The sequence below is a fragment of the Lepisma saccharinum genome, chromosome 6 (genome assembly GCF_977018435.1).
Source record: "Lepisma saccharinum chromosome 6, izLepSacc3.1, whole genome shotgun sequence".
Taxonomy (NCBI): domain Eukaryota; kingdom Metazoa; phylum Arthropoda; class Insecta; order Zygentoma; family Lepismatidae; genus Lepisma; species Lepisma saccharinum.
The window spans coordinates 49,965,959-50,038,047 of NC_139234.1; the positions used below are offsets into that span (position 1 = coordinate 49,965,959).

Sequence of the window (72,089 nt, forward strand, 5' to 3'; positions counted from 1 at the left end):
AAGAATCATGATTAATTGAAATATTTTTTGAAGAGAATATGTGTGACAAGAATATTTTATTCCTTTGGTCTAAAGTTGCATATTGATTATGTACTGAAAATTTACCTCATATTTCACCTAAATGTGAGAAAGGCATTTTTGTTGAGAATTTCAATCCTCTGAGGTGAGATTATTGTGAAAGATTTGCCTTAAATGCACTGTTAGATGGAATTCATTGTGTTATTTCTATGAAATATTTGTAGCTTTTATTATGTGTCAAACACTATGTGCATTTTGTGAAGAGATTGTAGTAGAGTAATTTTCCTCATGCAAAGTTTGTAAATGTCCAAACATTATGAAGTACTATAATCATTTCTTTATGAAAGAATAAATGATTCTAAATAAAGTGTTTGTTTTGTGCAGAATACTAGTACTAGTTCTGTGATTAGTAACATCTGTTGTGGTTACAGTTACATATCCTCTACAGAAGCAGCATATACAGTACGGATGCAATAAGAAGCGGCGTGCAATCAGAACGCGACCAAATTCTGTCTCCTCGTTGGCTGCCATGTGGCTGGGGGGTTTCTACGTTGCCACGTTCGCACAAACACACAGACAGGCTAGTCAGCTGTTGGCAAGCTCGGGGAAAAAAGCATCACGCGAAATTAAGCACGTACGTATCAGTATGCTAATATATGTTATTTCCGTCGTAAAGTGATAATTTAACGAATCTAGAAGTTTGAATCTGGAGTTTCTTGTAGGTTGACGTTAACTTCCTGTATGAATTTTACATTCTGGCAAGCATGAAACATTTTCTCTTCCTGCTCTACACAGCAACCGAAAACCTTCACTGAAAGAACCTTTGTTGTGTTTTTATTATGGTACATTGCAAGCATCAGCTACCGGCATCTTTTTACTTATGTTGTATCGTATCACAATTACCAACAAAAGAAAATGCATCCTGTGTTATGAACAACACTGTGGCAAATCGTTCTCCTTTGATTTCATGCCGCCTCTCTTTGCCTTCTTTGTCACGACGCGATTGTTGAAGCTTCAGAACGTACAAATGAAATGTATTTCTTGAAAATTAGGGCAAATTATGTATAAACAAATTACGTACAACTTTGTTTCGTTAACACGTTTTTAAATTATATTTTGAGGAACCTACAAAAATTCACCTCTAAAACAGAATTTTACAGAACTGAGTTACTGTATTACGGAGAAGAATTTATCAACAACAAATCAATTGTGTGTGAATTGATTGATTGAGTTGGTGTTTTAAAGTCCACTTTATGCACACTACGGCTAATCTGGAATGGACCTACAGTTGGAAGTGGGATCCGAACCACTATGTGTCTCGACAGGGTATCAAACCCAGGACTACTTGATTACAAGGCGACAACACTTACCCTACCACTGTGCCATCGGGGAGGCACATGTGGGTGTGTGAAGTGAGATAATTTGGGAAGCTATATGAGAATACAGGCTCTGGCAATACAGAGTTCAATAAATTACAACGAAACGCTTGGCAATTGCTCGATTTCCTTAACATTAATGATACATTTGGTACATGTGTTATTATTGCTTTGAGCTACCTGTATTTAAAAACATAAAAAATGAATGAAAGAACAAAAGTAATAGTTAAAGAATCAGTTGTTTTTGCTTACCGGCTATCCCAAGATCATATTCATTGTTGGTTGGTAAGGGAACATCATCTGAGCTACTGCTGTCTTCCTGCCCAAGTGAAATTACAAAATCCTCCATTTGCTGTTCTTCAACTTCCTTCTTTTCCCATGCTTCGGAAATAATCTTCCTTGTGTGTTCTATAGCCGAATGTTACCTATCTGCTGTCACATCCCCGATAGCCTGTTCTGTCAATTGCAAAATTTTAGACGGTATAAAAGATGGCAAAGTGTTCCTCTGTGCTACCAGCCCTTTGACCTGTACCCAAATAAGTTTGATGAGAACAATGGAAGTGTCCCGTTGTTGACTGTTTAACCAGATGTTTAATCCTACACGTGTTCGTGTGGGCTTGCGAAAATCCTGAAGTAGGTCAATACGGCAACAGCGCATCGCTACCACAGTGGGTGGTTCCACGCCGCTTGCTAGCGTGTCCCGACTGTAGTTCGTCGTCTTCACATTGAATTTCTCTTCCTACTGCACATGGTTTTTCCACTTGGAGGAACATCTGACTGCTACACATCAAATCCGATTCCCAGGGTGTGTATTTTCCAGTGTTTACAACAATGCCTTTACAGAACTTTACGTTCATCGTGGTATCTTCTTGCCATATTTTAAAATCAGAACTTTCATTTTTTATAACTGTGTGGCATTCCTAGTGGGAGTTCATGATTGATGCGATAAATGCAGTTGAAGTATTACATACTTAGTTTTGTGTTTGCACGTTGCAAATTGCAGTCTTTTCTAATTAATTTTGAAGGCTCACTACTTCATTCACTAAGAATATGATGGTGTTTGGAATGGAGATGGTAGCACGTAACTTATTTGTTTGTTCCTGGGCAGTGTTGGTTGTATTTTATCCTGTCTGGCTTGTGTCGTCTGCTGGCAGTTGTTATGGTTTCTATCTGGTGGCACTGGAGGGTGGTGATTGGGCTGTCTGCTGCTTGGTGTTGCTAGGTGTGGCAATGCTCATGATTGATTAATTTTGCTTCAAACATTTGACAAGCAAGAATGACCCCTTTATACAGGAATAAACTTAATATTCTGGTTATGATTTAATGTGCTATTAGAAGGGATATGTTTATTTTGTGTAATAGTGCAATTTTTAAATGAAATTTGGGATTATATTCATTTTTAGAACCAAAATGTCATTTTATATACTGATTTTTTACCTCTATAACAGCGAAATTTCATTTTATTTACAGCTTTTGAACCCGAAATTTAGCATTTTTATTTACCAAAAATATGTGCCTCTAGGAGGCTGCATTTTTCTTGTGTTCTGGGATTTTTTGAAGAACGGGATGCCATTTTTGGGTGTGCCTATCCATTGTCTAGGTTCAGTGCTGGTTCCTGCTGCATGAAACAAGTAACTTCATGTATGTAATCCTCATTGGAGGTTTTTGTGAACAACAACTACATGCAGACTTCCATGGCAGAGTGATTATCACAGCATGCTACGAAGTGAGGGCCCTAGGCATTCTTTGTGAGTGTCCCTTCATAAATTTCATCATATCGTCACTCATCCTCATCTTCACAATTAGCCAAAAGTGGTACAAAAGTGAAGTCAAAAAACTGAAATGCTCAGTTTATGAATGAATAAGTTATTATTGATTCTGCTAAAAGCTCGTGGCAAAATGCTTGCAATATATCATGTCACAGTCTGCCAAATACACGGGTTGGAAATTTAATAGTGGCAACTATTTATTCTCAATGTAGTCACCAGCATTGTGTACAACCTGTTGCCAGCGATGTTGATGGTTTGAATGAAGCGGTCTATTTCCTGAAGAATCTCTGGAACATTTCGGAAGTTTCATCTAATCAGTCACAGGGGCTGGTAGAGCTGCCAACCCCATCAAGCTAACAAATCACCACAGGTTGCGCATAGGTGCCCAATCATTGTCCTGCAAAATTATGGGAGGATTCAGCAGAAATTGTCCCCTCTTTAGCAATGTAGGTCACAGGTTATGTTCCAAAAATGAACAGTAATACTGCGCATTGATGGTCTGTCCTGGAGGTACAGCGAGAATCACCAGAACTTTCATAATCAAGGGGTCCCGGGTTCGATACCCGGTGGAGACACAAGTGGTTCGGATCCCACTTTAAACTGTAGGTCCAGTCCCGATTAGCCTTACTGTGCAAAAAGTGGACTTAAAACAACATATCAATCAATCAATCAACCAGAACTTTCACATTAGTGGAGTTCTGACTACACAACCTTAGACCACCAATTCCAAGGCATGCACCTATTGTTGGAAGGAAGAGTCAATTTATTGGCAGGTAGCTTAGGTATCAAACTAAAATGTGGTATAAATGACAAGCACCGGTTCAGTTTCATGATGTACATACAGCAGTGCTGCCACTTAAATTTCCAACCCAATAATATTATGCTTGCATCAAATATTTATTTCAATAACACAAGACTCAATGAAATATTCCAAATAGAAATTAAGAAATTGTTCATTTCTTTAAATTGATGCAATTGGTTATAGGAAAAAAATACTAAAGATATGTGAAGAAACTAGCAGATAAGAAACTGGTTGAAACACATTGTAAAATGGAAAATAACATTTTACTATTTACAATTTTGGACTTGCAGAAAACACTAAATTATACAAATCAATGTGACTCAAATAGGATATATAAAATGAGGTATACAGAAATACACAATGTGTTACATCCCAACCAGTCCAGATACCTAGTCATGCATCAACATGCACTTATTTACTCTTGGCTTGATGGATTCTATTCTCCAGATCTCTTTTATGTTTATTACTTATATCTGTTAACTGTGTGACAACCGGTTGAGTTTCACCAGGTGACATCTTGATATGGAAGAAGCAGTTCAAACTGATTAATTTGTTCTTTGCTTGTTGAAAGCCCTGCAAAGAAAAAAGTACATAATTATTAATTAGATACTTTTAAGAATGGATGAACTTATACCTTGTACAGTTGCGGACACTAATTGGTTGCAATAGCCTCATTATAAATGAATGTACACGTTTAACTCCAAAGTGTTCATGACATTTCAGTAAAAAGCCCAATATCAGTGTTCTTAACATTTCATTAACCATTCCACTGTTGCATAACCTGCACCTTAATTGAATGTTTTAAGTGGTGGTCTTGAATTCTCATGATTACCTGCATGAAGCTATTTGCCAGCTGACTCCACATACCACTGCCTACCTACAAACCTGGTAACCCTAGCAGAGCCAGTGTCCAGTTACAACTCCTCCACCAAAACAATTTGTCTTCGTGGACTTCACCTCCAGCCTCTTCACGATACCTTCCACCATTGACTCCGAACATGGGCAAACTCAAACAAGAGTACCCTTGAAACCACTTCTTTGCTTGTTTCATCAATGACATTTTTAGGCTCTAGATACATAGGGAATGTAGTGGAGGCAAGATTTTCCATTCAACACTTGGAACATCCTGTGTACTGTTTACTTGCATGTATTTTATGATTTCTCTCTAGTTATCACCAGCAAATACTTACATACATTGTCACTGACAATTTGTCAGCCATTGACATATCCAAGGACCTCTGTCGCTCAGTACTCCTCCATCAGAAATCAGCAGAACTGGGTTGACAACAAAGACACTTACAAAGATACCAACCCTATGGCTATAAGTACTGGAAGTTCTTTCATGATACAGAAATTTTATTATTCTAATATCCTCATGTTGACAAAAGTGGATCACAATATCCCATTCTAACCATGTCACAACGAGTAAAAACGATTGGGATATTTTCCAATAACTACACATTTCCGGTGGCCTTAAGTTCAAAACACATTTCTGTTCATAAACTCTTATCGTCTTACATAATATCTATGAAACAAAGTTAAAATTAAGAACAAAAAAACAAACAGTAATTTTGGCTGTAGTATTGTATGGATGTGAAACTGCTGTTTTTGTTGTTTAATGACTAAATAAGTCGTAATGATGTGACGTGGGTTTGACGTCACTAAAAGAAACAGTAAATCTTCTGAAAACACTACAGTTCTAACTTTTGCATTTTGATATTGAATATACATACCATACATATACATGCATTCAAAATATCGATGGTTCCCGGCTAGCCACAACTATATGAAGACGATAAAAGAGTCATCATGTTGGGAGGCTCCACCTTGAAATGACTGCCTTAAAATGCATGGCGGTGTTCTTACTGGAGGAGTCTAGATATAAACTGGAGCAAACCAAAATTCCTTCTTATTTGGTACAAGGGGTTCATTTAGTAAAGCTTCACATGTGAGGAAAACAGCACATGTCCATCAGACTACAACATATATACACTGGCTGACAAAAAAAGTGAAGCACCCAGAAGGAGTGGTCGAAGATTACCCCATTTCGGTATACCTGCATACCATTGATGTGTGAGTAAATGATTAGATGTACAAGGATCTGTAATGTGTAGAATGCCCACCAAAGGGCATTTGTGACGTCACCTCCTGTTGCTGATAAGGTGGGACCAGTCACCTGCTGTGAGTCAGACAGTGCAGCATGAAGTTCAGAGAGGAAAACGAAGCACCGGCGATGCCTCGCAGATGCGTTAGACAGCCGATCCAGCAATTGACAGCATTTGACAGAGGCCGCATTGTGGGACTGCATGAGGCGGGTTGGTCATATCGGGCAATTGCCAGGCATGTGGGTCATTCAGATGTCACAGTGGCCCGATGTTGGAATCAATGGGTACATGAGGGCACCCATGCACGTCGTGCAGGTTCAGGTCGACCAAAAAACACCACCCCAAGGGAGGACCGTCGTATGGTGCTCCAAGCATTGCGGGATCCCACAACTTCGGCACCCGTCATCCGAGAACATGTACTGGACACTCTACAACATCCTGTGAGTTCCCGCACAGTGTCTCGACGACTCGCTTCCGCTGGATTCGGGTCCTACCGCCCCATGCGCCGGTTGCCGTTGACACCACAACACCGACACCTGCGGTTGGTGTAGTGCCGTGCTCGGGAGGCATGGACAGAGGACGAATGGCGTCGCATCATGTTCAGTGATGAGTCCCGCTTCTCCATGACCTCCGATGACCATCGTGTGCGGGTGTGGCGGCGTCGAGGGCAGAGGGTACATCCTGCCTACATTGTGGAGAGACACACAGGTGTGACCCCTGGCATCATGGTGTGAGGAGCCATTGGATATGCGTTCAGGTCACCTCTAATATTGCTTCGGCAGACTTTGACGGCACAGCGATATGTCACAGACATTCTGCGTCCACACGTCCTACCCCTTATGGCACAGCACCCTGGGACAGTGTTCCAACAAGATAATGCACGCCCACACACAGCCCATGTGTCTATGGACTGCCTAGAGCATGTTGAGGTCCTCCCGTGGCCACCACGATCCCCGGACCTCTCCATCATTGAACATGTGTGGGATGACATTGGACGGGGACTCTGTCCTAGTGCCAACCTGCGGGATCTGGAGGGACAGCTGCAACACCTGTGGACGAACGTGCCTCAGGAGAGGATCCAAAGGCTGTTTGACACTATTCCAAACCGCATAAGGGCATGCATTGCGGCCAGAGGGGGTGCGACATCCTACTGACCTGGCGCCACCATTCCACCTGTAACTGCCAACGGGCTTGACTCTTGCATCCTATATTGTAATCAGTTCAATAAAGGTACATGGACTTTCAGCATATGTAGTTTCATTCACGTCCAACCACTCCTTCTGGGTGCTTAACTTTTTTTGTCAGGCAGTGTAGTCTTCAAACTGCATAAGGATGTATACCTTGTCAATTGTAAAACAGAACCTGACTCAAGATATCTCAATTTAGAAGACTAGTGCATGCAAGGAACTAAAAGAGCCCAAAACTCTCAGTGTAACAACTTAAATTGAGAGAGAACTTCACATTGTTCACCTGGGAATGAGATTTCATGAAATAAACTTCTTTTATACATCAAAACTTTGTGCAACCTGCGGTGGGGTTTTTACGCTCAAGACCATTACAACCAAGCACAGAGTACTATACTCTGTCCCGGGAATCTATGGAGCAAGCGAACTAAAGTAAGTCTCTGTCCAAGAGGGGCTCGAACAATGAAATTTTGCCATGGAACGGGATTGCGTGGATGGGTAAAAGAGACTGCAGTTACCAGCTGTTTGCATCAGCATGTACTGCTTTGCTCGCTTTCTCCCCTTTTCTGTTATGCACGGGATTGCTCCAGAGATTCCCAGGATAGAGTATAGTTGTTTGTTGCTAAAAGGGAAATCTTGCCTGTATTATATTATCCAAATGTGAAGATTTTTTTTAAAACCTGATCAGAAAGGGAACCGATGTAATGAGCAATTCATTACAAAATATTTTGTAAAACGAATGTCAGTATTTTCGTATCATCAATTACAATGAAGGCTTTTTTTCTTTCAAATAATAAAACAATTTAATAGAATTTCAATTACTTCAACTTTCAGAAATCAAATTGGGTTGTTCATAAATTGAATTTCTCTAAAAAAAAATTATTTAAGGTAAAATTGTAAATACAAAAAATAGTATTTTAAGGGTTCAGTTAATTTAAAGTCTTCTAACAAACATTTCGTAACGTTACCAAATATACAATACCATTGTATGGTTCAAGAATTATTAAGACTTATTTGGAGCATTTCTGAAAAATCCTGAAGTTGACAGGTGCCACCGTTTCCAAGATATATCAAATCAAAAATATCCAATATGGCGGACTCTTTTCAAGATGGCGGCCATCAGCATGCAGATGGCGATTGGCTACTCGACTGAACATGTCTTAAGTGGTATAACAATTGATTCTTCCAAGTCTCATGCTTTTATCGAATAGTCAATGATTCCAGACTTAACCACTGGACTCTGATAAAGAGACACTTTTTTGGTGCTGTCCTCCATTTGCAGACACATTTTATGGTGCATCTTTCATTAAAATATATTAAAACTGATATCGTTTTAAAGCTTATAAATTAGGCTACAACTTTTATTCGAAACATTTTTTTGTCATTTAATTTGTTCAAGAATTACAAGGCAAAAACTTCAGAAAGTACTAGAAAAAAATCACTTTTTGAAGATTATTGTTTAAATTATGGCAAAACCACCAACATTATTGAAAAATTAAACAGAATCTTTTTTGTAGCCCATCTAATGAGGATTAAGGCAAAAAAAAATATTTCCTGCCTACGACCATTGGTTACGGAGATATAGGTCAATAACTGAGAGTCTGAAAAATTGATGTTTGTGGGGGGGAAGCACCGTGAGGAGGAGCGGGGACTTTTGAGATTTTGCACTACTAGTAGTGTTCTAACAACTGACCAAAATTCAGCTTTTAGGGAATTATTCCCAACATGAAACCTTTATTGAATGGGCTATTGTACCTGCTAACATAGATTATGAATCTACTCACATTGACAATTTTCTCCTTAAATATTGGATTTCCAGACACCTTTTTCCGCATGACTTGCAATTCTGGTACACTGAATCCAACAATATCTTCAAGCACCTGGAATATAAAGCAAAATAAAATCCTTCCACGTAGTGCACCCAATAGTCAACCTCACTTCTACATAATACACCCTGGACTGCAACTAACGAGGCTCTGGCGACTGGCCCCATGGCCAGTATAATTTTGTTTGTGTTGTCCTGTGTTTTGTCCTTATTTGTGCTGAGTGCTCCTTTACAGCCTCAGCTTTTAACGAAAGTCAGAAGATTTTAATATTTTATGATTTTAGTTATGCAACGTTAGAGTTGTTTTCCTCCTTTGCATTACTGGTGCCACCTGTTGAAAGAAATCACATCTTCTTGCTTACAGTTTATAAGTATTGTAATTTGTATTGATATTATGCAGATATAAAAAAACAGTGCATGCAAATAGAACATTTAGGAAATGAAAACTAAAATAAATATATGCAAGGTGTCTACCAGTCACGAAAGTCTACCTTGACACTTTGTTATTTAAAAAATCGGGAATTCAAATTTCTATTGTTGTTCTGTTGTTTCCGAGGTTAATTTATTCTATACATTTTATAAACTGCCTTGGACCACCATCTGGTAGCTCATCGGTCAACTGAGGTAATCAGAAAAGTGAAGAAATCAACAGGCAGGTTAAGAAGTCAAGAAATTACGCTTGTGGTCAAGAATTTTTGCTATCACAATGTTTTCTTTCTCTCTCTCTCAAAAAAAAAAAGTGATTTATTGATTTTGTTTATTTTATTTATTTTTTCTCCTTTTGGCTAATTTTGAAGATGAGGATGAATGGTGGTAAGATGACATAGATGAAGGGACAATCACAAACATATTCCTTGAAGCTTTCCTGGCAGCAAATATTGAAGAGGTTTTCTCGGGCAATCAGCCAGGTGATTTCCGGATAGGCTTCCGAGAGCTAACGTCACTCTAATCTTCAGGGATTGAAGTCACCTGGCTGATTGCCCGAGAAAACCTCTTCGATCACAAACATATATTGCCGACACAATTACGAGCCCCACAGAGGATAATACTGGTGGTTAGCCCAGTTACCAGCACCTCACTAGTCTGCAAAATGCAGTGTAGGATGTACTATGTGAAAGGGAAGTTGACTTTTGGGTGTATTCGGAAAGGATCACTTCTTACACCCTGCAATCACAATGATGACCAGTTGAATTGCTATTCTTAATTTATGATGACAACTTGAGCAGTTCACCAAGTGATAGCTGCCTTGCTTTATTATTTTTTAGGTCTACACGAATCCTATAATATGCAAGCTTTGCCTGACATTTGTTGGGAATATAAAATTGTACTGAGTTGTGGTTAAGATTTGTCCAAAGTTGTTTCTCAAGAATTACATTCTTGTATGTGTGAAGCAGTGGCATGCGGTGACATTTTCCGTTGGGGAAGCAGATCCCGAAAAATTAAGAAAACCAAGAATTCGTTGCTTCTACATGGTACATTATACTGAAAAAATGAGCACTCTACCTGATACTGTTTCCTTAACTTAAACATCTCTAAGGGGAAAGATGATTGTCCTGGCACAGTTGTTCATTTATTTGAACTTCAGTTAGTCTGTTGTTAAACGAATTTAATGTAACAGACAATCATGGATGATTGAAACAATTTTCAAGATTTTCACACATTGCAATATTCACAAATCCACTTTGGCACTTTGCCAACACTAAATTTTTTGAAGCAAACAAATAGAAATTCACTCGTCGGAAAAACAGTAACTTTTAATCTCTCAACGTGCTTAAAAAAGGTGTGAGTTTTACCAACTCTATTTGGCGGATGTGTCCATGGACATGTTAGTTGTCTTAATAGACTGAATGCTCTGAAACATTTATTTATTTTATTGTGTCTTGTTTATCATGGCGAAGTTAAGGCTTTGTAGCCTTTTCTACCACTTATCTTCACATAAAATATGTCATCCGTATATCAGCAATCATATTTTTGTGTTTTGAAACTTTATAGTTTATTTATGAATATACATTTTAACTAGCTTGGTGGATATGCTACAATGCTGAAAGTATACAGTACACGTAGACACTTAATCGTGTAGTTCGCAACACTGAAGACACCAGCAGACTTCACCGATGGCATCTGACTTTTTTCATCCCTTACCGATTGGAAAACAAAGTTTCCCTCCACATAAGCTAGTCTCCTATTGGGTAATTCAAGTCGCCTGTTTCTATTTTGAGCCCTTGGTGGATTTGGCTACAGGCTGACCAGGGTGATGTCATATCTTGTGGGTGTGCGAATTACTCACAATTACAGAATAATAAGTAGAGGCACATATTTTTGGTAAATAAAAAAGCAAAATTTTGGTACAAAAACGGAGTCCATTTCGGGTTCACAAGCGGTAAATAAAATAAAATATCAGTGTTATAGCGGTGAAAAATTGGATGAAAAGTGGTATATAAAAATACATTTTGGTTTTAAAATTTTGAATATAATCCTAAATTTGATTTAAAAGCTACACTTATTCCACAGAATTAACATTTCACTTCTAATAGCACATTTATGTAGTTATCAGAGTATTAAGTTTATTTCTGTGTAAAGGAGTCCATTTTTGCTTCTCCAATATTAACAGCAGAAATAATCAATTTTCCGGGAATTGCATAATTCTCAGGATAATTCAGACCTCAGAAGGTGTCGCTTCGGTGAATAAACCCTGAATTTCGTGTTTAAGAGTTAATTTCGCTTTTTGCAGTTCATTTCGCATTATTTCGTGACAAAACATGGTCACAAAATGCATCTCACACCTTTCAAAAACATGAAAAATTAACACTACAATGTGTTTTTTCAAATTTCGTTTTTTTGTCAAAAACGAAATAAGCATGCCCCTAATAATAAGTATTCTAAAAAAAAAATTTAAAAAAAATAAATTTAAAAAATACTAAATTCCTCACAACTGTGAAAGTGAATTGACATGCACCTTTTAACTTTTCAAGTCGAAATGTTCTTTTAAGATTGACTTTTTAACTTATGTGGTTTTACGAAAGGATGGTAGTGGGTATGGAAGTTTTAATAGGATTGGGCAAGTTTTTAATTCCTTTTCTACCATAGTTATTTCTCGTGGCTATGAAGCGATCTCGCTAGTCAAGAAGGAACCTGATGAAGGGAACAGTTGATTCCTGAATCGTTGTTTGGAAATAGTACATACTCACTAATCGTAAGTAAAATAAGTTTAGTATTTTTTAAATATATTGTTTCAGAATACTTGTTATTCAGGGTGATGTGTCGCATATGTTTTGTCAACATGCCACAAGAGGGTTTGGATGGCCCCATATCGGAAAAGGACAAACCTTGGAGGCTTGCAGGTTGATTCTCTTGAGGCAACATGGAAGAAATAATGAAAAACTGAAAATTAAAGAAGTAACAGTTATGCTGTGGGCCAGCACTGCTTGCCTTGCCTTGCTGTACCGGAGTGCAGGCACATGGTGTGAAGTAGTGGTCACATTATTTAATATTTATACAAAAGTAGAAATATTAAATAAAGCAAATCTAATTCTCTTGTTAAAATACAGTTCCTTTTTTTACCGTAACCAGCCTTAATTGCACAGGGAGTTACTTTGTAGTTTGGCTAAAGTTAACATATCTGAATTAATGGCTTTGAATTAGCAAGTTCTTCGAAAAAAAAAAAGGGATGAATTTCCAATTTAACACAAAGTGTTTATTTTACATAGAAACATATCCTTTTGGCACCCATCATTTTATATCGGGTGGCGCACGAAAACCCTAGCCCTGCCACGAGCAGATACAAACACGAAATAAAATAAATAAAACAAATAAGAAATGCAAAGGTCTGCACTTTTTAAAAGAAATAAGAAATAAGCTAATGCAAAGGTCTTTACTTACTGAAACAAAAAATGTCTTTTACAGTAGGTGCTGAAAATGACCGCCTTGTGCTTCAATGCACTGTTGTGCACGCCTTAACATGTTATCCTACACTCTGGACAATCTGCGGCATCAATTACGAATATTGTCCTTCAAGTCTTCTAATGTCCTTGGATTATTTGTGTACACTTTTTCCCTCAGACTTCCCCACAGATAAAAGTCACAAGTGGTTAAGTCTGGTGACTTAACAATCCTTTGCTGACGGTCCTTTCTTTTGTGAATCTTTCATGGATTTGCGAGATTGACTTGCATGAAGTGTGACAGGTCGCCCATCCTGTTGAAAGAAAGCATACAAGCGTTCATGGGGGGTCAACTGTGCATAAAATTCCTCAAAGATTCCCATATACACATCGGTGTTTACTGTTGTTTCAAAAAATATGGGACCCACAATCTGACTTGCAGACACAGCACACCACACTCCGTTTTTTCTATCGTGAAGAGGTTCCTCATGAATTGTATGGGGATTGTTTGTTGACCAGTATCTCGTGTTCTGGGAGTTTAAATGTCCTGTCAGATGGAACCAGGCTTCATCACTCATGAAATACAGCAGGGGATCCAACAATCCACTCAATTGTTTCAAGTAGCCATGTACAGTACTTCACAAGTTTTTCCTTTTCTTCCTCCTTCGGTTCTTGGACACATGTCACTTTGTAGGGCTTCAACCCTATATCGTGTAAAACACGTTGACAAGACCTACGAGAAACAGTCACCTGTGGATCATTCGTGCTTGAATATCTGCAAACACAGCAGGTGTACGAACGTATGGGGCTTGATTCTTTTTTGCATTTGCAACTGACCCTGTAATACGCCACTTTTTCACCAAATCTTTGCTGGTATGGAAGTGCCAGGAAACTTATTTGCAAACATATCCTGTGTTTCCTTAAATGACCCGGTAGACACATATGCCTCCACTTCTGCGATTCTTTGTTGAAGAGAATACATGTCATCTACACATGTCTGAACCAAGTCTTTCGTACTGACAACAATAAAGTATACATGGTTGCAACAGCTTCGGAACAATAGGTGGGAGAAAATAAACAGCCTGTACAGGGCCGGTTTTTCATTTCTTGTTTGTATGCTCGTGGCGGGGTTCGGTTTTTCGTGCGCCACCCGGTATTATTATTATTATTATTATTTATCTCTGCTGCTTGGAGATTTGGACATATCACAGAATGTCCCGACTCTGGAATACCAGCAAGCATTACTGAGTAAATGAGAGAGATGCAAACTGATTTGATAACAAGACATGCCTTTGAAGGGCAAGGTGGCTGATTTCTACTTTGCTGACAGTTGCTGCGTGATGTAGTGTGTTGATTTGCAATGATGCATGCTGCAGTGTGTTGATTTGCAATGCAATGTGGTGGTTTATAGGATTATGCTGCACAGTGTCAACTGCTTCATTATCAACCGTCTGTTCAGCTGGTTCATAATTTTCGAATATGGTAGGATTTGGATTTTCTGCCAAATTGCTACAACGATAAAAATCATTTCAGTTCACTTGGGTGACAAACAATTTGTGAGTAGGAAGATTGGAAACTTCCTATTTTAGGAGACATTAGTTAGAGTGTTTTTTTTTTTTTTTTTGTTTTTTTTTTGTTTTTTTTTCATATGCAGATTCATGATGTTAGCATGAGCATCTGGTGGTGTATTTGGACACTGGACTCTTTTTAATTCAAACTCCGAGGGGACACAAAAAACATTCAAATTGTCCAAAATTCAAATTAAGATTCTGCTGTATATATATTTCGAACATATAATTTCATTTCAGTTTCAATGATTTACCTTGAGTATTATAAGGGACTACAAGCACAACTGGTACAGATTGTTGCAGCAACATGATAACTTCAGTGTTTGGGAGAGGAGGGATCTTGCCCCCTTGGAAAAAACCTAGCATGCCCCTCCCCCTGGAAAAAAGTCCTGCAGACACCCATTGAAAAAAGAAAAATGATCTTCATATGCAAAACAAAATCAGATTGAATGACAAATGCCTAATTTGACATTGTAAAATCTTCATTAAAGGCTTTTTTTTGTTCACTATATGCAGATAGGCTAATTGGGACTGGCTCTACAGTTTAAAGTGGGATCTGAACCACAATGTGCCTCCACCAGGTATCAAACCTTGGACCCATTAATTACAAGGTGATGACATTACCACTACGAAACCAGGGAAGTTCTCTCTGTAAAAGAACATTTTACAAGGGGTCCTACATTTAAATATTGACTTCATTTATTGATTGAGTTGGTGTTTTTAAGTCCACTTTATGCACAGTAAGGCTAATCAGGACTGGGCCTAAAGTTTAAAGTGGGATCAGAACCGCTATGTGCCTCCACCAGGTATCGAACCAGGGACCCCTTGATTACACGGTTGCCACTGGACCATCAGGGAGGCCCTATTTAAATATTCGGTGTAGGTTAATCATGATTATGAAAATAAATAATAACTTGATGAAGGAACAAACATTATGAAATATCTGCGTATTACTCAGGATTCAAATGCAGAACTCCTGGTTTGAAAGCATTTTATGCTACTGAGATAAATAACGTCAACAATACAAATCCATTAGTCATCCATTCACACTATACTGAACAAAACAAATGTATGTACTCACAGTGTTCTGGCAAGGACATTTTCAAGTGCATTTGGCACTATCAGTGAATCCACCTCTCCTCCCAACAATTTTACATTCTGTTCTTTCAGAAGAATCACACTTCTTCTGCATGTAACAGGCCCAACAATAAGTATCTGCAACAATGTACTACTTAACAGCCTTTCACAATCATTTAATAATACATCAAAATAAAAGTTATGAGCATGTATATATTTTATCTCTACATAGCTGTTTTTAATTTGAGGACTTGAATTAATATACATGAATGCCTGTCAGCATAGGCACCGATTTCATCAGAGATTTGGGGGGAGGGGAGGCAAAGCTAAGCAAAGCATGAATTGAATACAGATTGTTTTAGTTTCTGAGGGCGGGAGTACATTTTTTTTTATCATAGTTGGAACCTAAAAACAAGCACACTTGAGTTAACCTTCGAAAAATTGCAATTGCAATTACTAGCACCGACAAAAAAACATATAGGCCTATATCAGGGTACTATGCTCACATGCACATATACGAGGGTCACTATTTATATTTTGAGCCTAACAATGAAAAAACAGGAATTTGGCATTGAAAACTGCTTTATTGTTTTTCGAAGTATTCTCCTTTATGGTCAATACACTTTTGGATTCGTTCGAACCATTTGTCAAAGCAGTTTTTCCAATCTTCTTGAGACACCTCCATAATATGGTTTTTGAACGCATCAACAACGTCTTCCGCCGACGAAAATCGTTGTCCACGCAATTTATTCTTAACATTCGGGAACAAGAAAAAGTCATTGGGTGCCAAATCAGGACTGTACGGCGGATGACCCATCAATTCGATTTTTTGACTGCTCATAAAGTCGGTTGTTAAACGAGATGTGTGACAGCTGGCATTGTCTTGATGAAGAATGATCCAACGACGTTTGTTTGTTTTCCGTATTTGACCGAAGACCTCTGGCAAACAAATTCTTGTGTACCATTCAGAGTTGACCGTTCTACGTTCCTCTAAAGGCACAGTTGCCACATGACCAGTTTTCCCGAAAAAACAGGCGACCATTTGTTTCGATGTGCTTCGAGCGCGAACAACTTTTGTTGGATTGGGTTCATCTTGAAACACCCATACAGTTGACTGCTGTTTACGTTCCGGCTCATATGCATATATCCATGATTCGTCATCTGTTACAATCTTATATAAGTCTTTTGAAGCACCACGATTGTATTTATTGAGCATTTGTTTGCACCAATTGACGCGAGCGTCTTTTTGAGTTTTTGTCAAATTGTGTGGGATCCAACGAGAACATACCTTTCTCACAGCTAAATGATCATGTTATTTTTTTATATATGCTGGTGGAACTAATGCCTATGGTTGCCTCAATCTCACAGTATGTCACATGACGATCTTGCAGTATTAGGTTTTGCACAGCATCAATGTTTTCTTGAACAACAACTGATTTTGGACGACCTTCGCGAATCTCGTCGGTGAGCGAATGGCAGCCACGATTAAATTCGTTATACCAGCGTTTCACAGTGGCAAAGGATGGGGCTTCATCGCCAAATGTGGAAGTAAGTTGATCGATGCACTCTTGTCTTGATAATCCACGTCGAAAATCGTAAAAAATCATCGCACGAAAATGTTCACGAGTTAATTCCATTTTATTGTTGTCGCGCAATCTCCAAGGCAACATAAACAACACAAATGAAGCTATTGACAAAACATTTGAAGTATGTTATGGTCAATAATGCCAGACGATTCCGTGCAAACGTCAAATCGCACCTAACTTCAATCAGTGTTGCCAAGGCTCAAAATATAAATAGTGACCCTCGTACATATGTATATAAACAGAGGGATGGATGGCTCAAGATAAAATTTTCACCTAGGTACCTCCTTCCCTACTTCCCACCTTGTCACTCCCTCCTCAAATTTCTACCCTGGTCTCCTTTACTTTTCACCTTCTGCTAATAAGAAACATGACTGCACACAGAATGATGATGAAGGCATTGAGGATACTAAAAATGAGTGGAAGTAGTCTGAAAAAATATTGGTGAAAAATAGTATTAAAGACAGAAGAAGAAAGCAATTGTAGAAATACTTCGTTAACATAATTAACAATCCTAACCTATTTAAAATGAGTAAAACACTGTTAGCATGTAGGAGCATAATGCTAAGAATACCAAACTCTCCAGGTTCAGTCCACCCAATGTTTCTCAAAAAGTTGGCGCTACTGTTCTTTTACGCACTATCCAAGGAGTGTTATTCAGATACCTTCGATCCTGGAATCAGTGCTCATTAATTGTTCTCAGTGGCTGATATTCTATTGCAAGAACTTCCTGAATTCCATCACAGAGACCCAACTGCAACATTCGAGTGGATTTGGGTTCCCAAACCTGCTGATGCTGCTTCGTTGCTTCTACATTTTCTATTGAAACTTTACGTACTTGCTGCAACTGTGAATATGCTGGCTGGCCAATATTTTTAACCCATTCAACCTGAAATTATGAATGAATGGAACATTATGGAAAAAATATATCTAATATTAAGTCATCATCACTTCTTAAAAACTGAACATCGGTCATGGAAAAGATTAATTTTTCTACAGTTAACATACATGATGAAAATTAAGTAAATAAGGCAATAAAAATAGAATTTTCATGGCCATTTAATGTGAAATCCATTTGAAAATAAAGAGAAAACGGTAACTAAACCAAGCGTCAAGTCAATTTTGCAGCAGGTTTTCGCATATGTAGATCCAAACGTGCACGCAGAATATAGTTCCACTGAGACAGGTTCTATTCCGACACAACTGCATACTTGCAAGAAAACCATTATTTAATTTGTAAAATACAGACAAAATAATACATCCATTAGCAGGTATGTACTTGATCGGTTGCAATCACTGTGCAGACGAACTAGGATCTGCAGATTTGCCAACTGGAGTTTGTATTGCGCTGAAGAATCGCTGAAGATCAAGAGCGAGTTGAGCGAGACTGAATACGTTGCAGAGCACGTGGAATTCGTGATACCAGTGTTGCACATCCCACTTTTTTAAACATATGTTTATTGTGAATGATTAATAATGGTGCTATACAGCGGCGAGAATGGTTGAATCGAGGTCTCCTGTTCAGCATGCAGTTTTACCCGGGTGTTATTTTGGGCTTCATCCGAAGAGAAAAGCTCTTCAAATCAAGCAAGTTGTTTTAAATGCATAATCCTCCTTACGACAACATGATCAAAGTAAAACAGGGCGTGAGGCGATTTGCCGTCAATATGTGCACGAACTGTATCACGGGTGTTGAATGATTTGCGGTTTAAGTTTAGGAAGAGGAAATGATTGTTTGTTGTTTGACGACAAATGAATCTACGCAATATTAAAAGATATCGCCATGATAAGAAACATGTTTATTATTTGGACGAGGCGTGCTATAACTCGGTGGGGGGAGGGAGCAGGGGGGCATACACTGAATCAAACATTGTTGGACACCACCGTGCAAAACCACCAGCACAGCTGAAGAAACCAATGAGAAAAGAAGAGGGGAAGGGGGAGGCTTATTGTTCCACCCACTGGGGGCAATTAAGTCTTTGTTGAAGGTGCATATTTACTGTTCCGTACAAAGTAAGGGAAGAGTGATTATCAGCAAGAAATGGACAGACCAAGATTTTAATCCTGATTTAGTGAAGTGATTCATAAATTGAAACCAGAGTAATAGTAGCAGACAATGCACCTGATTGTCACCAATAACAAATCATGCTTTTTTTGCTGGTATAACCTGAAGTGCGTGTGTCTTACAGTAACGGATGTATTGCGAAAGAAGCAACCATGTTTTTCATAAATGTATTTCTAAAACAAAAACAATAATTTGTCATTAAATTGAAGAGGGGGCCTATCGTTGTTTACTTATATCTTTGTTTATTTTTGTTTTTGCATGCTCGAAATATACGCACATGCTCTCATGTTTAGAATATATTTGGCATTTATATTAAGTGATGATACATTTATTAAATAATCTATGCGCAGAAAGTACTTCTAAAATTTATGTTTCAGGAGACAAAAAGAAGCAAAAATATATTCTGCTTGACATGCATGCGGGTGTTGATGTGTTGTGCGGTTGGCAATATTGTGGATTTTCTCAGTGTCTGCGATGTAAGCAGCTCGGTGGTTGAGGCAAGACTGGCATAAAAGACTCTGAGCTTAGTTCTGATTGATACATAAAACCTGCTGCAAACTTAGATTGACACTTGGCTTAGGTTTTTTTGGTACTTTTTTAGCTCTTTTAGACTAATTCTGCTGATGAAGAGGAATAATATTTTGATACAACTTATGAAGGGACACTCACAAAGGAACATACCTCCCCCTTCCCTCTCTTAATGACGTAGTGACAACGCCATCACCTTTTAATCAAGGGGTTCCAGGTTCAATACCCAGTCGGGCCTATAGTGATTTGGGTAACACTTTAAATTGTATGTAAGTGTCGATTAGCATATCTGTGTTTAAAATGGACCTAAAGTAAACTCACACAAAGAAACATGGATTCATGATAGGGTTGGTTGGTTAATTTGGTGTTTTAAGTCCACTTTATGCACAGTAAGGCTAATAGGGACTGGAACTACAGTTTAAAGTGGGATTCGAACCAATATGTGCCTCCACGATTCATAATAGGGAATCAAACCTGGAATCTCCATAACGAGTTGAACACGCAATGTGTTTTGAGCAATGACCACTTAAACTGCTGACTGATCAGTACTGGCACCCTCTGCTATCCTACCACCCAAAAAGCTTAGGGGAGGATCCATTTCTATCAAAATTATGTCATTTCTCTTTTTGGGGCACCACTCTCTCCAGATACAGAGAACCACTGTCACTGCTCAGCACATAAGATAGAATGTCTACATCACAGATAAACTTACTTGTATAGCATATTTTCCTGGTAATGTAAAGACCACATGACTGCCAAGGTTAGGAGGAAGGCATCCACATCCTATCTGCCGCAAATCTGCCAATGTCCACTGATCCTTCACCGTGGTGAAAGCAGTTTGCTCAGACCACTGAAAAAAAAAGTGCAAATTATTGTTTGAAATTTGTCAAAAAGTAGGTTGCAGAAGTTCTTGCATTCATGAATTTTACCTCAGTGACGTGCTTAAAAAATTGTTATATACACCTAAAGAAGCAGCATGCCGAAATAATAAATCTAGAAATTGTAACTTCCCTGGCAACGTGATTCCATGATGAGAGCAATGTATGTGCTTGAAACGTTGGAAGCTAATGCAGATTTAACCTGGCTGGGAAGCTGAGAACTCTTGTTCGAAGACAATCTAACCTAACCTTTTCACATAAGAATTTCTGGAGTGGAATTATATTTCTTCAGATTACAAAATACATTCAATGGAGAAGAAAAAACTATTAAGCAAACTCTTAAGGAAATATAACTGAATCTGTCTACTCTAGTCAACATAAACATTTAGGCAGGGGAATTATATTTCACAGATAAGAATAAAAATAGATTCAGCATGTGAATATTTGTAAATTACATATTTTGCACAACATAAATGAGCATACTTCCAAATTCATCAGATCACCTAATAAGTACGCTTGAAACTAACATTAAATGTTTTGAAGATTTTGACACATCTGTTACCTACCCAATTGTCAACAAATGCTTAGTGTAAACACATATATGGATGTATAATATGCCTCTTTAGTATGTGCATTTATACATGTAACCAGTGCTTTCTTTTCTGGGAAGAAAGGTTCTGGAAAGTTGGTGGTAAAACTATCAAAGCCGGGAATCCTCTGTAACTCATTTATTCTGTAATTGTTTACATTCGTATTTACTTATTCTGCATTGGGAAAGATTGTTTAACAAGGGATTTCGCTTTTTTTTTTAACGAAATTAGTATCTATTGTCGACATATCGAGTAATTATTGTTCGTTCTTTTCTCCCTTCCTGAACACGCAAAATGGCAGGCAAATCTTGACTATACCTGCCGCAAAATTAGTTTGGTATTGACACTTGAGAACACGTGTTGAAATCGGGTCTACGTCACTGCCGGAGGGTGGGTTGCTGGCATGCGAGCCAATCAAAATCTTACCAGTGCTTCACCCAAGCCCTGGTTACCTAGCAACAGAAAACGTTTTTCTCGGTGTTGCCGCTTATCGGGCGATTCTTCCTGCGGTCAGATTTCATGTTGTTGGGAGAGGACGTGTTGTTTGTTTGTTGCGTTGCGTTACTGTGATATTTTAACCAGTCAGTGTTTATTGAATTTAGAGTATTCTTTGTTGTATATAGCGTGTTGTTTTAGTGTTATTTCTTGTACATAATTTTCTGTGTTCTGCTTGAGTGTGTCGTGTGCTTGCGTGAAGAATGTCAAGCACAGGAGGCAATACTCGAGATGACAATGTACCAAAGCGGCCATGCACTAAAAGAAAAAGGAATTCCTCTCAAAAGCCAAACGCGGCAGATGGTTTGTTCTGAGCGCAAATAATTTGAGCAAGAGAAAAACAATGGGGGGTCGAATCATTTCTGTAAACAAAGTTCTGGACAGGACTGCTGCTGCTGTCAGCGTGTCTAAGAACACTATTGTTACCATAGGGAAAGAAAAATACAATGTGGTAGAAATAAATAAATAAATAAATGCGAAGCTTGAAAATTGGAAACCCCAGGAAAGAAGAGGAATAGCTATCAGTAAACGCGTGACAAATTTAGATACTTTTCAGCAAGATGCTATTCTCGCCATATTTACTCTTATTATAGGAGGAAAGATCATCCCACTGTTGGGAAACTGCGCGTTTCGTTGAAAGATTCGGCATTTTTTCAAGGTGGGGAAACATCTTTAAGGACAGTCATAAAATATCTGGGATTCTCATACAAAAGATAAAAATAATGGACCCAAAATAAAGTATGGAGGCATATGGAGATGTGGAGGTAGAGCTCCACACATTCTCGACCTCGACCTAGGCCATATTATGGAGGTGATGCGGTGATGTGATTCACCAACCGCCTTTACCACAGGTTTGCCCCAGGTACTCACTTGGGCTGAGTCGACCCCGGAGTCACTCGGGATATTTGAAAAAGTTCCACAAACTACCGCGGGTCTCACGCGTGAAAGTCAGACGCCCCACCAACTGGACTTTGTGCACTTCAGTTGCGGTATAATTGAAAGACGGGCAGACTTTAACGGCGACTTTGGAAAGAAATGATTATTGAGAGTGTATGTACAGAATGGATTGGAAAGATAACCTGTAAACAATGCTCGTTTCATTAATTCGTTCATGTTGTAAGGGAGATGGAAATGAATAGAAAAAACAATAACACATTCATCATTGTTGTCATCATTGTTATTCCATTTTCCTCGAAAAACAATAACACATTTCATCATTGTTGTTCCTTTTCATAACACGTTTTCCTCGACACAGCGTCAGACGGCTGCAGTGCGTACTGTACCGCATGATATGGCAACACCGTGACGCGTGTTCCTTCAGCTCTCAATACCAAACTAATTTTGCGGCAGGTATAGCGCTGTGTTTCAAAATTGACTAGCGTTGTGTTTCAACCTTCTTAACAGAAAAATTCCTCCATAGCCCCGAAAACCATTCCCGCATAGCCCCAAAAACCATTTGGGATAGTATGACCATCCACGAATAGCCCCAAAAACCATTCCTGCAAAGCCCCAAAAGCCATTCTGGATCGTATAACCATCCACGAATAGCCCCAAAAACCATTCATGATAGCCTCATGCACCATCACGGTAAGGTTAGGTTAGGTTGCTTTAGCTCATCAGATGTTCGCAACATCCGGTTCAAGTACATGGATGGAAATGCAAGCAACAGCTATCGTGCATCGAACGGACATTATTATAGAAAAATACATGAATTAGCGGCCAAATACATTGAAAAATGCGAGAAAACAACTTCTACGAACTTCCGAAATTACACACAAACTCAATTCCATAAGTACTTTCTCCTGTAAATTTCAAGAAATCGGATTCCCGGCTTTGATAGTTTTACCAAGTTGGTTTGTAAGGGAGCTTTCAGACCGAAGAAACAAATGACACAAGCTCCATGCAATCTGTGCAATTGCGCTGCCAACAGATAGAGGCAAGATGCTATTGAGAACACAGCTCCCTGTGAGCAACACCCACAAGATAAATAACAGGTGCATATTGTCATGTTACTTCTACGAACGACATGTTGCATTTAGTTCTGAAGGTTCTTTTCCAAGTTACACATGCCGCTTCGATCTAGCTCGCTTGTTGTGTTCATCGGAAGAACTTCTTAAGATATTGTGTTATGTTCAAAAATGACGGTGGATCCATGGAATTACACACACACGTTTCTTTAGTTAAAATACACTGCCCTCCAGAAATTAAGCAACAACAAGTAAATGTGAGGTAAAAGAGAAAACAGTTGGAGAAAAGAGAAGAAGAGTGGTGGGTACGCTGAAAAAAGCAACGAATGCTTTGTTTGAGTTGCTGTTTTAAGTCCACTTTATGCACAGTAAGGCTAATCGGGACTGGACCTACAGTTTAAAGTGGGATCCGAACCACTTGCGCCTCCACCGGGTATCGAACCCGGGACCCCTTGATTACAAGGCAATGACGCTACCACTGCGCCATGGGGGAGGCCCTAAAGCAACGAATGCGTTAGGGATCATATCCCTTATTAGTGTCAGACAACGGTCACTTTCGTTACAAATAAAATATGTACACCCTAAGGCCTTGTGTTTGATTCTATTGGATAATCACCATTTGTTGCTTAATTTATGGAGAGCAGTGTATTATTAATTTTATTCTCACCTACAAAAAGGTGCCGGTACAGTATACTGCCAGAAAAACACTGCGTGTAATGAAATCATTGTTGTAGAACAGGCGAATCTATAAAGTGGTTCAGATCCCATTGTAAATTGTAGGTCCACTTCCGAATAACCTTTCTGTGCATAAAATGGACTTAAAACAAAAAGTTAATATATATATAGGTATGACTGAGGATGACCGGACCCCTCTCCGATTTTCTTCATATTTGGCATACTTACTAATTGAGGGCTGCTAATGACGAATCTGAAGTTAAAATTTGTCGGAAACGTCTAGAAATTGCAAAATAATTGCAAACCATTGACGCTAGCCCCAAGAACCATTGACATGTGGTTAAGTAAGTTTCGGTTAGGTTAGGCAAACATAGTTAAAATTTGGTGTCATGGTAATATCAGGAACATATATATATATATTTGCTTGTGAAACAAAAAATTTCGCGGAAATAGACTGTTTCCATTCCGAAAACTAACGCCTTATTTTTGCTTATTGGTAAGAGTCTAGTTTACGTCCTTTTCATAAGGAATATGTGTCATATATCGTTGGAAAGGTTATTGTATAAGGAATTCAACAAATGGTAAAATTGTAGTATGGGGGTGACGGATTTCTTCAAATTTACAGGAGAAAGTACTTATGGAAATCATTTTCTGTAGCGTTGTGGAAGTTCGTGAATGTAGTTTTGATCCATTTTAATGCTAATACATGTTGTCTTCTGCGAAAATCTCTGTCCGACACGCTGTTTCTGCTGCCGCCATTTGCTTCCTGCACGAGAGTACAATGTTCCGTGTGTTAAGATGACGCAACCCCATAGTCAGTGTTTCGGCCTCGCCATATTTTCACTAGAACATGACTTGACGAGTATTTTTTTTTTTAACTATTCTTGCCTAACCTAACTTTACGGAAAATGGTTTTTGGGGCTAACGTGAATGGTTTTTGGGGCTAACGTCAATGTTTTTGGGGCTAAAGTCAATGTTTTGTGGGGCTAACGTCAATGGTTTGTGAGGCTATCGTCAATGGTTTGCGACGTATTAGCATAATTTCAAATCCGGGCACGAAAGTAGGTATTTTCCGGTGAACGAGGTTGCAGCACTGCATAAATCGACAAAACACTCGCACAACGCACCCTGAACCAGTACGCTATCGCCCGCCATAATGTGTTACAGAATCGAAATAACAAGTAACAGTAAGTACTCGTAAATGTAAGAAATATACATTATCGTATTCAGAAATGCATTATTTCACCTTAGGAAATGTTCCGCATTCCAAAATAGTACGTTAGCAATGTACAAAAATTCCGAAATATATGATTTATAGGTGTCACCCCCATGCTATAATATAATAGTTTTGATCCATTTTAATGCGAATACATGTTGTTTTCTGCGAAAATCTTTGTCCGTCACACTGTTTCTGCTGCCGCCAATTGCTTTCTGCACAAGAGTACAATGTTCCGTGTGTTAAGATGATGCAATCCCATAGTCAGTGTTTCAGCCTCACCGTATTTTCACTAGAACATGACGTGTCAAACTACATTAACGAACTTCCACAACACTACAGAAAATGATTTCCGTAAGTACTTTCTCCTGTAAATTTGAAGAAATCCGTCACCCCCATACTATAATGTTACCCTTACTTACCCTAAGAGATGCCGGAGCGCCGGCTGTCTGCTAGCATAGTTTTGAACGATGCACTGAATTATCACTGGGGATAAACGTATTTTACACTATCTAGAAGTTTTTGGGGTAATTTTGGAACCTGTTCTTCTTTAACACGCATTCACAATGCGGACACAAAGACGAGCATGCAGTGTTGTTAACTCCCATCGCTTACCACCAAAAGGCAAGAAGGACGTAAACTAGACTCTAGCCTGCTTATTTTGCAATTTCTAGAAGTTTCCGACAACTTTTAACTTCAGATTCGTGATTAGGAGGCCTCAATTAGTGAGTATGCCAAATATGAAGAAAATCGGAGAGGGGTCCGGTCATCTTCAGTCGTTCCTATATATATAAATAACTGTGTGTGTGTGTGTGTGTGTGTGTGTGTGTGTGTGTGTGTGTGTGTGTGTGTGTGTGTGTGTGTGTGTGTGTGTGTGTGTGTGTGTGTGTGTGTGTGTCTTTTTCTGTCTGTCTGTCTGTCTGTCTCATCCAGCAATCGAAAGTTGAGCCAATCTAACAATAAACCTAAAAATTAGTTACGATTAAGTAAGTTGGTTAAATCGGATTACCAGATAACAGAAAAAAGTAAAATATGTACATTTCTTTGTAGGTTAAAATGGAAATTCAATTCAAATGTAACATTACGACTTTACGCCTAACCTATCTGACCATGTTCCGACAGAAACCATTCTATAAAACCTTCTATCCACGTATCAGCTGAATGTAGTGATTTTTTCTGCAGGAAATTCCTGACGGCTTGTATTTTTGAATCCATTTGCATTTACCTAAAAATGTACATTTTTCATACATGCTAGAGCAGAGCGCTGAAATTTCCCTCCCATTTGTCAACATTTGATCACGGAGTAAGTGCATAGATCTCTATTTCTGAGCACCAGGTGCAGGCGTTTTTTCATGCTATGAAATAAATATTGACTAATATTTTGAATAGAAATGGAACTTTTGAGAGAATTGGAAGTGAAATAGAGATAATTTGTTACTTGTACATGATTTATGCTCATCCAGGAAAGATCTACTTTTCAGTTTTCAGCGTTTAAATTATGTTTATACACCATATTCGCACAATCAAGTAAAGCCCCTATCACACGGAACTGGATTTCTAGTTGGAATGCCCTAGTTGGCGATGAACTGACTTTCTAGGTAGAAATTATGGCCGCCTGGCTAACTGCTTGACTAGTTTTGAGGAATAGGACATGTTCTAATTGCTACTAACTTCTTCGACTAGATTCTGTGGAACAGCCAATCAGAGCAAAGTTTGGCCATGTGAAGATAATCTGTGTGTTTGCAAAGTAGCCTTTTTTGTCTGTGGTTTCCGAGTGCATACAGCACGAAAGGCATGTTTACAATTGAAAAAGCTAAAATATTCTTCCATACGTGTATAGTAAATATTGTAAAGTATGTATTTTATCAGCGCCGTTCTTCTCTACTTAAAACCATTTAACACGAAGCGATATTCCTCTCGGTTGAATAGTTATCGTATTTTAAAAGTGTGAAGTGATACGTTGTTTACATCTCGCGCGGCCGCCATTATGGGAACGAAAGACTATCGACAAGTACGGTGTAACAAGTACCGTGTGAGGCGAAAACTAGCAAATGGGTAGCCAGTCCAGCGCCAACTAGAGCGTTCCTACTAGAAATCCAGTTCCGTGTGATAGGGGCTTTACACTTAAATGCCCTTTTGTAGGCGTTGTTGTTTGTTTGTAACAGATTTTTGGGTGCTTTCTAATAATATTTAAGCAACTCAGAATTTTTTCTGTCTCAACACAAGTTATTTATACAGTATCCTTTTTGCATTGCTGTGCCAGCTGTGCTCTCAGGTTCTGTGGCTTTAAACATTGGCCGAGTCTGCTGCCACGCACGTGTCAGCAGTAGGGATAAGCGTCAAATTTGCTCCTGCCACGTAATTCGTCTGCTAAAAGGATGTTACAAATCTTAAGAACAGACGAAGACGAGAAAAATGCAAGTTTATGATTAGTGGGAAGGAATGTACAGGTAATTTAGAACCTTTTTCTTTAGAAAGCATTTAGCGATATTATTTTAATGCTAACAGAACCTAACCTAACTACGAGAGCATTTAGGTTTATTATTAGAAGAATGCTAAGGGACCTAATCTTAAAACATTTTTGTGAAAGTAATCGCTACAACTTCACAGTATGTGTTACAGATGTAATTGCATACATAGCATTATGAAATCACGATAAAACAAACACCGAGTGTGCTGCCACGCGCATGTCTCTTTTCAGGTTCCAGCAGAAAAAGAACGTGGCAGCAGACACTGCCTTAAACGTTCCTCTGCACTCCTTATCCTCCAATGAAATGATTAGATAGTAGTGACGTCATTACTGTTACACAACGTCAACACTGCGGCCATGTTCCCATCTATGACGTCAAGACATTGTTTACTTCCGGTTTTGGGGGTGTAGCAGGAACGTCTACGTATTGAAAAACGCAGGAACACAATGACCAATTGATTTATTTATTTTACTTCGCTTTTCTTCCACTTTTGAGTAATCACATAGATAAGGATGAAATTTGTGAAAGGCGATCAGAAACGTAACATCACAACTATAACACAATATAAACACAAACACACCACAACTACTACACAATATAAACACAAATAAACTACACACCACAACTACTACACAAGACAAACATAAACAAATTAGACAGCACAACTACTACGCAAGACAAAACAAACATACTAGACAGCACAACTACTACTACTACTAGTAAAATATAACATTATTATTATTAAAATTAAAATTATTATTATTAACATTTCCTCTCGAGGGTAGTATAATTAGATTACAAGTGTAGGCGTTACATACACATCGGGGAACAGCACCCACAGCGAAACTGGGTTCTGTGCAGGGTTGGCAAAATTTGTGTTTTTTTAAAAAAAAAAAAGAACAAAACAAACTGTTTTTTTTTTTTTAAAACATGTTTTTTTTTGTTTTAAACATAGTTTTGAACATGAGTTAAAAAAAACATGTTTTAAACAAAACAAATTCAACCATTTCCCAGTAAATTATAGTTAAAGTCGTTAAAGAGAAAAAAAATACTAATTTTTATGAGTACAGTGGCGACAAGGACAGTTTAGTTACCTTTGGAGATAAGGTTTACCATACTGCAGGGTAGGGGTGTGCGAGACAGAATTTTTTGGGTCGGGACGGGAAATTCTTTAAATCCCGACATTCGGGACGGGAAAAATTCTCAATTTCCAGAAAAAGTCGGAAAATTTCTGGACGGGATGTTTTCGAAATTTCCCAAATCTCTTGAAATCTCGAATTATATTCGTAATTTACATCTTAAGAGCTTGTTTTTGCACTTCTGGTACAAATACTAACAATTTCCGATACGTTCCAGACATTTACAACGAAGAGAACGTCTAGAATTGACAACGTTTTAAAATGACCATTCGGAATTTCCAGACTGCTTGGGATCCCAAAAAGTCGGGAAGCCATTTCCGGTAGTCGGGATCGGGACGGAAATTTTCTTTCCCGATCCCGGTCCCGACTTTTCGGGATTCCGTACACCTCTACTGCAGGGACAGAAGTTGTGGGTAATAGCCCCACTTTTTCCGCCACTACTGAAGTAGGTTATGATTTATATTCATCTAAATTTCAAGAAACTAAATATTATAGAATTACTATCCTCGTCCTGTAAAAAATCACGGTGAAATATTTCATGCTGTCTGAACAGTTTATATAGCAGAAAACAACCTGCAGTGTCATAATATATTCTCCAGATCAATTTATCTTTCAAAGTACAAAATTATGTTACCAAAAGTAAGCATCTGCGCTTCATTCAGTTATACAGATCAATGAATCGTATCGCAAAAGAAAAAAAATCACGTCATGATCAAAATAAGGCATTGTGTATTCAGATATTAGTTTCCATTTCCAGCTTCCACCAGTCTCAAACTTACAGGACGATACGAAACAAGAAACTGAGAGGTTCCGATTTCTACAGTAAAGCACGGGTCTTTCTTGTCGCACAACAATTTTGCTACCTTGTGCATACATAGCTAGCCTGCCCCGGATTAATTGACACAGATTCAATGAAAAACAGGGTTGCCTAACCAAAAAGTTATCACAGACTACAAAATATATACAACCAAAATGTGTTTTTAAACACTTGTAAAAAAAACATGTTTAAAACACATTGTTTTAAACGTTTAAAACATTTGTAAAAAAAACAAAGCCGTGTGTTTTAAACGTTTAAAACAAAGTGTTTTAAACGTTTAAAACAAAGTGTTTTAAACACTTTTGTTTTAAACATGCCAACCCTGGATCTGTGACAAGATAAATACACCCACGTGGGAATTAATACATTCCAACTAAGTGATATAAAGGACTTGCCGCTTATATCATGGCTATTTTTAAGCTCGCGTGAGAAACTTATCTGGCGAAGGTGAGAGCTGAACCTCTGGCGGTTTATTCGGGTTTACGACAGATGAAACTAACAAATGCGAAAGTCCTCTATTTCTACAAAGAGGCTCACCAAAATGGCACGCGATCCAGTAGCGTACGCAGGATTTCATCAAGGGGGGTGTTATTTCTAAAACTTTTTCCAAATTCACATTACCATTGTTTTATGATACTTTAATTAAATAATAATAATCACAATTAATTAATAATACTTATAATTAATTAATTAGCTAAATTAATACTAATAATACTACTAATACCACTACTACTACTATTAAGTAGTAGAGATCTACATAAATATAGTATTTATGAAAACAATAGGACGAAATTACTTTCTGGTCATTCGATTTTTAACAAATCCTGGGAGCATTTTTTTGTTTCTTTGTTACGAAATAATTGTCTGGTCAACGAGGTGAGACATTTCAAGGTTGAAGAAGATCCATAAATACAAGAAAATATGTTAAAATAAATTGAAATAATCAAAGTATGGAACTCATCGAAGGAGCTGCGGTGATCTGGACGGTAGAGCGTCTGACAAGTGACAATCACGCGGGAGATCCGGATTCGATTCCCAAAATTGGTTGGAATTTTTCAGACTTTTTCCCCGCATAAATGTCCCCAATAATTCACATCTGGATTATCTCGCTGTTCTTACCAACAAAACATTTTACAATAGTTAAGCTTATTGTCGTTTGAATAATTGTCTAGTCAACAAGGTGAGACATTTTAAAGAGAGACATTCAAACGTGCTGCGGTAAATAATACAATGGGAAGGCGAACTCGTAACTGTATTCTTGTCCGCCTAGCCTTAGTGTATACATTAGAATCTTACAACGAACCAATAACTTTATTTAGTTAATTCTCACTGTTCACACACAAAAAAATACATGTTCGTTGAATACTGGCGTACGTAGAGGGATGGCCGATGGTGTTCCAGCCCCTACCGAAATTTTGAGAAAATCAGAATGTTCAAATAAAAATCCGTCAAGAACTTTAAAAAATCAAAATGAGTAAATGCGAAACCTCTTTTAAAGTGAATCCCGATTACCATTTTTGTCTTTGAATACAATTTTAATAGACTGAAGAAAAGCTCCAAAAATACGAAATATTTTATTTTGCATCCTGCCCTCCAAAACGAAGACATGTGCTATCCACATTTACTATTCCAGCTCCTCCCGAAAAAAAAATCCTGCGTACGCCAGTGTGTTAAACATTGTTGCAACTGAGATACAAAACAACTTTTTCCTCTTTTAAATCATAGTCACCCTAACCTAACCTTATAAACTCGGGTTTATTTTCAAGGCATCACTCTGAAAGACGCGTGTGTTTTGGAATGCTGTGCTTTTCTACATGCTGCATGGAAATAATAATTCAAATTATTATTATTATTATTATTAGTAGTAGTAGTAGTAGTAATAGAAGTAGAAGTAGTAATATTAATATTATTGTCCCAGATCTTTGACTGTGAAAAATTGTCCATTTAATTTTTTTCCACAGCATTTTTCATAATATTTCACAAGCTCAAGGGGGGGTTTAAACCCCGTAACCCCCCCTTGCGTACGCCACTGACGCGATCAATTCGGAATCTAAACCGGAACTTCTTGAATTCAATATCGGCCACTAACCATGAATCAGTATGCGGAAAGTCAGTTTGAAAGTAACAGTTACTTGGTTCAAAAAGTGATTCAGTTACGGTTACTAACACTTGGAAAGTGACACTGTTACTGGCACTTGGAAGGTAACTCTGTTACTGGCACTTGGAAGGTAACTCTGTTAGATTTAGTTCCTTTCTGTTCGAAAGTTACACACAAACAATGATGATTGTAATGAAGTAAACATATGAAGACTACTTGCATGTGTTTTATTTATGTTCCATTTTCCAAATTTAGCTTCCTTGCATTAGGCGATTCAATTCAAACCCTTTCACCTTAGCATCAAGAGAAGACATAGATGGAAACAGGATTCCCAAATATAGTTCTTCCTCAGTAACAAATTTTCAAGTTAATTAAGTGTCGCAAAATAACTGTTACAATTGCAACTACTTACTTTTAAAAGTGGCTAGTTACTGTTACAAAAAGTAACTTACGTGTAATCATTTAGTTTCAAAGACTGCCACGTACATACGCAGTAAAATAAGGCGCCTTCATTAGTATGGGCTAGGATATTAATGACCATTCTTTTTTGTTAAAGGTGATATGATCTTCAAATATATAGAAATTCGTGTTATGAAAAACTAAAATTGAGGTACTTCCCTATGGCATATGTATGTTTATCTGACAATTTTTCTTATGAGCACAGGGTCGTAATCATAAACAGGATTTTTTGTAGGGTGGAGACCAACCTTCGATTATAAAGTGTAAAGCTGGAAATTTCTGAGGGAAAACAGTTTAAATGCATCTGTCACCATGTATAATATGACTATAATATTCATAAAATACTTCTGCCAAACAGACTTAGGGGGGGATGATGTGAACACAATTAAGAATAATGCTTAAATATTTTTCAAAACTTCTAAAGAGATAGGTTTGGAAGTTAACAAAGAGAAAACTAAATATATGCTTACAGGCCGAAACCAAGTGTTAGGTAATAATCAAAATATAATTATTGATAACAACTCGTTTGAACCAGTTTCCAAATTCAAATACTTAGGAGTAATATTAACAAATGAAAATATATTAAAGAGGAAATAAAAAGTAGGCTTAATTCAGGAAATGCATGTTACTTCTCTCTTCATAAACTTTTGTCTTCTCGTTTAATATCTAAAAAACTAAAACTTAAAATATACAAAACAGTAATTTTGCCTGTAGTATTATATGGATGTGAAACTTGGTCCCTTACATTGAAAGAGGAACATAAATTGAGTATTTGAAAATAAGATCCTTAGGAAAATATTTGGACCTAAAAGGGATGAGGAGACAGGTGAGTGGAGGAGGTTACATAATTTAGAACTACATAATTTGTATTCATGTCCAGATATTATTAGAATAATTAAATCAAGAAGACTTAGGTGGGCAGGCCATGTGGCACGAATGGGAGAGGAAAGAGGAGTTTACAGGATTCTTGTTGGGAAACCTGATGGTAAGAGACCTGTAGGAAGGCCAAGACGAAGATGGAGGGACAACGTTGAGATGGACCTAAGGGAAATCGGTAGGGATGGAAAAGAGTATATAGTACTTGCTCAAGATAGGGAAAGATGGAAGGCCTGTGTTGCTGCAGCCATGAACCTTCGGGTTTAAGAAGGCTAGAGAGTTAGTTAGTTAGTTAGTTAGTTAGTTAGATCACAAACGTAAGACACAGCCCAAACTCTACAGACCATTATACTGGCCTTGTGTCTAGACGGCAGATCCTCGTTAGTCTGCAAAATACACTCCATGGTCACAATGACGTAAGCATTCGTAGAATACATTTGTATATCATTCTCCCCCCCCCCAAGAACGTGAGCTAAACTATTGCGCATTCTGTGATATGTTCATTACTTCTCAGGAACCACTCTGGTCTTCAACTAGTTTATCCTGAAAAAAAAACTGCTGGTTAGGATGTTAACAGATACTTCAGGGACAATGTCCAAAGAATACTCTCACCAGCCGCGGCTCGTGCATTATTTTCCTGGGGGTTCACCGAAGTCATATGACACATATTCAGTTTCCGCAAATACTTTCTTCGCGAAACAAAGGGATCGGGGGGGGGGGGCTTAAAAGATTGGTACATAATTATTTCATAGAATGAGGTTTCATAGCAGAGTTTGATAATAATTATCATAAATTCCTGTGACTGAAATGAAATTATATGTGGATAATAAATAGTTTTACGTTGACATTAATTCTCCAGGCGGGTGTAACCCCTTTTTCCGTTCGGAAGTCCATGCCTGCAATTATAAAACGAATATTCACAATGTTTCTACAATTATTAAAGGGAAATGGCAACCAATGGCATGTGCGTATCAGATACCTGAGACCCTATCATTGAAACGCTACAGCTTTTATTTTATTTTTTCAAATTTGGAGTTGGTCGACCAGCACCGCTTTATCTCTAATTTGCTTTCAACAGACGAGACATTTTGTTTCCGTTAATTGTATGCATTTTAGCGGTCATTTCTTACCTGCGCAGACGGCAACACCTACACTGCATCAAATGACGTAACATAGTCCATCCTTCGGAGCATCAATACTTTGCAACAACTATGAAAGCACTTCAAAAACTTACAAAATTGAAATGTTGACACCGACAGTGTTTGTCAAATCTTCCTTTCTTGTCTAAGATCGCGGCATTCTTTTACTTTCACATGCTCGAATTATTTTAGTAATGTATTTATTTTATTTTAATTCATCGCGTCTATTTCCAGCTTTCATTCATTTCTACTCATCCTTCTCTGCCCAATTTTACATTTATGCCAAGAAGTTCGGCACAAAAATTATTCAACAGAGAAGATTGAATATGTAACGAATGCGCTTCAAACTTGAACCTCATAGGGCAACACTGGAAGAGAGGAACCAGCTGGGTCTCGCTTGCAGCGAGGACGGTGCCTTCTGGCTTCTGCTGTGGCTTCTGAGAGAGCACGAACTGCGCATGACCGTTGGGTGGAGATCGAGGTTCCTCAATATCCTCTTCCATGTATTTTGCTCATATAGCTACCCCGAGCTTCTGCCTGTCGCCCGAACCTTCACTATGGCAGGAGCTCTCCTGTGGGGGTTCAGCTGAGGGTCTGCACGAGGGCGGCCGACTCGCGGTTTCTCTCTCTCAGCAATATAATTTGCCGTGTTACGGACACAAATGCATGACTTCTCGTGTAGAAATTTTAGCGAAAAATTGTCAAAAGGTAAAGACATTGTTTATTGTCCATTCTCAAGGTAAATGCCGTATATTGTAAGTGGGGGTTCACTGATCCTGTGCGCTATAGGGCCAACCGCGCCTGACTCTCACATACGCAGAATGCAAAACATTTCTATTTTCTCATTTCTACCACAACCCTGGCGAAAAAAGGCGGCTGGAGCGTGGTGCTGATCGTATCACCTCCAAAATGGCCGAGCTCGAGAATATGCGGTGCCCTACTACCACATCCCCTAAATGTGCCTTCATGGCACGTTGCTATACGCACGAGGAACTTTACCTAACCTTTAATACTACTAACTACTCATGCCAGGAATTTTGATATTTTTTATACTTTTTTATTTGTCTATTGCTAACCTGGTTCATTCCCAGCCATAACAGCAATTAGTCGATGCAATAAAAATACGCCAAACACGCAGAGGGGGGGTAGGAACACAAAATTCTTCCACAAACTGCCCAGATCATGCCTGACAAGACTCCAACGGAAAGTTTTCCAGAAACAAGTTTACGTTCGCATAGGGTAGTGATGGCCTTGTCTGCAACTGCCTTCCCCCACTTTCTTCTACCTTCCAATCTAACTAAGAGGAGGGAGGCCTTTTCTTAAAGTTCGCCAGTGTACGAGCAGGAACATTTCCTCTTTCCATAGCCACCTTTCTCCATAATTTTCACCCCGCTGTCAAGTGGATCTTATACGGGTTCGCCCGAAAACAAAACATCCTACTGTAAACAAAGCTCTGTTGATCAACAACATGACCTCAACACGGAAGTGTGATGTAAAGTGCTAGTGCCGAAGACAAGTAACAAGTGCGAAACAGGCGAGAATGGAAACGTGTCTTATTTCCTTCCCAAGTGTTAGTGACTTTGGTAATTCCAAATGCTTACAATATTTTGTTTTTACAGAGGAGGAATGATATCAACACTAATAGCAACTTTGGCCGGAGACTGCAAAGGCGGTGTGGGCCAAGGTTATTAGAAGTATAGGTTGGGCCAATCCGTTGTTTACTCGTGATGACGAAACGACGGTAAGAGGTGAATTTATCCATGAAATGAATTCCAAATCTATGCGCTAGTGTTGCACTATGCACATAGGAAACCATGCCAGAAACTGAACACACGAAATCGAGTACACAAATGAGCATTTCCACCCATTTGCATTTTGTGGCTTCAGACAAATTGAAAATAAATATCGATGGGTACTTATTTTTATGTGGGACAGAATATTATTGATTGGAACGTTAATTTTTTTAAATCCCGACATTCTGGACGGGAAATATTTGCAATTTCTCGACTAGTCGGGAAATTTTCGGGACGGGAAATTTCCGACATTTCCCGAGGCTCTGGAAATCTCAAATTCTACACGTCATTTTCACCTTAAGTGATTGTCTTTGCATTTCTCGAATGAAAACTAACAATTTGCGATAAGTTCCAGACACTTGAAATGTAGAAAACGTCAAGAATTAATACCGTTTTAAAATGACCATTCGGTATTTCCCGACTGCTCGGGATCCAGAAAAGTAGGGAAGTCATTTGCTGAAGTCGGGATCGGGACGGAATTTTTCTTTCCGATCCCGGTCCCGATTTTTCGAGATACCGCACACCACTTGTCATTATTATTTATTTTAGATCAGCACAAGATACATCTTCCAAGTACGTTGAACATAATATACTGTGCATACTAGAAGAAAGAAGTTCAAATGAGCATTTATTTACGCTATATTTACACTAGGCTATGCACTTGTATTTTTTTCTTCAGTGCACAACATGTTTCCCCGAATATATCAAAGTCTGCCTAACATAAAATGTAATACTGTTCAACTTTGCTTTCACGCAAACTTGGCATGAAGTAATATTTCATTCTCTTTCAGGCAGTGGCGTGCCCAAGTAGGAGTTGGTGGGGGTTATAACCCCCCCCCCTTTTGCCGAGTATACCTAAGAAAAACGTCAAATGTAGGAAAAGATGGCAAAATGAGGGATGACTATCAAAAATAGTGTACGTAACCCCTCCCTTTCGAAAATCCTGGGCACGCCACTACAGTCTCAGGTTAACATGCAAGGGCACATTTTTTTTTCCACCTTTCGATGTGTAGTCTTTAATTTCTGCAGTAGAAACCAAGTGTGGCTTCTTACCGATGTGTAAAATGATTAATACGACAACTTTCGTGTCGGTATTTTATAAGCACAAAATATACACGAAGTTTTGTTCAACGCTAAGTTGCGTTACTGCGAAGCCGTAATTAGATTTTGATCATCAGCTGTAGAAGTTTAGCTTTACGGTTTAATTTTTGCTTTGTAACTTGGCCATAAGGTAGAATTCAGTTGTAGAAGTATATTGCAGAAATATAGTTTTCTTGAAAAATTAATTTAAAACAAAATTAAAGGCTTACAACCAACTACAAATATTAATTCATTGATTTCCATTCACTTGATCATACAAGTATATGTTTCACTATGATATGGAATATGTCAATAATATTAATGTCTAATTTTGAATACAAGGAAATTAACCTATAGTCTAGTTATATCTATTAAATTAGTAAAAACAATAATACTTTAAGAAAGTTAAGAAGTAATGTAGTGTATTTTGTAATAATAAGAAAAAGTTTTAAAGTTAATGTCCATTAATGGAAAATGTTACCCATCTAATCTTCTATAAAACAAATATTACATTAGCAAGCTATTAACTGTGGTTCTAAATTTAGATGTATTTTTATTCTTGAAGAGATAGATAATAGTATGCAAATTGTCCATCGCTATTTTCATTTTTTTGTTCTACATCCTTTGTTGTTTTAAATAATGGAAAGCAGACGTTGTCCTCTGCTTATTTCAATTTGTGATCACCAGATTGGGGAAAACAGACTGGAGGAAAATGGTGATGGGCAATTCGCCTACCATTTCTTTTGCCATTGGTGTACAATTCTCTCTCGTTTTTCCCTACATATTCACATAAAGCAATAAAAATACAAACTGCTAATTTTTCATTCTATTTTGGTTATTTATTAAACTGTAAGTGTTTGCATTTACATTTGATAAATTTACTTTGCTCTTCCGGCCATTTAAGTCAATTGAGATGATGAAGAAGTGATAAAATTGATGAATGACCAATCACAGTTCCCCTTACTTATAAGAGCGACTACAAGAAAAAGAACCTTCGTCGAAAAGTCCCCGCGCACCTTCCTCCTCTTCCGTTCAACTCGGACTATAAGAGAGCGTGCTCCAATCTTCTCCCCATCCCCTCCACACTGGAGTACGGTGCACAGGAGTCGCGAGTCTGCGCAGGTTTCTTTGCTTGTGGTTCCACTATAATAGTAATATAAAAATGTACACTCACCTCACTTAGTTCTCCGGCAGTTTGTTTCTTTATACATCATATTTGGAGAAGATACAATTCAATCTATAGGTGTACGTACATTGTATATAACACACCTTATTACTGACTTCCTTGACCCTGGATGTACAGGGTCAAGGAAAACAAAGAAATGAGCATAATTTTCTCTTCGGTGAAGATGTTGAACCTAAACCAAAAAAACTCAAATAATGAATTCGATAATGTAAATTGATGAGATTTAGTAAATCATTTGATGAAGTGAACTAATTCTGAGTGGACTAATCGCAAAGGACATAATCAGCTCAGACCCTATTACTTCTTCATGGTATGTGACGTCAAGTTCCCGCCCAACCGTTTGACGGCGTTAGTGGTTATCGCATCTCCTTTTCCACAGCCTGTAGTACACATCCTCATCTAGACAATGGGTGCGTTCCGAAAGTCTTAACGAAACGAACGCATTCAACGAAAATAACTGGGCTCGTGAATCTGGTGAAACCAGTTATTTTACAGACTTATGGGACACGCTAGGCGAAAGCGCAGGCGCAGCGTTTTTTTCGAGAAAGTTTCCGCATGGCGTCAGCGGAAGGAATGTCCTTATGGCAAAAATAAACTCTATTATGGCCACTGTTACTCATTTTAATCACATTCTAAGAACGGTCAAAGCATACTTATCTTGTGCATGTTGCTTCATATCGCTATCTGTTAAAATTATAATACATTTTCCGAACTAGTGCAGTTTGAATCCATCAGCACGCGCTTTGTCTGCAAGGAGCAGACGATTTTCACTGAACAAACCAGCATCCTGGCCCGTGCGTTTGGTGAATCTCGTTCTTGCACGAAACGCACGGAATGCGACTTTTGGGACAGCATAATGAAACTCACGAAACGCACGGAAGCACTTATGGAACGGCCAGTTACCATAACTCGTTTAACGCGTTAAACTCGTGCGACTTTCGGAACGGGCCCATTGTTCTTGTTCTGGTGTTTAATATCTGCATACTGCAACACTGTCGTTTTGTCATTTCACGTGACTTCACATTGAAGTGATGCATTCACTTGGCCGGTCCCACGTCATCGCACGCAAAAACTTCAACCGTTACCATGGTTTTGGGCCAGAAAAAGAAGAAGAAGAAGAATCTTCTTGTGTGGTTTCTGCATAGACGTTCTGCTTCTTCCACTTGTGACTTTTATTTTGTTTTTGAATTGCTAAAGAATATGGCAGAAAGACATTTAGAAATACCTCGGGAGCAAAGGATTGCTCTCGAGGAAAGGGCAAAACAAAGAGCTCTACTAAAAAGAGAGTACATTAAGCAAATGACGAATCCTCACCGCCATGCAACAGGAGAGGGAGGAGTGTTGGTAAGTTTGTGTTGTTTATAATTACTACAGGTTTTATGCGGAAGCAAATTCGATGCAGATACCTTAGCTTTAAGGGTAAATGTCTGTTATATCGGAGACACATTTCTACCGGACATTTTCAGTTTCAAATGGTTCGTACTTACCAATTGTGTATTGCGGAACATAGTTCAAGATACCATTATGCTTTTTACACGAAAATAACATAGATTTTTCACATTACGAGTAATTCTTTTGGGGGTAACACTTTACTATACCTGAGACAGATTTCTTCAAATTTACAGGAGAAAGTATTTACGCAAATCATTTTCTGTAGCGTTGTTGATGTTCGGGAATGTAATTTTGATTCATTTTAATGCGAGTGCATGTGGTTTTGTACGAAAATCTATTTCCGACGCGCTATTGCTGCTGCCGCCATTTGCTTCCTGCATGAGAGCACAATACGCTCTCGTATTGTCCGTATATGCTAAATTGAACGAAAGGAGTGCTAATGGAACCGAACCTAACAGGCCTAACCTAACCTAGTAGGCATACCTCGTCCCCGTGATGGTTTGTGGGGCTATCGTGAATTTTTGGGCTAACGTAAATGGCAACAGTAAGCTTCGCCATGTTGTGTGTGGAAAGAAACAAGAACAGTAAGTACTCGTAAATGTAAGAAATATACATTACTTTCCTAACAAATTCAATTATTTCACCTAAATAAGTGTTCCGGAATGCAGAATAGTACGTTAGCAATGTAAAAAACTTCGAAAGAAATGATTCCCAGGTGTCTCAGGTATAGTAAAGTAGTACCCTTTTGGGTCCTTTTTTCCGTTGCGGAACATACAATATGACACGCACAGCTGTGGATCATCGCGCGTCGTGCTTGTGTTTTGTCGATTTGGAGTGGGCATGCAGTGTTTCAACCTTCTTAACCGAAAAATACATACTTTCATGATCTTTATGTCATCACAAACCATTGACGGATAGCCCCAAAAACCATTCACGATAGCCACACGGACCATTAAAAAATATTCTCGTAAAAAAAGGCGTTTGGAAACACTGGCGAGACCGTGTGACTTTCGACGCTTGCGCCATCTGCAGGTACATATTGGAAACAACGGCAGGAGCGATTTTACAATACAGGGAATTTCTCCATTTTGTTTGAAATTCGGCATACTCACTAATTTTGGCCCCCTAATCACGAATCTGCAGTCAAAATTTGGCGCTCACACGTGGAAATAGCAAAATAATCGAAATTAAGTTCTTATTTCCACACCCTCGATTTCCGAATTTCCCGCCGGTTCCGGGCTCCGCCCCTGGGGTAATCGACCTACCGCCCCCAACCGCTATCGCGGCCCCGCCTCCGCTCCGCTTCGCTCCGCTCTGGCTTCCCGCCTATATCTATAGACTCCCTGTTAAGGGCATGTTAGAAAGTGGCCGGATTCACCTGCCCCCAAATAAGCGCCAAATTTATACGTGAGCGCCAAATTTTAAGTGCAGATTCGTGATTAGGAGACCCAAATTAGTAAGTAACCGAAAATTCAAACAAATTGGAGAAATTCCCTGTATTGTTAAATTATACCCAACGGCATAATGTTGTCACTTTGCACAAAATGCAAGTTTATTATATCAAAAGTGCTAATTTCTTGTTGTGCAGCTTTCTACGCTGAGAAAACACCTCCACGAACTTTCAAAATGCTACAGAAACTCATTTCCTTAAGTAGTTTCTTCTGTAAAAATGAAGAAATGTGTCTCCGATATAACATTTACCGCTTTAAGTTCTAATTACATCGTTGTGTCAAGAATAATGTCAGGATCTCGCTACCGAAAATTCCAGGTTCCAATTATAATACCATTAAGCCTTGTTTCCATGATTATGAAAAAATATAAATATGCTGACCAAGGCAGTAATTTATTTTATTAAAAACATAAGCTAAACATAACGTTTCAACCTTCTAGCAAGGTCTTCATCAGACTCTGTATCAAGTACAAAAGTAACAAGATACAAAAACAGGGCATTATATATACACAAAACATTACTCCCTCCAGACTATTAGAAAGTAGTTATGGAACTTTCTAGCAGGTGGCTTTCACTTTCACCTAAAAGGCTAAAAATATTTAATTTCATATAGAATGAGGTTGGGCTTTAAATCTCACGCTCTTTTTCCTTCATTTTCTTCCTTCTCTCCTCTGTCTCTCTTGTCCTTTCCACTCTTTCTAACACCTTCTTCCATTCTTTGTTTAACTTCAGTTCCCCATTCCAGTTCATTGTGTCTTCTTCACCGTTCTTCTCTATTTCCTTGGCTTCCTTCCATTTTCTCACTAGCATTCTCTTCTCCCTTCCTATCTGCTTAGCCTCATCCCACTCTATGTCATGTCCTGTTTCTCTCGTTTAAATATCGCATTTCTCTCTCTCTTAAGTCGTACATCATCCCTATGTTGTTTCAACCTATCTTTCAGTCTCTTTTTCGTTTCTCCTATGTACACACTCTGACATTCTTTACATTTTACTTCGTAGATAATCCCTTCCTCTTCCTCTTCTCTGTTTTCCTTTTTCTTGTTTGCATTCTTCGCAATTTCTAAGATGCTTCTCCCTCCCTTCCTGTAAGTTTTAATGCCCGCTTTCCTAAGCACTTTGCATATCTTTTCTGTGGTCTTCCCCATACTCCTTATTCCAAACCTTCTCTCTTTTTCTTTCTCTTCCTCTTTTTCTTTCTCTTCCAATTCTCCCCTTCCTCTTTTCTTCCTTCTTCTGTTTATGTCCAGTCTATCCTGCTTCTCATAGCCATTCATTTCCAGTTGTTTCCAGAGGCTATTTATTTTGTCTTCTTTTTCACATTCCTTCGTGCATATTTTATTTATTCTGTCCTCCATATTCTTTATGAAATTTCTTTTTGTCACCTCACTTACATCACTTCTTTTGTGGCAGAAAACCCCTGCTGCACACTTCTTCTGATGCCAAGTGGTTTCAATTTCTTCTCCTCTCTTCCTTTTCATCAATATATTAAGGTAGCTTAACTTGCCATCGTCTTCTATTTCAAGTTCCAATAATATCCCTATTTCTTCATCTTGTATTTCTTTTGCAAAAATGTTGAGCTGCCTCTTTGTTCCCTTCCATATGCCAAGCAAAACACAAAATATCCGATTTTAATGTGTCTCCGATATAACGAACTGTTACCAGATACCTACTGTTGTGTTAGTCACGTGTGCAAATTGTACATTATGCACAGGTAGCTGATGGATAGCCCGGGTAGCTGACAGATAGCCCCACGAACCATTTCTGATAAGGTTAGGTTTGGTTCGGTTAGGCAAGCATAGTTACCAAAAAAAAAAAGGGGGTTGGAAACACTGACAGGGGCTTACATCATCGAACGTACGCAGCATCCGGTTCTCGTAGGGGAAGCGAATGAAAGCAATGGCAATTGTGGTTCGGTGAGATATTTCTCTGAAATATACATGATTTTCCGGTTAAATATATTCCACGATGAAAGAAAATACCTCGACGAACGTTGGAAACCTTGGACAAACTTATTTCCATAAGTAGTTTCTTCTGTAAAAATGAAGAAATGTGTTTTCGATATACTAAACTGTTACCTTTCATTCATGTAGTGTACTTAATATTGGAACTTTCCTGTCAGGACAATTAAGTGACGAACCTTAAATTTTCGCTTTTTAAAGTATACCCACGTATGCGAGTAGTATACCTTTTGTGAGTTTTAGAAGGACTGAAGATCTGAAACAGGAAATGTTAAATGTTTCATATGATACCATTATAACTTGAGATGATGTAACTACAGGTATATTTTTATAGATTTAGAAGTTAGAATGTATCTATTCAAAATAGGTTATTCCAGTTAGGTTGGGTTTATTTTAAGAGGGGAACTGATCAATCAAGTTGGTGAAAATATATATGTAAGTTGAAATAAAGCTTACATGTCATTCGCTGTCCTCGTAATAAATTTTTCAGACTGTAACAATGGCTGATGAACATCACCTGCAACCTGCGAGTTTAACATAATTCCCCTAGGTGAATGCTGGGCCTCTCCGATGGCGCAGTGGTAGAGTCGTCGCCCTGTAATCAAGGGGTTCTGGGTTTGATAGCTGGTGGAGGCACATAGTGGTTCGGATCTCACTTTAAACTGTAGGTCCAGTCCCAATTAGCCTTACTGTGCATAAAGTGGACTTAAAACAACAAATCAATCCAATCCCTAGGTGAATGCTGGAATAGTACAGGGAGGCCCACATAAAAAGCAGTTCACCTTCCAGTTGGTTAAGAATATGCATACTGTACCTTGATGGAAAGTAATGATATGATGTCAAGTCAAGGCCTACATGTTATAACATAGGCCTATGTTGGAAGTGCCCTCCACTGACTCCCAGACATTGCTGTTCTGTGCGCTATCATGGAGTAACATAAATAATTTAGGAGACAATTTTTCTAGTACACAATGGTATTTTCACGACCATCATGACTATTTCTACTGTAACAAACAATTATAAATGACACAACCCTGTCAGCATATAGGCTAGTAGTGACTGATCCAACACTGTCTAGATGGTACACATTGCTTGCTACTCAAGGCCACTTAACAACATCTAACTGTAATGAGGTCATTTCCATCACACACACAATAATATATTTCATAATAACCTGTATTTCTGTTCCAATTGGGATGCATAGCTGTTTTATGTGGACCATCCTGTACCTTGAAGGTCACTGTTGATTCCATCACTTCCTTCCAATTTTTCCATTTTGGTTAATCTCGTGATCAAAAAAGCAATATTAACCACGTGAACCAATTAATCAACATTAGTGAATTTAATAAATTCAATGGAATAGTCTTACCAGTTCTTGATAATGTAAATTACTGGAACATGGAACACACATACCGGGTGGTCCAAAAGTCCCGGAACGGTCACATATCGTGAGAACACGTATTTTTTTGTTTCGGAAAACGAAAAAATATGTGTTTAATAAGTGAAAGAAAGCTATTCAATGATATCATATTTGATTCCCCACCCCCTGGGGGTGGGGCGGGGAACAACTATGCAATTTTAAATAGAAACCCCCATTTTGTATTGTAGAATCGGAAAGAGGACTTCATTCCAAGTCCAATGAGCTATCAACCATCCTCCTAGCTCAATTAGGAACTGAGATCCAATGTGTATTTCTCACGATATACCGTTCCAGGGCTTTTGGACCACCCGGTATGTGTGTGTGTGTATATATGTACTAAACTAACATAAACATTTTACTGTGCATGTGTTCAAATTTTATAAATCAATGCTTTAATTGAATTATTTTGAATTGTGGTCTTTTTCAGTTTGATCCTGGAGTTCAGCGATATATGGCTTTGAGAGCAACACAATATGATCATTTCAGAGCGACTCCAAAGTCATCGATGTATGGCATCGGAATTGTTGTCCTCCCCATTGTCATTTATACATATGCCATATGGAAAGAGAGAGTAAGTAATTTTTGTTCTTGTTCTGTGATGACTAAATGCTATGAACAGCATCCGTGGTACCTTTTTTCATGTTTTCTTCCAGTATCTCCAAATAATGCTGCTGGGAGAGTACATTATACAGAGAATACAGACAATAACTCTAATTTCTTTTATATTTTGCATTGCCTTACAGTCTCCTCACATCGTTGTTGCAGTTAACATAATGGTTCAAGTGAGTGACAATTGCCATTAAAATAATCTTTCGAAACACAGGAAATTAACCAAGTTTGAAATAGCGGTAAATGTTTACTATACACAAACACATTTCTTCATTTTTACAGAAGAAACTACTTACGGAAATTAGTGTTTCTCTAGCATTGTTGAACATCTGGAAGGTGTTTTCTGTCATGTGGGAATATGTCATAGCAGAAATTTATTACTTTTGTTGAAAATTATTTCTCCAACGTACAATAGCCTTTGTCGCGTCACCTTCGTAGATCATGGCACATCGTGATTGTGTTCCGTCGATGTTCATTGGGTATGCAGTGTTTCCAACCAAAAATACAAACAAACATAGTTAAAATCTGTTGAACCATTCACGATAGCCCCAAGAAACATTACGTAAGGTTAGGTTAGGCAAACATAGTTAAACAAATTTTAACTATGTTTGCCTATCCTAACTAAACCTAACCTAACTAGTTACATGAATTTTAACTATGTTTGCCTAACCTAACTAAACCTAACCTAACCTTAGGTAATGTGTCTTGGGGCTATCGTCAATGGTTCAACACATTTTAACTATGTTTGTATTTTTTTGGTTAATAAGGTTGGAAACACTGCATACCTAATGAAAATCGACAATACAAAAGCACGATGCGTGATGATTTACGAAGGTGTACGTGCCATATTGTGTCTTATGGAAGTGCAAAAACGAAAAGAAAGAAGTACTCGTAATGTGAAAAATTGAAATTCTTCTTCTTATAAGGCGCTACAGCTCTTTATGGGCTTTGGCCTGCTCAATTACATTCTTCCACTTTTCTCTACTCAACGCACATTTCTTCCAGTTCTGTATCATCGTCTATCCATCTGGTTTTGGGCCTTTCTTGTGATCTTGTAGCAATAGGTCTCCAATTGTAAATTTATTTCACAATTCTTTCTTCGGGCATTCTTTCAATATGACCCAACCAGCTCAATCTTTGTGTTTTGATAAATCTTCTTATATTCTTACTCTTTATTAATATTTCAAGCTCTTCGTTTGTTTTTATTCGCCATATATTATTAGATTGTCTCGTTGGGCCATATATTTTCCTGAATATCTTTCTTTCAAATATCATTAGTTTTCGAATTGTATCTTCTTTCAGCACCCAGGTTTCACAGCCATATGTAACCACAGGTCTTATTATGGATTTATACAGCTTTAATTTTATTTCTCTGGTAACTAGTTTGGATTGGAATATCCTCTTATTCGCATAAAATGCTCTGTTTCCAGCTGCAATCCTTTCTTTAATTTCTTCTTCAATTTCATTGTTTCCATTTACTATTGACCCGAGATATTTAAATGACTGTACCTGCTCTATGTGCATTGTATCTATATCCTCTTTTTGTTGTTGGATTTTTCTTCTTGTACACCTCATATATTTTGTCTTTTTTTCGTTCACTATTAGTCCATATTTCATCGCCTGTTGCTTTAGTTTCACTAGTGAGTCCACCATTGCTTGCTTAGTTCTTTTAGTAATTACTATGTCGTCTGCATATGCACAGACCTGTCTTATTCTTGTTGAAATATTTCATCTGATTTCCAACTTCTGAAGTATTTCATCCATGACTATGCTAAATAAAATTGCTGATAATGGGTCTCCTTGTTGTACTCCTCTATTTATTGCAAATTTCTGACTAAAATCATTGTTTCCTTTTACTACTGCTGTAGTGTTTTGTAATGTCATCTTTATTAATCTTGTTAGTTTATTTGGAACATTAATTTTCTTTAGACATGTAGGAATTATATTTCAATTTACTGAGTCAAATGCTTGCATAAAATCTATAAATATATTATGCAGTTCAATATTATATTCATAACATTTTTCATATATTTGTCGCAGTATGAATATATTGTCAACTGTAGATCTATTTGGTCTAAATCCCATTTGATATTCGCCCAATTTGTTTTCTGTAATTTTGGAGATTCTATTTTGTAGAAGAATTGCAAAGATTTTGTATGCAACATTCAAAAGCGTGATTGGTCTGTAGTTATTACACTGCAACCTGTCTCCTTTTTTAAAAATTGGGCAAATGATACCATGTAACCACTCTTGTGGCATTTCCTCTTTATTCCATATGTTGAGTATCAATTTATAAATTTTATTCCTTATCATATAACCTCCATGTCTTATCAGTTCTGCTGTGATATTATCTGAACCAGGTGACTTATTCATTTTTAATGATTTTATGATTTTATTTACCTCCTCATATGTTGGTATTGGAGTTTCAGTATCATTTTCCAATTTTTCGGATATTTCATCTTCAGACGGTAAGTGTTCCCAATTTAATAATTCCTGAAAGTACTCTTTCCAACAGAGTAATACTTTTTCTTTCTCAGATATTATTTCTCCAGATGCATCTTTACATAATGAAGTTGCATGAGTGTAATTCCCTACATGAGATGTCACAGCCTTAAAAAAAATTCTTGAATCCTTTCTTCTATTTTATTCCTCAATCTCTTTGATTCTATCATTTATCCATTCTTTTTTCTTCTTTCTGCATACATTGTTGGCAATTCTCCTTTTTTTCTCATATTCTTCACAATTTTTCCCTTGTGTGTCTCTGTAAACATCTTTGTCGTGCAGCATTTTTCTGATTTATTACAATTTTACATTCATCATCCCACCATTCATTCCTTGATTTTCCATCTTGCTTTTGTATTACTTCAGTTGCTGGAAAAATTGAAATTAATTTGATCAAAAAAAACTTGAATACACCTTAAAGAATGTTCCGCGAAGCAGATACGTAAGTACAAATGTTAAAAGTGACGAAACAAAGAAGTTACACGTGTTTGTTGTATTTATAGTTTATTAGATCTAATAGCGCTCCTTTTCCATATATGCTTCTGAATAGCAATTTGGTGTTTCATATAGAGAAGAACTTTTGAAGATAAAAGATAAAGACGTTTGTGGATAATAATTTTTTACCGAAATAGTCATTTGGAGAGAGTAAATTTTTAGACAGTGCGAGCTAAATATTGTAATAGGTAAGTTTATCCCCACTTTCATTTTTTTAAGCATGACTTAAAATCCTGAAGGGTCTGCATTTCCACTTGCACAGAAAATGCATAAAAAGTTGGAGACAATGACCTATAATCGCTCCCCCACTAAAAAAAAGCAGTGAAATATTACATATTTATTTATTGTTCAAGCCTAGCTGGTTATTTGTTCATATCTTTCAGACCCAGAGTTACAAGATTTAGTATTAATATATTTTTTATTTTATTTTGCTATGCATTTGAAATTTATTATTGCAAACCAAACAATTAACTTCACAATAATATCTTGAAGAATTGTGAAAAATGGGAAGTAAAGTGGAAAGGGAAAGACCTAGAAAGTTTAAACATATAGTCGTGGCATTTACAGTAAAGCTGTATAAAATGAAAACAAAGGCACTGTTGCATCAAAATATCAAAACTTCTTTATTTCCCTTCATTATGTAGATTTAGTTCATAGCATGTTACAGTAGAATTACTTGTGTACCAGAGTTCTTGTTTTTGTCATTGCCAGTTCAGAGTCACAGGGGAAGAAAAGAAAGTACACACACACACACATACATATATATATATATATATATTACTTACTTATTTATTTGTTTACTTACAAATTGTGGTTGCTAGGTTGGTTTGATCAAGTTGATTCAATTTTATTCACAGTAGCAAGACTACAAGCAAATAATAGCTCATATTCAGGACATTAGTCTTTTTTCATACTGTTTCAGACTATAGAGTTTGAAGGCTGTAAAGAAATCTGGAATTTTATTCTTTAAAGTTGACAGGCCTGTTCATCATCTTTGTCACATTTAGCCAAAAGTAAAAGAAAAGTGAATCTAAATTAACAAAAGTTCAAGGCTACACCTATTTTAAATAATTTTGGTGCCTATTTGCATGTTTATTTCATGAATTTTTGGACACTAAATCTAAACCCTATTTATAATGCCTGAAAACAAGCCATTTAAAATGCATCGAAGCATGAGTAGAATAAAATTTAGTTATTACATGTGTATTTTATTTGTTCCCAGTTCCATGATCAACAAAAGGCTTTTCCTTCTGTGCATTTAATATCCCCCTTGCCTATCACTGCCCCCTCTTATAGTTCCAGCCTCTTCAGATACATGTCTTTGTTTTATTTGTTGCAAGGCACAGGTGAATTTTAATGAATTTGTTTTTATTTGCAAGGCCTGTCATATATTTGGTTCTTGACAAGAAGCTTGTTCAATCAATATTTTTCCAGGAGCACATAGCTAAAGAACCCATATGCAGAAAACCTAAAATACGAGAAAGTTGTATGACACACTACACTATTAGAATTAGGATGCAGGCAACAGTAAAAAGTGATGGTACCACTGTATTTAATTTCATGTACCTATTTATTACCATTTTTATCTTTTGTCATGAAACTATACTCTCATTTTTCTTTCTTTCAGAGCATTCGTGAGAACAATATACGAACAGGCCAGATTGCTTACAAAGATAGGCGCTTCAAATTCATTTGAGATGTGTCTGCTTACAACGTATGGCAATTCAGTGTAAAAATTATTATTAAAATCTTGTTGAACTCTTGTAGTAATATTTGTTTGGGAGGATGCATATGTATATAGATCTATTTGTAGGTTGCATTCTGTAGCCATAGGGATTAATAAAGCAGGACGTGGAAAGTTTATTTTATAGTTTGTGTAATGTCATTATTATGCACTGGTGTTCAAAGAACATTCATCACTCCTTAAAATTGTGTTATGTATATAACTGGACCTGAATTCCAGTGGCATATTCTCCCATGTTATATTCAGAGAGCTGTACATACTTAATAGGCCTACGTAGCTGGCAAGCGGGCGAGTAAAACTATAGACTTGGGTCTTGACCGATCAAGCATCGAAAGCCCACGGGCAACTGGAAGGCTTTGCAAGACCAAGCTCGCTTATCTTCAGCGAACGCTCATTCTGGTTTTGCACCGTCTCCAAATACATAGCCAACTTTTAGATTCTAAACTGGTCAAGGAGCACTTAAAATGTTCATCACGTTTATCAATTTGAAATTGCAGACAATTGGTAGAAAACATTTGTATCACTCACACTTAGTGGTGGCGATTGGGTTCCAAAACTAGGGGACCAAGGTGCATAAGAGTGTGTTGGGGGGAAGGGGGGCAAGGACGGTTTAATTTCCCTTGGTACATAAGATTAGCATGGTGCAAAGGTGGCAAAAACTGGGAGTCAACTGCCCGCTCTCTGCTCCGCCCCTAATCACTGCCACTGCTGACATCCGTAAAGGAAACCAAGTTTTGCAAAAAGTGCCATCGTAAATATTTTGGAACTGTGTGTGCCTCGTGGTTGTTCTACATTAAACATTATTTGGGGGTGCTCCCCCATGGTGCAGTGGTAGTGTCGTCGCGTTGTAATCAAGAGGTCCCGGGTTCGATACCCGGTGGACACACGTGGTGTTCGGATCCCACTTTAAACTGTAATTCCAGTCCCGATTAGCTTTAATGTGCATAAAGTGACCAAATAAATGAATCAATCTATTCAACAGTTTTTCTCTCTGGTGTAATTTTGCAAATTCAATATCCGAATTAGTTGCTCAGGATATCCCCCTGAATACTAAAGCACGATGGTCCATAAAGTGGAACATGAAATCAGAATTTGCATTATAAAATGTTTTTGCATATTGCCATCTTTTTCAACAAATCATCGTTCGCTCATGTTGTTGCTAGATATCTAGTTCTACAGACCGCTTTGATAGAAATATGATGCAAAATATAATTGTTAGCTTGTATCTTCATATGGGTGCAAATAGCAGGCAATGCTATTTACACATTTCAACAAACAAACAACGTAAAGATGAAACCTAGAGAAGATTTACGATTTCAAGATCAGAAAAGTGACATAAAATGAGCAAGACACACACACCTATTTCAAGACCTTCAAAACAAATTTGGAAAATATTTGGTAGTCGGTTTGACATAATAATGAAACTAATTTGAGATGTTACAAAATCTTAGTTATACTACAGTGCCGTAGCAATGTATCGCGAGGCCCTGGACGAGATTAGAATGCATGGCCCCATCAGTTCTTTAAGTTTGAAATATCAGTGAATCAATACACGGCCATCAAGGAAACATCAGCAAATTATCATATTTATATAATGGGTACCTGGAGGAAACTTTGGGGGTTAAAGGTGGCCAGGGGCATGGTGATCACATTACCCCCACCTTCTGCCGTGATCGAGAAAGTGTGGGGCTCTAACCCTACACCCCCTATACACCTTCATGGCATGGTGCATAACACAGTGGAGCCCTTTGCCTTTACTTTTGCCTAATAATAATAATAAATTTCTGATGAAAATTACATTTAATAGTATGTGACAGAAAAATTTACACTTGGCAGAGGTACAGTAACACTACTGGAATTTTCATTAACCAAAGCAGTAGTAATAGTATGTTTTTAAGATGTTCTTTAGGCAGTAAGACAACTGAAATATCCTTTAATATAATAAACTTTTTTTAAAAAAGTCAGAAATACAAACTAATAATCTTTAATGAGTTGTTCTTTGTTTCCTTATTTCAATATTTGTAGGATGCAAATGTTGCAAACCATGGCTTAAGTAGAAAATATCCAAGGATGCACATAAAATGTCAGGGGGAAGAGGGGTGTGCTAAACCACAATCCTGTCTAGGAGCACAAAATATCTACCTACATGCTCTTTGACACAATTGGTTTCAACATCAACATATCTTAAAATGATAAGCATTTGGCCCATAAGCAGTGCTCGAAAAATTTTCTTCAAAGCTAGGCACCAGCTCTGAAAATCAGGCGCCAGACAACTAACTACTAGCAATTGTGCATACTACAGAGTGTTTCAAAAGTTGCACAACCCAAACTTTGAAAATGTATATCATGAAAACCATAAGAGGTATTTACACCAGGTTTTCTGCACTAAATTAATCATGTATGCTATCACTGGGTTAATAAATTTATGTTAGCATGTATCCAAATAAAAGCAATTACATTATTTGAAAAAATATAGTTAATTTCTTGAAAACATCTGAGAATTGATTTGCAACAATATATACCAACCTAGAAATTTTCAGTGAAAAATGCAGGTTCGATCAGGACTCGAACACGGGGGTCTGATATACCGTGCAATTGCTCTAACCACTGAGCCGACCTGACCTCGCCTGATTTTTGCTGTCGCTGTTTTACCTTTTTTGGAATCTTCCAGTGACGTGCACTGAGGAGTAGCTAGTCTAGCAGAGATAGTTCAATCAATCTCACATTTCGAATTATATTCAAATCACAATATTTATTGTCTTGTTAAAGCCACAGTTCATATGCAACACTTTCTGTTCCACGCACTTCTCGTCCATCGGTGTGATCCGCAGGCAAAGCTAGCTGGATACCCTAGCCCGCTCTTCCTCCGCCAGACCAGTTTCCAGGTAGAAACGACTGCCCGAAGGAAAAAGGAAGATTTTTACCTCTACCTCCCTTGTCCCCTCGCCCCCCGCTGCAATGGTTGAAAGCCCAGGCTTTCAGGTCCACCAGTCTATCTCCTATAGGACAGATAGGGGATTGGTTTCTCATAGATTATTTTGTACATCCTCTAAAGAACTCAGGCTAAAATTTTCTGCAGTACTTATGTTCTCTGTATTTACACAACCTTTTACACGTTGTACAATATGTACGTATGTATAATATGGGATGTAGTTTTATTATTTATGAAATGGGAACGTGTTATGTGCAGACAATAATGTTATGCTTTCTTTCTTTTTTTCTTCTTTCAAGTATGGAATATATAATGATTAAATTACAAATATGTGTGCTCGGGCTCTCTCTCACTCTCGTTTTAGTAGTGTTTTATTTAAATATACTACTCTTGGCCTCTTAACAGTCATAAATACGGATGTATTTATTTGGGCAAGAGAACGCGTGATGATATCGTTGTTGGTTTGTTGTATTTTACTTCGCTTTTCTGCCACATTTCGTTATCGCGAAAATGAGGATGAGTGATGATATGATGAAATTGATGAAGGGACCTCATATGAACAATCCAGGCCAGGATTCAAACCCATGATGAGTGCGCATTCTTGTCCTATGTGTTGCACTCTGCAGTGAATAATGAAATAATTTGGAATGAAAAATGTATCTCGGAACTCAAACAGCCAAATGAATATTATTGAAGAAACTACAAAAAAATGTGTTTTGTTGCCAGTTTTGTTTTTGTGCATAAAGTGTACTTAAAACACCAAATCAACCAACCGTGGAGGAGTGGTTATCACAGCATGCTACAACACCAGGGGTTCCGGGTTCGAATCCCGACCTGGGCATGGGTGTTCTTGTGTTTGTCCCTTCATTAATTTTATCGTATCATCTTCGCAATTAACCAAATGTGACAAAAAGAGCGATGCTAAGTAACAAAAATGAAATCAAATCATTGATTGATTGCTTGATTTGGTTTATTTTACTTCGCTTTTCCGCCACTTTTGGGTAATCTCGAAGATGATACGATAAAATTGGTGAAGGGACACACACAAAGAATACCCATGGCCAAGCCGAGATTTGAACCCAGGATCTCTAGCTTAGTAGTCAAATCAAATAGTTTTTTATTTTCTAATGTGGGTGGGGTTGTACGTGTACTTTTTTTTAGTACTCATTCATCATTTTGCAATCTTTTCCTGTTATCGACATTCTTTTTTTTTTAGGAATACTGGGCCCTAAAGGTGAGAGGTGTGTGACCCACACCAACCCCACCCCCCCTTGAGCATGCCACTGACTACTACCCCAAGTGTCGACGTCACCGCATGTCACTGGAATCTTCTCTGCCAGTGCAACCGCAACGGGATCTGTTGCCTTTGAAATACAGTAGACTTCGACGTTGCCTGGTTCTTCCCAGCGTAGAGATGTTAATTATTGAAGATCAGGCACACACAGGTAATGTACTACGTAGAAATTTTCAGCGAAAAATGCATTAACATTTCTACGCTGCGAGGAACCAGGCAATGTCGAAGTCTACTGTGTTTCAAAGGCAACAGATGCCGTTGCGGTAGCACTGCCAAAGATGATTCCACACAAGTAAGACAGCGAGAAATCAGACGAGGCCAGGCCGACTCAGTAGCTCAGTGGTTAGAGAAATCATACGGTATGCCAGAGACCCAGGTTCGAGTCCTGGTCGAGCCTGCAGTTTTCGCTGAAAATTTCTACGTAGTACATTTCCTATGTGTGATCTTCAATAATAATACCAACTCTTAACCATTTGTGGAATCATTTGTTGGTGTTTGACTAGTCGTAAAACAGTTGCTTTGTGAGGTACAGCAGAAGCAGGGGAGTTGCTTTGTGAGGTACAGCAGAAGCAGGGGAGTTGCTTTGTGAGGTACAGCAGAAGCAGGGGAGTTGCTTTGTGAGGTACAGCAGAAGCAGGGGAGTTGCTTTGTGAGGTACAGCAGAAGCAGGGGATTTTTCTTGGAAAACCTCTTGCACATCAGTGTAAGAATGAGTAGTAAAATACTCTTCAGCAATGCAGACGCGCTGCTCCAAAGAATATGCCATGCTGAATCAATTAAAAGAACAGGCATATTAGCATCGAAAGTGAGCGAAGAGAATTCAGTGTAACCAGAGGCAGGCTAGGATTATCTCAAGAGTCCAATTTCGGCACAAAATCTTGGTTTATGATTTTCCACGTAAATGTATAGCCAATACTTTGGCACATGTGGCATGCGTCTGTTGACAATATTTCGACCCGCTAGCGTTGCCATACATGTCCCAAAAATGGCACTTTTTCACTCAACCCATAAAATCGCCAATACGAAATTCATCAAATGTTGCACATGACCAATATTGGTCGCAAATGACAGATTGACATGGCATCAGTCATCAGACATCTAATTATGACCCTTCTATAATTTCTTACGTATTTTTCTCATTCAAAAGTGCATTTCTGGAAAAAAATTAACGCTGCCTTCTGCCAGTTATTAATTTATCTAAATTTTCTGTATGGAGAAAACTGATAATTTTAAGCATTGAAAAATATTTCAATGGATGAGACTTTATAATGCAGAAAACCCGGTGTAAATATCTCTTACGGTTTTCATGATATACATTTTCAAAGTTTGGGCTGTGCAACTTTTGAAACACTTTGTATATGAAGCTCAGCATCACGGTATTCAAAACATCGCTAAATCATTCGAGAAAAGGAAATGGGGTGTTTGGGGACAAAGAGTAAGACATTATCACTGACTCTCTTGAATGTTCGCAACGTTGATTTAAAAAAAAATCATTTGCTAACTTACGCTGTACTGCAATTTGAACTTAGAATCATCAAAATTTCGTACATATTACAGCATAAGATCACAGTCACCAGGCTGAAATTTTAAGTCGCCATGGCGACCTGGCGACCGGGATTTTTCGAGCCCTGCCCATAAGTGTGAAATCTTTGGTGTAATCATTGATACAGCAATTTTGACTTTGTTGGACATTAATTGTACCAGTTATTGTTGAATTTTAGGACTTGGATGATAATAATAATTGTGAATCTCATTTTGTTGTTAGTCAGATTCTTTCAGAAAATTTATATTAGGGATGGGTCGATATGAAATTTTGGCCGATACCGATAACCGATATTCTACCGATCTGATATAAAATTAGAAATGGTCCATGAAGAACCTGAAATGTTCATTGATCTCCTTAATAAATATGTGTTTCGAGGTGACTGCAGTGCAAAAGAAGTTGAATATTTAGACACCATTTTTTTAAGGGGTATAGTAAGAACCTCACAATTGTATGTTCAAGACCAGTGGTGGCAATTGGGTTCCAAAACGAAGGTGGGGGGTGCGGAGGGCGTTGCAAGGAAAGTTTACTTTCTCTTGGTAGACAAGGCTTAACATTAAGTTGCGATAATGTTGAGGCAAAAAAAAAAAAAAAATGGGGAGCAACTATCCCTTAAATCGTCGCCACTGTAAGGCTGTCATTTTAATCAGAACGTGAAATCGGAAAATTTTTACCACTCGACTCCTCTGTTTCCATGCATTAACATTGTGTGCCGGAAACATCTCAGTATGTGTGTTTGTCCATTTCTTCTCATCAGGCATAAAAACATCTATGGTGTATTTGAGTGTTTTTACGAAGCTGTTACACATGCACGGGATGGACAATCCACTCAACAACGCAGATTCAAATTGTGGGCTGCGAACTGGGCGCAGTCAGCTCTCGAATATTTCTCTCTGATTCGAGCCTGAACAGCACTAATGTGTCTTGTCCTCCCATGTTTGTAGCTCTTATGAAAGCCGAAACCCACCAAATTGTTCAGATTCTGGCCTTACCACTCACAAGTGTTCAAAAATGCCTGTCATAGCTTCCGCTGTCTTGTCATATATTGGCACGAAACAAAGGAAGTCTTTTCGAATACAGAGGTGGATCACGAAACAATTAATGCACAGTGAAAACCCTTCCGTTCCCAACACATCTAATGTTTCGTCTCCCAGTATGATCAAATGCTTACTCATTTATCTCCAGTGACGTGCCCAAGGGAGGGTTGGTGAGGTCATAACCCCATTTGACCCAGTATTCCTTTTTTTAAAAAGAAAAAAGAAAAAAAAGAGGAACGTCAAAGACAGGAAAAAAATGGCAAAATCAGGACTGACCACCAAAAATAGTATGCGTAACCCCTCTCCCTTCAGAAAATCCTGGGCACGCCTCTCTTTATCTCGGACACATTTTTTTTTTTAAATCAACTCACCAGAAGTTTTTATCATTCCGTACTGGAGATTGAAGTAAGATGCGTTCTTCCTGCAGGTTTGGATATGATCCTTTAGGGTGCTGTCGTCTGCCTGCCTTCACGTCTAACCTTAACAAGGCCCTAATTTTCCATTCTTGTGACTTGGATTTTCAAGACTTAGGAAGGTTTCAGACTGAAGGGACACGCAATACATGTCGATTGAAATGGGCCAATCAACAGCAACGTTTCACACCGTAGCGACACAAAAGGCCGCACAAACCTAGTCTTCAGGCGACACGGTGTGAAATCTCCCTTATTAGGCCACTGTCATCGTCACCTCGAAGTAGTAGCTCTTGTTGACCACAGAAAAAAATTATCCTCAACCGCTGGGAATGCTCCTCAGTTTTCTTCTCTCTCCTATATTTTCTGTACTTGTTCACTATACAGGCAACACCTTACGATTTGATATACACAGGACATGAACTATGTAGACATGTTAACAAAAAATCGGTTGAAGTCAAGGATGGCTAGGTGGTTCAGTTGGTAGAGCCCTGATTTGGGTCCTGGTAGAGCCTGATTTCCGCCTAAAATGTCTACATATGCAACATCTTCTTGATTTCTCTTCTCGACATTCATAAAATTTTCGGCTGTCTCTTTATGGTAGTTGTTGTTATGGTAGTTTTTGAATGTGTTTCGAACCCAGTAGGCTCAAACAAAAGTTTTTTTTTGTTTTTTACCATGAAATTCTCGGACTGCATATACGAAATTTAGTTCTGGGAAAACTAAATCATTACTCAAAACTTTGATTTTCAGTTGATCTCTGCAGCTTATTTCTGTTTTAATAAACCACTCCAATATACGGTACTGCTGAAATATTCACGAGAGAGAGAGAGAGAGAGAGAGAGAGAGAGAGAGAGAGAGAGAGAGGCGCGCCTTGATCTCTTCGGCCCTCGAACCGAACTAGCACTACACTGAGGCCCCGGAAGTTCTGCTGTTGTCAATGTCTTCATTTTCGAATCACTATATCTTATAAAGCAACCAGATAGGACGCTGACTGATCTGATCACCAATCGACAGTATGAATTGTCTTACCTCTGAAATCTCATTAACCGATTCTTTGTACAGATCAACCGAAAAATTGAATCCACGTATTTATATTCTCATGACATTCTAGAACGTTCCGCAGATAAAACAATTCGTTAATATTGAAAGTAGTTGACTCCTTCTCTCATTCAAGAACGTACCCTCTCCCGCCTTCCAGAGATTAATAATTACAACGAATCGCCCTACGTGTGGCGCTACCTTTGTTGTGCAGCTTCCAAATGCTGACAAGTTTCTACATAGTGCTCAAGTGCGCTGCGACAACACCAAAAGCGGAAGAAAAGTTTACGTGCAATATTATCAACAACAGGGTTATAGAACATTCTCCGTCTTGCCTCGATAATTGTCTATCTCCTTAAATCATTGTCACATTATTCAAAAAGCCAAAAACCTAATTTTATCTAGTGTAAAATAAAAAATTTCCTGGGGGAGGGGGGGGGGGCTCGAGCAACCTCAACCCCACCTTGGATACGTGATATTAACAATAACAGGGGTATAAAACATGCTCCGTCTTGCCTCGATAATTATTTCTCTCCTTACATTATTTTCACATTATTCAAGAAGCCAAAAACCTAATTTTATCTAACGCAAACTTAAAAATTTCCTGGGGAGAGGGTCGAGCCCCCTGTGCCCCATCTTGGATACGTGCTACTATCAATAACAGGGTTACGGAACATTCTCCGTCTTGCCTCGATAATTATTTATCTTTCCTAAATTATTGTCACATTATTTTATTTCACACCACAAGAAACCAAAAACCTCATTTTATCTAGTGTAAACCTAAAACTTTCGGGGGGGGCTCGAGCCCCCTAAGCCCCCCCTCTGGATACGTGCCTGCGGCACACCAATTAGCAGACCACAACAAACTGCTAAACCATAGTAATGTTTATTTTTTATCCTTTATTCTCTTAGGATTTTCTGGTCATTTCTGTGCATCTGTGGATAGCAAGTTTGTATGTTTGAATTGATATTTGTCTAAAGTACCTGCAGAAACTACAGCTTAATATAGGCCTATGTAACTCCTTAATAAAGATTAAACGTTTGTATTAGTGTACTGAGCTCTGATATTTCGTTCTACTTCATTTCAATATTACAAGTGTTGTATATTTTAGATAGCAAAATTAATCTCGAGTTATAATGACAGTCGTAATCGCATTCTAAGAATCTAAAATGCAATGTTCATTAGTATACACCTCTATGACGTTCCTTCATTTCAGAAATCATTGAAATACCAAAGTTAATGAGGTTTTAAAATGTTTTTTTTTTCAAGTGGGCCCAAAAAAAAACCTTTTTTTTTTTCGGGTTGGGCCCACCTTGGCAAACCATGCATTAACCTTTACTCTCCCGATACCATATGGTATCATCAGAGTAAGGTTGTACTGCCCCGATGATACCATACAGTATCATGGTGCTGATTACGAAATGAATGTGCTTTTTGAACCTTCATACTCTTATGTTTGGGTGGAAACTCTGACACAGGTCTGGAGCAAGCCTGGGAAATTCACACTGATCACCAACCTCCTCCCCCCCCTCCCTCTCTGCAAGATATCCATGCCACATTTCCGAACAGAGTTTCACATCTTGGCTCATCATTCAACTTGTATGGTACCCAGGAACATGAAACATGTTTCATTCTCTTTGGAAACGTCCATTCTTTGAAAAGAATACTAAGGTTTGCGACTTCTCCCCAAAATAGCGGGAGAAGAGGGGGCAAACTCCAGATTTTTGTTGTTGTTTTTCATTGAAATTTGGGGGTCGTGCCCCTCAAACCCCCCCTTTCCTCGGTTCGGCATTCTGAATTCTACACGGTTGCATGCTCTGATGTTTTACCTGCAAAACAAAACTTATCCGAAGTAGATTGCTCCCATAGTACCAGTTATAACAATTTTCCTCCAATGGGTGTTTGAATTTAAAATTCCTGCCGAGAAGCCTGGGCGAGAACGGTCTAAAGGTTAAATGATTACAAGATTAATGTACTTTCACAAAAAGTGATTCTGATATCTACAAATTTCTTGTCTAGCTACATTATTCTGTAATTTTTTTTAAAGTGATTTTTGAAAATAGAATTCCCTAAATTAAATCTTGATTTAAATCAAACGGCCTTGCTTAACAGAAAAGTGACTTCTGTCCAGCAAATGACACTTTTACTTCCCAACATCATTAGATGTTGCCCTTTCACGTTCAAAAGTGAGATTACTAAGTCTGCTAAATTTGGGCTGAATCATACCATTCTACACTATCTTCCAGAAGTAGTTTTATTTTCGTGGTTGTTACTTGTAGAGTGGGAAACAAACAGAAGGCGGTACAGGATACAGAGAACACTGGAAGCTAGTGTAGAGTATCAAGGGGAAGACACTTTGCCATAGAACTTGATCAGGAAATCCGGAAAATAAACCATCTTCTTGCCCGTTACTGAGGGCAATATCTACATCTGAAGTTGTAGGAAGGAAGAATTGCAAATATCCATGCCCTTCATCAGTTGAAAACAAGGGTAGCATTTAAATGCCTCATACCTTGCTCCGTGGCAGTTTGAGGTTCTTTATCATTAACATATTAAAATCAGGTAGACTATGCAAGGTCACGAGACAGAAGAAAAGCCAAGACAAAGCACTTTTTATTCAAGAAAATAATAAATGGATAAAAGTGGCCAAGCAATTTTTGCGTTAATGTTTCACGTGAGAAATGAGAATTATTTTGACTTTTTCGGGCCCCTTAGGCTTATAGCTCCCGCCCGCCTCTGATTTGACGTATTCATTCAAATAACATTAAACTAGAATATAAAGCCAGATAAAAACAAAAGTTTTTAATTTTATTGCCCACAAAAATTAGCCTTTTCTATTTTTTTCACTTCCATTTATTACATTCTTCGTATCAACCTCATGGGACGCCAGACCTAGGGTGGTCGCCCACTTTGCCCACCCTTTGCTAAGCCAATGGTTATACAACCTCAAGACACTTGCGCCTAGCAGAAATTCAAATATTTCCATGCATAGTGAAATATAATGGCCATTGGCTACACTGACAGTAGTGCTCGCATCTAACTGCAAGAACTACATCGAGTCTCACGTGATGTTAGTCATAGGCGTAGCTACGGGGTGTGCCGGGTGTGCCTAGGCACACCCTAATGCGCTGCTTTATCAAAGAGAATAAAAGACAGATATTTCAATAAGAGAGAAAATAAGCTGCAGTTTGTAAGAAGTTGAAAATGTCATTACTTGGTACAAACGTGTGCATTATCGCTGATGAAACGAGTGTCTATAGTTTTCGATTTTTTGATGTCATTGGAGAAAGAAGATATTTACTGCATTACAGCGCCTTTCTTCTATACCTGTCACAAGCTGCATGTGTGAGAGAGAGAGCTTTCTCCAAGCTTACCCAAGTTAAAACTAAATTAAGAGCAACTCAGAAGCAGGATAGATTGGAAGCCCTGCTCTTGCTATTTGTGGAACAGGAAAAAGCTTAGTCTATTGATGTAAATGAAGTTATTGATGAGTTTAAGAACATTGTACCTTTTGACAGACGTGTCTCGTTACAGATGACGTGTATTTTGATGTGTTTGTTTGTAACATTTATGAACATTTTGTGAATGTGTAATTTCTATGCAATTTGATTTTTTTTCTACTACATATATTCAGAAATTTTCAACACTGTCATTTAGTGAATTTATATTCCTTTACAAACATCAGTGCAGTTAAAAAGCCAAGTGATTGTGTTGCAAAATATGCTATTAAAGAGGTACAAGACCTTTTTTTTTCTTTATGCACATCCAAATATAAAGTTCTAGCTACGCCAATGGTCTTAGTACCCGGGTAAAGAGAAAAACCTGGCAGGCATCGAGGCCTGTCCACAGCTGAGGCGTGAAGCTTGCTTGCACGATGTCAAACTCCTGGGCTTGACGTGCATATTGCATATTGTTGTAGGCGCGCCTCCTTGCAGACTGGTTTGTTCCGGGGTCTTGTGCAGGCATCTGGTTATATGTTGACTGCTGGTAAACCAACTTTTTTCATATATATAGAAATTGATGCAAAATTTGAAGCTGTCGCACTTCTGTTTTTGTTTTACTTGCATGCCTGTATTGGTGTTTTATATCAATTACATCTAATTAATATACAAGGGTCGTTCAAGGTTGACCGGGACTTTTATTTCTGCAGAGGAAATAGGTAGCAGAAGAAATACCAAACTATGTCAGTTTTTCAAAGTATTCTCCGTGCACGCCGAGGCACCGTTGCCATCGTTCTGGCAGCTCCCGAATTCCTTCGGCGTAGAAAGAACTTGGTTGTTGTCGTAGCCACTGGAGGACATCGCTCCGCAGTGCTTCGTCTGTCGTGAATTTCTTCCCTCCCAGATGGTCTTTAAGGGGTGCAAACAAATGATAATCACTGGGGGCTAAATCCAGACTGTAGGGGGGGATGGGGCAGAACTTCCCAGCGCATGTCGGCCAGAGTTGTTGTTGTCACATTGGCCGTGTGAGGGCGGGCATTGTCATGGAGAAGAATGACATTTCCAGACAACATCCCAGGTCTTGCGAATGGACTTTCGTACAGCACCACTCAACAATGTGGAGTAATACTGGGCATTAATCGTGCCCCCTTTGTCCAGAAAATCCACATGGATAACGCCCTTCATGTCCCAGAAGACACTTGCCATGATCTTTCCAGCGGACGGCTGCGTTTTGCTTTTCTTGGGGGGCGGGGAACCTTTATGCCGCCACTCCATGCTGCGTCTTTTGGTCTCTGGGGTTGAATTGTGCAACCATGTTTCATCACACGTGATGATGGATTGCAACAATTCATCACCTTCTGCTCGAAACCGATTCAGAAGCTGTTCACAGACCGTCCTGCGTGTCCACTTCTGATCGAATGTCAGCTGGCGGGGAACCCACCTTGCACAGATTTTGCGGAAGCGTAAGTGGTCCTGAATGATTGTCTCAACACTCCCGACACTGATATTCACCTCAGCAGCAATATCCCGCACTGTTACTCGCCGGTTCTCAAGAATCATTTGCTCAACACGTGCGATATTCACTGGTGTGACTGCAGTCGGGCGAATGTGTCCATGCGCTTCATTTGTCACCAGCTCCCGTCCTTCGCGAAACTGCTCACACCATTTGTACACTCTTGTCCGCGACATCGTTTGTTCACCATACTGTGCTTGCAATCGTCTGAAAATCTCAGCTGGTTTCACTTTCTCCTTCACGAGAAATTTGATTCCACACCGCTGCTCCACAGCCACAGACACACTGCTTGCCGCCATGTTCGCTGCAACTGCTGCGCATGCGCGAAATACGTCATGCCGGGCGCTAGTTACTCGCGAAGGAATACATTACGTCACCCGCACGTTTCATCATCATCCGGCTATTCATCGATTTTTTACGTACGAAAATCCCGGTCAACCTTGAACGACCCTTGTATAATAAATGTATAAATATATAAGAATTGTTGCTGTAAACCAGGCCAAATTTTCAGAATACACCACTACTGATTCGTTGGCCTAATTATGAGTTCATTTTTAGTTACATGTCCATTTCACACTATCATAATTCTCCATCACAATTGACTGAGAATTGGTAATAATAACCTGTGGCGTAACAGTGGGTAAGGACCAGTGCCTACCTACCAACTGCCAGCCTCACTCCCACCAGAGGTCAGATCATCCAACCAGTTACGGTCATGGTAGTTTTTCAAGTTACTCATTCATAGGCTGAAATCTCAGGAGAAAAATTGTTACGCTTCCCTCGGGAGATTCAATCCTGCTTACATCCTGCATGATAAATAACCATTATAAACAAACTAACTGAAATATAGGTTGATAGTCCTGGTAAGAGGCTTTGGATAGAAAAAAATCATCCCCATTTTGTGGGCAATGAATGGGCACCTAAAAATGTAAATTTTGAAAGATAAATTTTTATAACTGCAGTGAAAAAAGAGTTCAAAAGTATAATGCAGAATGTTTTGAAGCATGTGTCACTTTTTGTACTTTCCACCTTAAAAAATCATTACAGGGCTCATATTCAGATTTGTGGAACAAAAAGTAAATGGAACAGACAGACATTTGACAACATTTCAGCATCTTTGCCAAAACTGTTGTGTAAAGGTTCCAACTGCTGAATTGGAATATTTTATACTGTTTTGAGAGTATTCATATAACCTTTTTCCAAATCATTAATACACAGATAAATATACAAGGTTAGCCTAAAATAAATAAGACACTTTCAAAGTTTTACAGAAAGAAGAGTTTTAATAATAGGGCTGAAATACTTACATGGTTTGAAGAGTACGTCCTGAAGTTACATTGGTAAGTTACACGTGTTCTATGTGTGACCCTTTTGTAACACGATAGATATCAATGCAATAGACCAGTTCTCCCAAAACATGACTTTTCCCCTTGCACAAACAACCAGTTTCCTCAAATTTCTTGCTCCAACCATAGATGGACTGCCTTGTGGGTAGTTGTTTGCCACATTATGTTCCAAAACTATGCTGTACGACAGTAACAGAATGTGTTTTTGCAAATTCAATCATGCAGAAAGTCGTCTCCACCAGGCTAATGGCCTTACTGCCCGACTTATGTCAAGCGTGTTCATGTGGTGCTGATGTTACAAAGACAAATGAAAAGCGGAGGTCATAAACTTGAAGACTTTCTCTATACAACAGTACTAAATGCTTTCTGATGTAACAAACAAATTTCAGTGTATAAAGTGTTTAAACTATTCCTTTTAGGCTAACCCTGTATTTTGTTTCTATATGACAAAGGTGGCCAACCTTTTTTGGTTTGAGCGCTAAGTTACATTTCAAGAATCACTGGCGGTCTACTTATCTTATTAGACCTAACAACGAGAGCCTAAAAAAAGGAAGCAAAGGGCCAATATCATAAAATTAACATTGATTATTTTATTTTATGTATGTATTTATTTATTTATTAAATAAGTTTTGACTTCAGTACTGTGGGCTGGCACCTGTTTTAGGTGATAGTTCTTACCTGGTTCACTCATGACTTGGCAGCTTGTAGCACGACTAATAAACTGCCGACAGCAGTCTCACAGTGAGTTTACAGTCTTACGATCGTGAACTTTCGACAAACGTCACAGCATTCCACAGGGGGTTGCGAATAACTGCCTACTGGCCCAGTATTTTGTGCAAACAACATTACGTCTAACACAAACAGGCCTTGAAGGGGTCCCGGGTTCGATACCCGGTGGAGGCACAAGTGGTTCGAATCCCACTTTAAACTGTAGGTCCAGTCCCAATTAGCCTTACTGTGCATAAAGTGGACTTAAAACAACAAATCAACCAACAAACAGGCCTTGTCGCTAACAACAATGTAGTGTAGGAGAAGAAAGCTTTCGATCGCCCATTGTTCAGTCGTTCAATAATGAATTGTTGGTTACTCCGAACGGAGAAGGCAAAGAATATTTACATTTTTTATGATTAATAATTATGTGATTCAACAAAGAAAGAAATTAACTGTTACAACAAAGCTCTTTTCCTGATACAACAGTTGAAAATACAGAGAGCTAAGTAATAAAATGTTTTGTGACTATGCATAATAAAATCCGTATAATATGACAGATCACCGCGGGCTACCTCTCGTGGCTTGCCGGTTGACTGGTAGACCGCGGTGTACACGTTGAGATGCCAGACATTATTGCAGTGTCATCAAAAAAGATGAGAAATTTGAAATTCCTAAATGTTCCTTGAACAGCATTTTACATGTAATGTGGAAAGAAAAACTTGTATCCATATTATATAAACAAATATTTCCTGGTTTGCACACAATAATTCAGTAGGGGCGAGCATCCTAATAACGATTTTTGTTCCGCCAAATATAGTGCACTTCGTAAAATAACTTGGTGACATGGCAAGGCAAGATAAGTGTGAACATTTTGTAGGAATATGCATTGTAACTTTCAATGAGCTTAGAGATTTATGTATAATGATATTTTATAACATTGGTGGTTATTTTCTAAAAATAATCATGTGAACAGCAAGGAAGTAGTGCCACTTAGTAATATTGCCTGACTTGTCCTTAGAAAAATAACATGGCGAGTTCTATGCATGCGGAAATGTCTCTGTGAATAGGTGTGGCGAACTATGAGTGTAACAGCAGATTATTACGGTCATGAATCAGCTGATACATTGAATCGGTGAGACAGTTTGTTTACAGAAGGTCTCAGAGTTGGTGATTTACACTTTAGTAATAAAGTACTCATGGAAAATTGGGGTATTAAGGTTCATATGGCGTAAAATTAATCTTAAGAGTACATTTTAAATGCAGAAATAGTGGATTTGTGCATGTGTATTGGGAATGCTGTACAAATGTGTTCTTTATACCAACAAAATTTACTGATCAGATATGAAATGGCAGACATTTTGTGTGTGATCATGACTTGGATGGTTTTTTTATTAGCAAATGAAACTACTTAGTAAGGATGCGACGTTACTCGAGTCTCTCTTGATATAACCCAATATATGCACATAGGTAAAATCAGATAATTTTACTATAATCCAATATTTCTAAAGATATCCTGTAATTTGGTGCAAATTTATGCCATTTAAAAAAATAAAAAAAACTTGAGCATAGGTTCATTAGGTACACTCATGGGTTGTAACGATTCCATTGAAAGCTAATGGGATTCTTACAACCCAGAAGTGTCAGTGACTGTACTATGCCTTGTTTATCTCTGGAGCAAGGCCATGCAAAGCAGCAGAGAAAAGGGGAATCTAGTGGGCGTAGCAAAGCATTGATGGCTGGTAACTGCACTCATCTTCCCCCCTCCATGCAATCCCATTTCCGCTCACATGTTTATTGCTGGAGCTATTTTGCATTACTACTTGCACAGACACTTGTTTTAGTTAGCACGCTCCAGATATATCCAGGACAGAGTATAGGTTTTATGAAGTAATATTTACATGCAGTTTCTTTTTATAGTTTCCTCAATTTTGTCTGGTGTAACTAGACTTTCAGTTAAGTCTCATTGTCTTTTGTTTTTATTGGAGCTTTCTACCAGTGTGTGTGTGTGTGTCGCATCAGATTTTCAGCAGTTTGTCCATCAGCTATATTAGGAATTTACATGGTCAAAAATGGGAATCTATGGAGACTGGCCGATCTTTAGATATATTTTATTTTCAAATTTCATATTGGGTATTAGATTAGATGTACTTCTTGGGGGGCAGGGGGGGGATGATCCTGAGCCCTGAAAATTAACTCCTTCCTTTGATAAGAATGTTCTGAAAAGCACATTTTTAAGAAAAATGATTGCTTCAGATGTCTAGGCATTACAGTTTCAGATATTGATGCACACTAGAATTGTTCTCTGTAAGAAGCAATGTTACACTGCAGATGCACTTCCTTCGCCCACCACACCAATGACCTAGAGTGTTGCCAAGTTTCTAAATACTTTATTCCAGACCATAGTGTATTTGGATATACTTGACTAATTGCCTGCAAAACACTCAAGCGTCTGTGATTAGTAATTTCATTTTTTCCTCATTTCTATTGGTAGTTGAAATGGTTTGTTATGAGTAATTGCTCAGTAAAATACATTTCCTACTGTGTTAGTCTCTGTTGAGAGTTGGGTTAACCATTGTTGGTGTGTTTGATGCCACAATATGGTGGAAATGTATAACTTTTAAATGAAAGGCAAACAGTTGCAAAAACTTTGTTTAATAATAATGGCTTTCATAAATAACACAGCTAGGTACAATACAAAACAAAGTGTCAAGACTATTTTACAAGAATGTGTATAAACAATAAAATATATATACACCAAGAATATAGGTCGATTCCATAATACTGTGCAGTACTTACTTGTACTTAACAGTCTTTTAAAATTACAAAGAGTATCTTTGCAAGATGAACAACACCTTTTGCAGCATAACTGGAAAAGGTAGCAAGAAATCACATTGCAACACCTTAGCATCAGATCATTTTCGAAAATATATGTAATAACTGGTGTACCATTCTTCTCTTCCATCATCCAATCACACTCATTCAAAATGTAACGTATTAACTCAGTGTGGAACACCATATTTATAAGGATGTGTTCAGTACAGAAATGCTAATACAGGTCACGATATACAAAAGTTGCTAGAATTTTTTTTATTTCTATTGTTATATACATACAAATAATATAAACTTTCATGATTACTAGTTAATATTATGACTTCTGCAGTAAAACAAGATAAGGAATACTATACACTCATACAAGATGGAACATTCTTTTATCAATACCCACATTTAACGAATTGCTTTGGAACCATAATTGGAGGAGTAGCATTATCACTGGATATTTTCTTGTTGAGCATCGTCTTCAAATATAGGCACACATCAGAAACGTTGGAAATTTCCAGCAGGCTGGTTGTTGGCTGTGGAGGTGTAGATCATCCCCTGTTGTTGAACATGCTGTGGTTGTTGAACATGGTGAAATTCAGTAGGTTGTGAGGTGGTTAGTGCGGAAGAAGTCGTGACCGGCAGGGGAGGAGCAAGCCTCACTCTCTTGGCATTTGGACCATGGTTGCTTTGGTCACCCTGTTGTCCTTGATTCCCCTGTTGCTGAAAGTACATATGAAAGGAACTATATACGAATATAACTAATATTTTTTTTTACATATTACAATATTACAAGATGAAAATATTATTTTCCTGTAGTTTACGGTTATTACAAGCATAAGAAAACAGTTTTTCTTTGTGACGTTTCAGGAGAACACACGCTCCTTTCATCAGACATTTATTTTCATTTTGACTAAAGATACAGTTATAACAATGGTTAGTAATTTTTTAAACAAAAAGAATCCGTTATATAATGGATGTTGTCAATTAAATAATGAAAATGGTAACATTGATCCAGTATGGAGTTTTCTTTTTCACAAATGGAGTAAGCCACCATCTTTAAAATTTAATGTAACAGAAAACATCAAGAGACTTTGTGAAATTAATGATGAATTTGAATTACCTGATGATATTTGGGATTCATAATTTAAAAAAAAAATCTGAAATAAAAATAAAACACTGCTTTTTTCACAGTTAAGTTGCTATATTACAACAATGTAACATTGACAACATCCATTATATAACGGATTCTTTTTGTTTAAAAAATTACTAACCATTGTTATAACTGTATCTTTAGTCAAAATGAAAATAAATGTCTGATGAAAGGAGCATGTGTTCTCCTGAAACGTCACAAAGAAAAACTGTTTTCTTATGCTTGTAATAACCGTAAACTACAGGAAAATAATTCTATAATGCAAGCAATGCGTACATACAAGAAAAACTAACATGAAAATAACCTAGAAAAATTAGTTTCTTCCTTTTTTTTCTTTTTACTTGCCAGAATCTGAGAATGAAAATAAATTGCATTTATCTTGAACTAGCTTCTTTATCTTCTGAAATAGCAAGTGCATATTACCACTTAAAACTTGGTTACTAGCAGTGAAAGTGCCACAGAATGATCTGGAAATTTATTTTAGAATTGTCTGCCAAACCTGGATAATTTGTTTTCCCAAAATTACTGGCAATCTTGTGTATTACACTTTTTTTTTACCTCTATTATGATAATAAGTATGAATGATGAATACATGAAATTGATGGATGGTAAAGTTCCCTGCACATATAGCACCGTGCCATGAAGGCACATTTAGGGGATGTGGGGGTAAGGTCCCACACATTCTCGTTTTTGGCCATTTTGGAGGTGATGTGATCAGACCATGCTCTGGTTGCCTTTATCCCCAGGTACTCATTGATTTGAGGTTGGTTGAACCCCAGGGTCACTTTATGTGGGGGTCAAGGCTGAAAAATTCCAACCTAAGATCACCCACTCCAGGAATCGCACTTAGGTCTCCCGCATGGCAATCAGGTGCCCTACCGACTAGGCCACTGTGGCTCTTGAAATTGACGGATGCTCACAAAGAAATGCCCGGGGTAAGACTTGAAGCTGAGTCAACCAATGAAGGTACTATATGTTCTCTTATTTCCTTGTTTGCAAAGTAGTAGAATGCTTTCTATAGAAAATACAAAATTCTCAGTCCCAGTCATCATAAAAAAGTTTTAATGTGTTGTTTATTCCCTTATGTGAACTGCAATGGAATATTGTACTTCAAAAAACAGTAGTAAATTTGGAAGTATTTTTAGTTACATTATAGAAATATGGCATAGTCAATGGTAGTAATTTATCCATACAGATAACCAAATTTATAACAATCTGATGTAAAACAAATATTTTATGAGTAACCTGAACAACTCACTTTACTAAACTTAATTAACGAAGCCACAAGGCATGAACTATATAGGGTGATACTCAATAATAGGAGCCAAAGCTTCCCAGCTCTCAGAGGACATCAAGGTGAATATTCTGAATAATGTTTTGCTACCTGGGGGCTTGATTCAAGATAATGAGCTTTCAAACAATATTTTCCATCCTCTGTGTATGCAACAATGTGACACAGATTTATGGGTGGCCAGTAGCATGTATTTAGTCAGATAATGTACTAATGTCCACCTTGATGTCCTCTTCCAGCTGTGGAAATTCATTCGTACTGTATATCAACATCCTGCAAAATCAGATTAATAAAAATAATGACAAAATGGAATAACTGTGTAATCAACTGTACCCTCTTTGCAATAAATATTGGACGGTCCAAGCGTCAGCAATTCTACTAATTAACCAATATGCCTTTATCAGCTAGTACCACCACTTAGCATTATGAAAATAGTTCATGAGAAACTTAGAACTAGATTTAAACATTTAGCTGTAAAAAATTTATGTCTGCCTATTTTGAGTTGATTCGTTTTAACTTCCCATAGGTGCCCTGCCCATTCACTACTTTGGCTTACGTTTGTGCCTTGATTTTGTCTGGATACCTTAGAAGTATCAGACTTATCATCTTGATCATCATCGGTCAGGAACTCTCGCTTTGGATATGGAATGGGGCACCCAGCAAAGACACTGTAAAAAAAAAAAAATAATATTGCAGAAATCAATAAGGAAAATGAGGTTAGTAATTTTTAGGGATTGACCAATATGAAATTTTGGCCGATACTGATAAAGTAGCAATAACTGATATTCTACTGATCCAATATCAAGTAGAATTCCGTGAATGGTTCACTTTAATGGACTCTTGTAAATGCATGTTACAAGATTACTACAATACAAAGAAGCTGCATACTAGTAATTTACTTTTAAAAAAGAATGGGGATTATCTCCATAAAAATTATAACAAGATGGTAGGCTATTGCACTAAATTAGATTTATTGATATATCTGAGCGGCAAAGTTATCAGTAATTTAACTAATAAACTGATATCCCCATATCAGTCAATACCGATAGGCTACCGATACATCTGTACCATCCCTGGTAATTTTACAAATAACAATGCCTCATTACAATACTGGTTTTTCCTTTATTCTACTCGGCCCATGGACGTCCGGAAAGGTAGGGGGGGGGGGGGGGCTGGAAAATGAAAGGTCCACCTAAAAAGTATATATTTCATACATAATTTCATTTCAGTTGCAGTAATTTATGTTAATTATTATAAGGGTGTTGAAGGAACATGATAATTTCAAACTAAAACAGTGTTTTTTCGGGGGCATCATAATTATAGGGAAAAATAT

General features: G+C 38.0%; 2 protein-coding genes and 1 long non-coding RNA gene across 5 annotated transcripts in view; 1 reads left to right on the plus strand and 2 right to left on the minus strand.

Moving 5' to 3' along the window:
- Window positions 1–4,136: 4,136 nt before the first annotated feature.
- Window positions 4,137–26,202, minus strand: LOC145989382 (uncharacterized). 2 transcript variants are annotated; one of them, XR_014441830.1, is made up of 5 exons: window positions 26,022–26,202; window positions 20,491–20,628; window positions 17,851–18,074; window positions 9,039–9,134; window positions 4,137–4,538 (listed from the first exon to the last, which is right to left on the minus strand). It is a non-coding gene; the product is annotated as an uncharacterized LOC145989382 (long non-coding RNA). The 2 variants fall into 2 exon arrangements; XR_014441831.1 differs by lacking the exons at window positions 4,137–4,538; window positions 9,039–9,134; window positions 26,022–26,202 and adding exons at window positions 14,349–14,466; window positions 15,607–15,740 and having other exon boundaries at window positions 20,491–20,626.
- Window positions 26,203–39,757: 13,555 nt separating this feature from the next.
- On the plus strand, window positions 39,758–50,346 carry ND-B15 (NADH dehydrogenase (ubiquinone) B15 subunit). Its single transcript, XM_083124726.1, has 3 exons — window positions 39,758–40,001; window positions 45,305–45,448; window positions 50,111–50,346. The coding sequence occupies exons 1-3, from the start codon at window positions 39,858–39,860 to the stop codon at window positions 50,177–50,179; spliced, it is 357 nt and encodes a 118-aa protein (XP_082980852.1). The 5' UTR covers window positions 39,758–39,857; the 3' UTR covers window positions 50,180–50,346.
- Window positions 50,347–68,131: 17,785 nt separating this feature from the next.
- Cdk8 (cyclin-dependent kinase 8) overlaps window positions 68,132–72,089 on the minus strand; it is a 22,420-nt gene continuing 18,462 nt past the window's right edge. Inside the window, exons 10-11 of one of the 2 annotated variants that reach the window (XM_083123861.1) lie at window positions 71,313–71,424; window positions 68,132–69,029 (exon numbers count right to left, since the gene is read on the minus strand). In XM_083123861.1, coding sequence (XP_082979987.1) covers window positions 68,811–69,029; window positions 71,313–71,424 — 331 coding nt within the window. In that variant the 3' untranslated portion in view covers window positions 68,132–68,810. Of the gene's footprint in view, window positions 69,036–71,312; window positions 71,425–72,089 lie in introns of both variants that reach the window. The other variant, XM_083123860.1, reaches the window with a different exon arrangement.

Bases quoted from the DNA above. Each gene is read 5' to 3' on its own strand.
- ND-B15 (XM_083124726.1), top strand. From the start codon at position 39,858: ATGGCAGAAAGACATTTAGAAATACCTCGGGAGCAAAGGATTGCTCTC. The intron at 40,002-45,304 runs GTAAGTTTGTGT...GGTCTTTTTCAG, and splicing joins CAGGAGAGGGAGGAGTGTTG to TTTGATCCTGGAGTTCAGCG. The intron at 45,449-50,110 runs GTAAGTAATTTT...TCTTTCTTTCAG, and splicing joins ATGCCATATGGAAAGAGAGA to AGCATTCGTGAGAACAATAT.